Source organism: Bos javanicus, chromosome 18, assembly GCF_032452875.1.
Source record: "Bos javanicus breed banteng chromosome 18, ARS-OSU_banteng_1.0, whole genome shotgun sequence".
Taxonomy (NCBI): Eukaryota; Metazoa; Chordata; class Mammalia; order Artiodactyla; family Bovidae; genus Bos; species Bos javanicus.
The window spans coordinates 23304035-23364982 of NC_083885.1; the positions used below are offsets into that span (position 1 = coordinate 23304035).

The following is a 60948-nucleotide window of genomic DNA, read 5'->3' on the forward strand; positions in this document are numbered from 1 at the left end:
AAGGATCTACCTTTTGGTAATTAAGTCCCTGGAATGTCAGGGACCACGGCACCGCTGGGAGACACACACTCAGTGTAAACAGAGATAAAGGATGGAGAAGCTCTATCCCTGGGTAAAAGTATAGCCCTGGGACAGAAATGGTGTTACAGACAATTCCATTTCCAGGACCAACCTGGGAAGAATTCTGAATCCCATAAGATCTTGGGTGGATGTTGACGGAGCTTGGGGTCAGCTGGCTGCCAGCTGGAATTATCTGGATGACTAGAAAAGAATATTTCACCAGGCTCCTCCACTGGTTGAAGGAGTTTCGGGGAACATGTACTACATAATTTTGATAGATTTCTGAGATCACAGACTGAAAAAATTTCACCTCTGTCAATTGAGTATAATCTTCCTTCCACTGCAGGGTGTCCAGAAAGTTAAATGTTATCAGTGGGAAAATTGCATGTATTAAAATCTTTCCAACTTTAATGTTGTTCCAAAGGAAACGACATCATTTATTTCCCTGCACTTTGGAAGCAGCCAAAGTCCCTCCAGGTTAGAACCAAACAGCTGCAATTAGCCAACTAATTTGGACAAATGAGAGAGGGTCTGTATACCCAAATTACCCAAATAATTGGAACTTTGGAGTCTTAGACCCCCCAAATAACATCAGCCTAAGTCTGAATCTTTGCGGTTATCCTACTAAAGAAAACAATATATTATACTGTGTAATTTAGGGAGATGTCTTTTTTTTTCTTTTCCTTTTGACATTAGATCGATTGGAAACCCATGGAGGGAGAATTCCACATGGGTGAGGGAGAAAGAGATCCAATTAAATAGGAAATGCTAACAAGCTCCTTGGGTGAGCTCTGAGGCATGCCGGGATATTACATGTCCACAAAGAAAATATTAATTTTAAGCTCAAAGAAAAAAAATAAAAATGGGAATTTAAGGGACAGGGGAGAATACGAAAAAAAGTGTCAGGATATTTATATAAACTGTCATGCCGGTGTTTTCATGAAGGCTCATGCCCTCTAAGCAGTCAATCAACACTCTCTCTGATCACAGACTTCACTCTGACTTGAGTGGGGAGATGTCAGCCAAGGAGAAAAACATGTGGAAAATCTGTTAGCCATGTGTGTCATTCCTGATGTCAACATGTAAGGAAATATGGGGGAGACCTAACACTTGTGCATTTCCATTCCAGCTTCAAGGATGCCAAAGGACACTAGTAGCTTTTAAAAGTATGCATTTCTTATCACCATTGCTGTTGTTGTTTCTATGATAATAGTAATGATGACGAAAATACACATGATGCCCTGTTAGCCCAACATAAATAAAACAAGGCCCCCTGGTGCCCCGGGACTAATGGGATGCTATCAACGTGTGCCTAAGGAACTGTCTGGGAGTTGAACTTTGTGTTTCTTGCCAATGGAGAGCTGAAGACAGGCTTTTTTTGTTGTTGTTTTGGAAACACTGGGCATTTTTTTCTGGTCTTGTCTTAAAGCCGCTTTCTTGATAGGCTATAGAATTCAAGACAGCCTCAGACTAAGAGGTCAGGGAGAGGACCCGTAGCAGTTCTGTTTAGCGAATCGTATGTTGGCAGGTGTGTTGGAGTACGGGCGAGAACAGTGAGCTGGTTGAAGCAGAATCAGCACTTAATCTGGGTGACATCGGAAAAGTCACCAAAACTTCTGAGCCTAGGTTTCCTGCCGAGTGAGAATTCCGTCCTAGGGCCGCTTTTCTCAGACCATAATATGCATACAAATCACCCGGAGATCACGTCAAAATGCAGATCCTGGTTTGAGAAGTCTGGGAAAGGATCTGTGATTCTTCATTTCTCATAAGCTCCCAGATAATGCTGGCCCATGGACCACACTCCTTGAGCGGCAAGGGCTTAGACGATGTTTACAGCAAACATCTGCTGTTTCATCTCTAGCATCCAAGGATTAGAGCATCTTTGTTCTCTCATCAACTACCTGATTTTCTTTTGGGAAGCATACACACTCTCTAGCAATTAGGGCACCCAGGTGGGACTGATGGTGACCCTCAACCCTAATTCTTAGGATGGGCCCATGTTTTAGGCCTAACCAAACAGGGCACTCCATTTCTGTGATTGGCGCATAGGTGATCATGTGGCCCATGGTAGGTTACTATAACCTAACCATATACCCCTGGGAGGGCTTTTGCTGCTGCAGTCCTCTTAACTGAGGTCACTTAACTATAGCTAGGCAGAGAAGGCAATGGCACCCCACTCTAGTACTCTTGCCTGGAAAATCCCATGGATGGAGGAGCCTGGTTGGCTATAGTCCATGGGGTCGCTGAGAGTCGGACACAACTGAGCGACTTCGCTTTCACTTTTCACTTTCATGCACTGGAGAAGGAGATGGCAACCCACTCCAGTGTTCTTGCCTGGAGAATCCCAGGGACGGGGGAGCCTGGTGGGCTGCCGTCTATGGGGCCTCACCGAGTCGGACACGACTGAAGCGACTTAGCAACAGCAACTATAGCTAGGATATTAATCAGAGATTCTGAGAAGACATTGTATCACATCATGGTAAACCCTACCTGAAAATAGTTAATAGAGAAGAAAACCAAGCTGAGAGATCAATGGCATCATTTTAACTCCTGATACTGCTCCTGCTAAGTCACTTCAGTCGTGTCCGACTCTGTGTGACCCCATAGACATCAGCCCACCAGGCTCTCCTGCCCCAGGGATTCTCTAGGCAAGAACACTGGGGTGGGTTGCCATTTCCTTCTCCAAGGCATGAAAGTGAAAAAGTGAAAGTGAAGTCACTCAGTCGTGTCCGACTCTCAGCAACCCCATGGACTGCAGCGCACCAGGCTCCTCCGCCCATGGGATTTTCCAGGAAAGAATACTGGAGTGGGGTGCCATCGCCTTCTCCATTTAACTCCTAGATACAGCCGTTTGAAGGCAAGATTCCATGCTTCTTTAGTTATACAAGCCATTCATAAATGTAATGACTACAGACATGATAAGAAAATTGCAGCTTCATTATCAATATTTTCTCCATTACTTTCTTAATATAGACCAGAGCAACATTTTTGTAAAGAGCCAGGTAGTACATATGTATGTTCTATGTTCTGTATGTATGCTTACAGAACATACAGTCTCAGTAGGAAGGCCTCAGTTCTGTGGCTGTAGCACAAAAGCAGCCATAGATAACACAGAAACAAGTGGAAATTGCTATGTTCCAATAAACTTATTTACTAAAACAGGCATCCAGTCCACAAGCTATAGTTTGCCAACCCTGCATGTGTGCATGCTCAGTCGCTTCAGTCGTGTCTGACTCTTTGTGACATTATGGACTGTAGCCCACCAGGCTCCTCTGTCTAAGGGAATCTCCAAGCAAGAATACTGGAGTGGGTTCCCATGCCCTCCCGCTCCAGGGAATCTTCCCGAAACAGGGATTGAACCAGTGTCTCCTGTGGCTCCGGTACTGCTGGTGGATTCTTTACCACTGAGCCACCAGGGAAGCCCTTGCCAAAGCCTTTGATTTGTAGTTATCTGCCAATTTCCAAGGCATAAATACTTGCACCATGGTTGATAGCAAGCTACCAGAATAATGTCACTGAACGCAGAGCTGGGAAAGGAATAAGCACCAGCTTCCCATTATATATAGTCTCTACCATAGAGATACCATCAAGATAACTACAATAACATAGATGACAGTAGTTCAGTTCAGTTCAATTCAGTTGCACAGTCGTGTCCGACTCTTTGTGACCCCATGAATCCCAGCACACCAGGCCTCCCTGTCCATCACCAGCTCCCGGAGTTCATTCAAACTCACGTCCACCGAGTCGGTGATGCCATCCAGCCATCTCATCCTCTGTTGTCTCCTTTTCCTCCTGCCCTCAATCCCTCCCAGCATCAGAGTCTTTTCCAGTGAGTCAACTCTTCTCATGAGGTGGCCAAAGTACTGGAGTTTCAGCTTTAGCATCATTCCTTCCAAAGAAATCCCAGGGCTGATCTCCTTTAGAATGGACTGGTTGGATCTCCTTGCAGTCCAAGGGACTCTCAGGAGTCTTCTCCAACACCACAGTTCAAAAGCATCAATTCTTCGGCGCTCAGCCTTCTTCACAGTCCAACTCTCACATCCATACATGACCACTGGAAAAACCATAGCCTTGACTAGACGGACCTTTGTTGGCAAAGTAATGTCTCTGCTTTTGATGCTATCTAGGTTGGTCATTACTTTTCTTCCAAGGAGTAAGTGTCTTTTAATTTCATGGCTGCAGTCACCATCTGCAGTGATGACAGTAACATGTAGTGAAATCATTAGGAAGTGATACATACCTTTTAAGTGTTTAACTCCTTTGTCTTGATATCATTTCTTTAATTGTAAGTTTATAAAGTTGACTTTTAATAGCATGTCTAACCCACAGTACAAGCCAGGTCCAGTGTATCACTGCACCCTCTCTTACCTTTTTGAAAAGTTCAAAAGTAAAACAGAGAAATCAGGATCCAAAGATATCACAACAGTAGATCAAAGTTTGGAACAGGATTAATGGCATCTTCAGGAATTGCAGTTTAAAATTCCAATGTATTAAACAAGTCCTTTTTGAAATGGTAATGCCTTGTACCTGAGTAGAAAAGACAATTAAGATAATGTGTTAATTTTCCCCTTGAATCTGACAGTAATATTTTGATCCTGTTAATTATCCAGAGAACAGAAAATGTATATAATGTGAGAGCTCTGTGCAGAGCTGACATGCTTGCTGCCTGGTTAAGTAGGCACACTTATCCTATAATTAGCTGCTAGGAATGCAATTTCCATTCCTCCCTAAATACACCCACTAAAAAATAAACCAATGTGGCGTTTCATGGCTGCTCCAGCCTGGTTTTCCCCCGGGACAGTGGCCAATGATTATTTACTAAAACTTATCCTCCTTTCAAAACTATCAGAAAATAGCAATCTGGCTGCTAATGATTTCTGGCAGGTGAGGGTTAATCAATGCCTTAAGATCACCGAAAGACCATGTCATTATAGCCCCAGCATGCTTGCCTTCGCCAAGGGATAAACTTATCGATGTCACTAGCTGAGCATTTTAATGAGAGTTCATTTCAAGAGGGCGACCTTTTAAGTGGGCAAGTCAAGCTGCGAGGGGGAGAAGGGTGGACCCAAAATTATTTTCATAAACTGGCAAGTAGGGTTTTTCAGCAAAGAGTAGGAGGTTCAGGACAATACTTTCTTTGGAATGGAAATGGTTTAACTGTGTATTTTATAAGATGTTTTACATAATTCCTTTTTATTTTTGAGTATAGTTGCTTTCCAATGTTGTGTTAGTTTCTGCTGTACAGCAAAGTGAATCAGTCACACTATACAAATATCCCCTCCTTTTTGGATTTCCCTCCCATCTCGGTCACCGCAGAGCACTGAGCAGAGTTCCCTGTGCTACACAGTAGACTCTCATAAGTCATCTACTTTACACACAGCAGTGTATTTGTATATATCAATCCCAGTCTCCCAATTCATCCCACTCCTTCTTCTCTCTCCCCTGTTGGTATCCATATGTTTGTTCTCTACCTCTGTGTCTCTGTTTCTCCTTTGCAAATAGGTTCATCTCTACCATTTTCTAGAGTCCACATATATGCACTAATATAGGATATTTAGGGCTTCCCTGGTGGCTCAGTGACTCCCCCCACAGTGCATGAGCCATGGAAAAGCGGGTTCAGTCCCTGGGTTAGGAAGACCCCCAGGAGGAGGGCATGGCAATCCACCCCAGTAATCTTGCCTGGAGAATCCCCATGGACAGAGGAACCTGGTGGGCTACAGTCCATGGGGTCTCGAAGCGACTTAGCACACACATGTGATATTTGTTTTTCTCTTTCTGACTTACTTCACCTTGTATGACAGTGTCTAGGTCCATCCACGTCTCTGCAAATGGTACAGTCTCATTCCTTTTTAAGGCTGAATAAAACAACAGCCTCCAACTCCTCTCCAGGAATGCTGAAAAAAAGAGGTGAGCTCTCCCATTAGAATGAATGGAAGCGTTTAGGCTGTTACCTAAGGGTAATCTATAGCTACCCCTGGTATTTAATATGTTCTGTAGAAGCACAAACCATTTCTATCTTGTTTTATTCCTATCACATATCTGTGTGTCTGATCTCCTCTAGTATTTTCAACAAGCATGTTAGGGTGGAAACAACACCAGGTCTGGTTTCAGAACATCCAATTTCAGGGTCTAACTCACTCTGTTTTTAGTCGTGGGACCTTGAGAAAGGCACGTAAGCTCTCCGGGCTTCAGGTGTCCACATCTGTTAAGAAGATCATCAGATCCTCAAGGAAGTGCTTTCTAAAACACTGTACTCGGGTAGGGAAATGCTATTTTTGTCTTTGGGATCCCTATGGGGAGGGCCCAGTTTATAACAGATGCTTACAGATCTGTAGAATAAATAAATGCATGAATGGATGTGTGCATTCCTTCATTTAACAGTCTTCAGACTTCAGCTGAGGCTGTGTAAAAGGGCGTTTGAGATCATGCACTTGGTGGGGGGGCCTGACTGCCCCCTACTGAATCACAGCTCTGCTCCTGATTCAGTGACTGTGTGACCTTGGGTGAAGTTAATCTCTCAGTGCCTCAGTTTCTCATCTGTAAAATGGGAGTGTAATAATAGTTCCTCACTAGATGGTTACAAAGATAAAATGAGTAAGTTTCTTGGAACAGTGCCTAGCACAGAATTAATGCTATGTAAATATGAAGTTTTATTGCTTTCATCATGACGTAGAAAATTTACCAGACAAAATACCATGTTCCACACTCGGCATTTAATATTTCAGACCTATTTTTCCTGGAAATTTGACATTAATAAGAAAATGTAGTTTCTCTTCTGAAGTTTGGCCTGGACGTGCAGGCCTTGATAGATGTATCACCAATCTCTTGGTGGTCATCTGCTCTCCTTTTTCCTCTCTCTGTGCCTTAGATCTGCTCATGGGATTCATTGCAGGGAGCACAGGCAAGCCTGGGGCTTGGCTAAGACCAAGGGATTAAGGCTGTACTGTCTTGATGAATAATGACAACAGTTGAAGTTCAAGTTAAGCAAGCTTTGTCGAGGTTGGGAATAATAGGATCACTGTTTCACAGACCAAACAGTTTGGCTGGTTGTTTTATTTTAATCCCCAAACATGGGCTTGCCCTATGTCCCTGAAGAAGTCCAGCTGCTTTCCCGGGGCCCTTTCTTCCATCAAAGCCAAAACTCCACCTCTTGGGCCAGTGGTCGATGGCTCACGCCCTCTCCTGGGGAAGCCTTCAGGGTATCTTCAACCTCCCTTTCAGGGCCCTGTGCCCGCAGGAAAGGAACCCGTCATGGACACACTTAAGATGGCATGCTCATGTGTCCATTCATCCAGCATTCATTCACCCCCTTTGTCTGCAACATGCCTACATTCAAACATGCCTCACTCCAACTTTCAGTCCTTCCACTGCTCATTCATTCACGCATTCATTGAATACCTTCTATGTACCTGGCACTACTCCAGTCCATTAGAATATAACAGTGAACTAGAACCAGTGCCTGTCCATGTCAAGTTCACATTCCAACAAGCTCTCAGGTGACGCCCATGTGGCTGGCCCACAGACCATGCTTCCAGTAATAAGGCACCAGATACAGAGTACTTCTTAAACCCCATATCCTCATAAACGAAAATGCCTTTTCTCAGAGGCACACATCTCTGCAGGTGGTAATCAGTGCAGTAATTGGGTCAAAAATTATCAGGCACAGGGGACATTCCTGGTTTCCTGAGTTTACCCTGCCTATTCTTAAACTCTTCTCCCAGAAAGGGACATAGAAAGATGCTTTTATTTGACCCATATTTCTTACTGTAAAGAAAAGACCTTAGCTTGTGATAGAGGAGTCAGATCCTCATCTGACCCTCATATTTTTAAGACAGAGGGATGTAGCAGGTACTCCTGAAATCACACCTTTTTAGAAGTTCCTTATTCTGCCTCTCAGTGAACATTTACTTTCTCCCATCCCAGTGCCAGGCATTGTGCAATCTTCTAGGAATTTAATGCCGAAGAAGGCAATTCAGACCTCTGTTCCCACAGACCACGGGAAAGCCTGACCTAGCCTTGGGGCTCAGGGAAGCTTTCCTCATGAAAGCGACCCTTGTATGAGACCTGAATGCTGAGAAACATTTAACCAGGGAACAGGCAAGGTCTGCACAGAGGGCAGAGGATGTGCAAAAGCCTAGGGATGGGAGGGAAGAGAGTGTGTTTGAGAAATGGAAAGGCAAGGTGAGGATGGAGAAGACAACAGGGCTGTGGGAGATGAGGCTGGGGAGTTGTTGATTAGTCACTAAGTCGTGTCCAACCCTTTCTGAGCTCACAGACTGTAGCCCGCAAGTCTCCTCTGTCCATGAGATTTCCCAGGCAAGAATACTGGAGTGGGTTGTCATTTCCTTCTCCAGGGCATCTTCCCGACCCAAGAATTGACCCAGGTCTCCTGCTAGGCAGGTGGATTCTTGACCACTGAGCCACCAGGGAAGCCCCTGGGGACGAAACCAGGCAGGTCTTTTTAGGCCCCATTAAGGCCCAGGGGCTTCATACAAAGAGCAATGAGAAGCCCTTAAAAGTCCAGAGGAATATAATAGCTCACTCTAGCTGTTGTGAGTTCAAAGGCGTACAAGGGACCAGTCTAGCTCTAGGGGATCAGCTGGGGGCTTCTGCAGTGGTCTGGGCAAAGAATTACAGAACTGAGGCTAGAGATGATGCCTGGAATCATGAAAAGGCCTGCGGAGGGGCTGCTTTCACCCTCAGGCCCATCCTGGGCTGTACTTCCTCCTGGACCCTCTGCCAGGTCAGCTATGCTCCATCCCATCCCTCTTACAAGGGAGAGACCAGGACCTTTCACTCTAGCAACCTTCCCTGGAGTCTAGTCCAGCGTTTGGCTCAGCCCTCAGGAACAAATGATCCAGATAATGAGATAAAACACAGAAATGAAAGCGGTGGAGGAACTGCAAAGCAATGAATGAAATGACAGCTGGATTCGTGCAAGTCGAGTGTACAAGTGCTGAAAATCCATGGAGTAAAGACACGATTCAGAGGTGCTAAATTATTAACTGGAAACACATTGGGACTCTTATTTAAGAGGCCTATGATGCTTGGGAAGCAAACTGGTCTCTCTGAGCCAAATATGTTAGGCTTGCACAGAGCTCACCCATATATTGATTTTTTAAAATTTTAGAGCTGAAATTAGATGCCAATGTTTAAAAACGAAATAAAACATTGAGAGATTTTATATGAAAAACATGAATATCCAAATCCTCTTGGGGGAGGGGAGAGCCAAGTTATACTCATCTCAGCTGCACAATAGGATGTCCCCCTCCATTTTCCAGTTAGCACAGTCCGCACTGCTCCTTACTGCCTCCCAGCACAGAGGCTGCCCTCACTAGATCTACGTCATCATACTTGTGTGGTTTTGTTCTTCGAGCCAAGACAACTCTGACCTACTTCTCATCCCCTCATCTCTCTCCTTGGTTGGAAGGTGAAAGCTAGAGAGAGAGGGTAGCGGGTTTCAGCAAAAAATCAAAGCAAGTAGGTATTGATGGGAAAGGGTAGAATTTTTTTTCAAGTATCATTTATTGACAATATGCAAACAAACTGTATCAGTCTTATTTTTTGTTTTGGAACCCTGCACTTGCGTTTGGGACTGCTGATCCAATCCATCTCTCTCACTGTATAGATGCATACAGGGGGCCCAGATGGGTGAAGCAAGCTGCAGAGATCACACAGCGTTAGAGGGCAGGTTGGGACTGGAACTGGTAGGAGGCAGGTACAAGTTGGCAGATGAGAGGAGGGGGGCAAAAGGAAGATGACTGAGAGGTGGAAACAACAGAAGGACTGACTACCTGGGCAGAGGGGCTTCCCAGGTGGTTCAGTGGTAAAGAACCCACCTGCCAATGCAGGACAAGCAAAAGATGTGGGTTCGATCCCTGGGTCGGGAAGATCTCCTGGAGTAGGGAAAAAACCCCAATCCAGTATTCTTGCCTGGAAAATTCCACGGACAGAGAAGCCAGATGGGCCCCAATCCAAGGGATTGCAAAGAGTCGGACATTACCAAGCAACTGAGCACACACGTGGACAGATGGGGGTTAAGTGCCTGAGTTAGTAAGTGGAGGGACAGGAAGAGCTGACAAGGAGGGACGGGAGAGCAAAGGAGGGTTCTCAAAAGTCCTGCATCCAAGGCTGTTTCTGGGGAAGTAAGACAAAGGTGGTGGAGAAGGATCAATGCTAACTTTGGCAGCAGCAAGAAATACAAGAGGACCAGAGAGGGTGCCCCTCCAGTAAGCATGGTAAGAAACAAGGAGGACCTGCCCTGAATGGTATTTACCGGCATAGGGCCACAGTAAGTAGATGGGGATGGTGAGGAAGCTCAGTCTGGCGAAAGTCTGATAGGCATGGCCTGGGAAGCCCAGACTCAGTGCCTTTTGCTTCTCTGGGGGTCAGAGCTGCTCCCCCAGGGACTTGGGTTGGGAAGGACAGAGCTGCTGGGACCTCAGTTAAGGGTCCACTTTCTCGTTCTCAGTCAGGCAGACTTTGAAAGGGACACTTAAGACATCTAAATACCAATATTCCTTTTAGAGCAATATTCCATTTAAATGGTTGGAACAGCCCCCAATGTCACGTGAAACATAACTTTCTTCTCTACCTGGTTAATTTTTAAGCTGCTGCTGCTGCTAAGTCGCTTCAGTCATGTCCAACTCTGTGCGACCCCATAGACGGCAGCCCACCAGGCTACTCTGTCCCTGGGATTCTCCAGGCAAGAACACTGGAGTGGTTGATTTTTAAGTTGAGATATTATCAAAAATAATGGAAATAGATAACCACGTCTGTCACTCATAAGTTTCTCAACTGACTTATTACGTTTGAAATTTCAATTTGACAGAGACTAAAACACACAAGCCAAGGGCAATGGACAAAACGACCAAGAAACTGAAATCAGGATCTTGAAGTGGTATCTACATGCCCATGTTTAAATGCTCATGGACAAATGTACAAACAATGGAATACTATTCTTTGGAAGGATTGATGCTAAAGCTGAAACTCCAGTACTTTGGCCACCTCATGCGAAGAGTTGACTCATTGGAAAAGACCCTGATGCTGGGAGGGATCGGGGGTGGAGGAGAAGGGGATGACAGAGGATGAGATGGCTGGATGGCATCATTGACTTGATGGACATGAGTTTGAGTGAACTCCGGGAGTTGGTGATGGACAGGGAGGTCTGGCGTGCTGCGATTCATGGGGTCGCAAAGAGTCGGACACAACTGAGCGACTGAACTGAACTGAACTGATTCAGTCTTAAAAAGGATGGAACTCTTGCCATTTGCAACAATGTGGATAAACCTGAGGGACGTTATTCTGAATCCAGACCACCATGACAGTTAAACTAACCCTCTAAACTTGTCTTCATAGTTCTAACAGCCTATCAAAATGCAAGCACAGTGTCTGCATTAAAACGATTGCCTGACTCTCAAATTATATCATCCTGCTTATATTTTAAGATCTAAAGGTGTCAAATAATTTAAAGGATGCTTCCGTTACAAAGTGACACTTGTCTGCAAGTTTCAGATTCCCAAAAGAGCATCTTTCCCAGAGACTCCAACTAGTGTACCTGTTACTATTGTTGCTAAGTTGTCATGACTCTTTGTGACCCCATGGACTGTATAGCCCACCAGGTTCCTCTGGCCGTAGGATTTTCCAGGCAAGAATACTGGAATGGGTTGTCATTTCCTTCTCCAGGGGATCCTTCTCCTCTCCAAGATCCAGGGGATCTTCTCAACCCAGGGATCGAACCCGCGTCTCCTGCATTGGTAGGCGGATTCTTTACCACTGAGCCATCAGAGGAGCCCCATAGTATACCATTAATGATTATGACCATAGCTCTGGGTTATCAAGAAAGGTAAGGTTAAAACCCAAGAAAAACAAACAGAAAGAAAACAAAATGAAAAAGGAATGTGTAATGATCAAAAACTATTGAGAAAATATCTCCCAGCTCTTATATGTCTAAAGTCGAATTATCTGGAAATTGTACTCACGTGAAACATCTTACTCCCACTGATACCAGATTAAGGAGGTCTTCTTTACATTATCTCCAATGAATAAATCACTGTTTCATTGTTTCTCAAAGCATCTGTAAGAGCCTGGTGACAGAGGAAGTATCTGCATTTGAAAGGAAATCTTAAGGGGTTGTGAAGTCTCAGGAAGGTTCTTAAATGACCTAACCAGATGTTTTGAAGTCTGATACACCCTTAACCCAAACTGAAATTCATAACAAAGTCAAAAGCAATAGAGTCAAATTGATTCCAAAATGCCTTTTTCTAACAAATGTAACTGTTTACACAAAATAACTTTAGGAGAGCCTCATTCCAACCTGAGAGAGACTATATGATCATGGAAACAATGGGATTCATTATAAAGTTTGAAAAGGAAATGAAACTAAAAATTCAGGTAAGTCCTTTGTGCTGGCTAAATGAAGAATCCACATTTCTTAGGCTGCATAGAATCATGGTTAAGAGCCAGAGCCTATAGCCAGACTGCTGGTATTAGACTCCAAGCTCTACCACTTGCTAGTTGGGTGACCTTGGGAAAGTTACTTGATCCCTCTGAGCCTCAGTTTTCTCACCTGTAAAATGGAAATAAAAATGGTATCCACTTGACAGGGATGTTGTATGGATTAAATGAGATACCAAGGGCTCAGATGGTAAAGAATCTGCTTGCAATGCAGGAGACCCAGGTTCAATCCCTGGGTTGGGAAGATTCCCTGGAGAAGGGAATGGCAACCCACTCCAGTATTCTTGCCTGGAGAATTCCATGGACAGAGGAGCCTGGTGGGCTACAGTCCATGGGGTCACAAAGAGTCGGACATAACTAATCGATTAACACTTGAAAGTGATTTCAAGGTGCCTAGAACATAGTACTGCTGCTGCTGCTAAGTCGCTTCAGTCGTGTCCGACTCTGTGCGACCCCATAGACAGCAGCCCACCAGGCTTCCCCATCCCTGGGATTCTCCAGGCAAGAACACTGGAGTGGGTCGCCATTTCCTTAAATGATCAGTAAATTTTAACTATTGGAATTATTTTATTTTTTTAGTATTAGACATATTATGTAGACAGTGAAGTGACAGAAAAATTGTTATTTTTTCTTTTTGTATTTAAATATAAGACATTTAAATTTTTAAAATATTATTTCAAGGAAGAAGCAGCGAAATAAGGTTATCTATACCTCTCCACCCAAGAAATACAAATCCTGGGGGAAAACGTGGTTCCTTTAGTTGATTAATTTTGTGGATGAGGAAGCTATTTAAATTTGAACGGGCTTGGTTTGGTACACCCCATTTGAGACATGAACCAACAATGTAGAGAGAGAGTCACACAAAATGGTACTGAGCTGCATCCACACAGATCTAGCCCTGGGTTAAAAGGACCACACAAGTCTAAAGGACACCGGGCTGGGGTCTGGGTGCCTGACTTGCCTCGTTAGTATGCTTTCACTGTTAACTTGAAGAGTGACCCAGAAGAATCACGTCAATTCTGCTCCCTGGGTTTCAACTTCCTCTTCTACAAAACCAGTGGTTTGAACTCAACGACCAATAAGGTTTCTTCAGGCTGTAACTGCTTGCATGGCTTGACTCTGGACTTGACCTCTAGCAGCACAATGGTTCTGGTCCAAATCTGGCCACACACTCCATCTACACTGGATGCCTCCTCGCTTCCTGGTCTGCAGGGACTCAGGCAAGGGATGTGAACAGACAGTCCAAACCCACCGCTCCTCTGGGAGAAAGAGCTCAAGTACATGCTGTGCTGCTTCCAGTTCAAGTCACATACCCATCACACAGCCCCTGTTTATCCCGCTGGAGAGCAGGGTGGGAACCACTTTATTAAAAGCAGAGCTGAAGAAATAAATATTCGAGAAGCAATAGCTCATTATTTTGGAGGACTCTGGAATGAAAGTCCAAGGTAAAAACACAACACAACAACCGTTAGCGTTTCCATTCTGCAAAGACAATATATGCCAGGAGCTCTGAAATAAAGATAGTGTGATTCGTTTATTATTCCTTCTCTTTAAAACCTGCATTAATTCTGATTTCTATTTAAATAAGAATGATTAAATTTTATCAGCTGAGATGGAAATATTGTGATAAACACTGGCTCGTGGCCAAACTAATCTCCCAAACCCACAGCTTACGGCCATTGTCTTGTATAGATATTTGAATGGCAATGGGCTTTTATCAGTATTTCTAAAGGCACTCATTTAATTATGTGGTTGTAAGGATTTTCAAAACCCCAAAGAATACCATCAATACATATTCATTTCTTGGATTAATTCAACATTAACATCAGAAAATATTGTTATTTAAAGGATGCTGGTACTTGTTTCTGCTTTTGCAAAAAATAAGGCATCCAGTTCTGGTTGCAACGGTGTCTTTTGAAGCATTCTGTCAAACTGAAACTACAAAAATGCAATGCACAGTGAGATAAGGCTAGAATTTAGAGTTACAGGGATTAGAAGGAGGGCTCCACAAGTCTTTAACAAAGAATATTTCATAGAGGCTGGACTGTAGCAAGGAAAAAAAACCTCTGAACTAGGAAGTTTGTACGCATGCATGGATCTTGTCAATCAAATGTAATATATTTGAAAGCCTCAGGAAAAAAGAAAGTCAAGGGCAGGGGCTGTCTAGGTGCTTCCTGCCCCAAATTTCCATACCCAGAAACTTGAGTGATCTAGATTTCATCACCATAGGGGATACTGTGTTTCTTCAAGAAGGGATAAAAGATACAAAAATACACCTGACATGTTTAGCATTAATGTTTCCTCTAAGGTAGGCCTTCATTTTTTCAACATTATGATGAATCTGTTTGGGAAGCAAAGACTCACATTATAACTTAAACTGGGGGGTTCTTCTTGTATAAGTTTGGCTGAACAGGACAACTCCATTCATTGCAACTGAGACCCACATGGTTTGCATTTGCAAACTCAACACCTATTTCTCTTTTTAAATGTGTCTTTCAATTTGACCAAACCACCAGGTAATTCCTTCTGTGCTGATCATATTGAGGGGAGCCAGGTAGGGAGGAGAACTAGATAGAGGACGAGAGAGATGGGGGATGGAAAATGAGCCATTTGTCAATTTTGTTAAGAGCGATCTGTTTCTAGGATTGCCAAGTGCCCTGGTTTGAGGGGTTAGGACGAAGGAATTTCAGGCTAAAACTAGGACAGTCCTAAGATGGTTGGTCCCCCTGTACTATTTTTCTTTGACTTATGCTTCCAGGTCAAGCCTTCCAAAGGTTCAAACAAGCTGAGAAGAGACACATTTAGAATTGGTTGAAGATTACTGAAAGGATTACTGAAAGATTACTGAAAGATATTATTCAACTTTCAGTATAGGAACTAAAAGTTAGATGAAGGCTCCCAGCCTTCAGTTTGGACTTAGACTCTGCTCCTTGAGTCCAGGAGTTAGTCTCCAGGCAGTAGAATCTGCCTTCCCTTCTCCCTTCAGTCATTTGGATGCTTGGAAGTTCAGTTCCTTCTGGCTGAGATCTGTGGAGTAATCTAATGTGGCCAGGTTGGGTAAGATATCTAAGTTCAGCTCACAGCACAAATGCTAAATAAAATTCATGGAGGATATTATTTTATAGAATCATGAAGGTGAAAAGGACTTTAAAAAAAAAAATTTCCCTCAGAGTATGCTCAGTGGAAAACTAATTCCATAGGCTGTTATTAGTAAAAAATTGGTTTAGAGATTAAACATGATACTGTAAAACATTCCTTTGTTGCAGGACTTATCAGAGCCTTTAAAAGGCAAACAGCCTTGTTCATTAACTATATGCAGTTAAACATGTTTGACCACAGACTCCTTTTCCCCTTTTCTTATGATACCAGTGCTTGTGGAGGATCCTACTTTAGAAAGCATTGCTCTGGGCCAATTTCCTCATTTTAAAGATAGAGAATAATACTCAGGTCTGTCTAGTTACAGTTAAGGCTGGTGCTTTAGAAGTTTCTCAGCCTTCAGTGTGCATAAGAATCACGCAGGCCTCTTGTTAACCTGCACATGCTGATTCCATAGGTCTAAGATGGGGCCTGAGATTCTGCATTTTTAACAAGCTCTCAGGTGATATTATGCAGCTGATCCACGGGCCACACTTTGAATAGAGAAGCAAGTCTCCTAAATGTACGCTTGTCCCACTGCCTGTAGCCTCTTCTACCAAAGCAGCATCCTCGCCTTATTCTGGTTTCCTTTGCTGCATATCTTCACTTCTTCAAAGCTACTCCCTGGAGTGATAGGACATATCAAGATTAAGGAAGTATTTCCTGGCCCCTAAAATAAATTTTCATTTTGCTCTATTATAAATTAGAAACAGATAAAGCTTGTCATCAAAATGGCTTATTCGGAGGCTCTGTACAGAAGTTTAGATTAAAAGTCATTCAAAAATCACTGTTTAACTGAGTCAGATCAACAAAGGACACTTTCCATGACCATTTCCAGGTATTTTTCAATTGTTCTTGGAAAAACACAGCATGCATCTAACCAAAATGTGCCCAATAATTGTGCAACTATCTGGTTATTGCCAAAATAAGAATAGTCAGTGACCAGCAGATGTTTACCCAGCGTGCAGATTTTATATTACAAGGAAAACATTCCCATCCTGATACGTCAAAAGCTTCTGTGGTTTTCACTGTACACATCATGTATTTCCTTCAGTATTTATTTATTGCTAGGTCTTTTATTCTTTTTGATGCTATTGTTGATAGGATTGTTTTATTAATTTTATTTTTGAGTTGCTCATTGCTATTGTATATAAATACAACTGATTTTTGTATCTTAAAAAAAAAGGCTTTTGTATCTGCATATGTATAATTCCCACATTATCGCTTATTATTGATATTGCCAAGAAAATTAGCTTATTGAGATGGTTCCTATGTAACAGCCAGTGTTGTTGTTGTTTAGTACTAAGTCATGCCTGAGTCTTTTGTGACCCCTTTGGACTGTAGCCCACCAGGCTCCTCTGTCCATGGGATTTTCCAGGTAAAAATACTGGAGTGGTTGCCATTTCCTTCTCCAGGGGACCTTCCCGATCCAGGGATCGAATCCATGTCTCCTGCAGTGGCAGGCGGATTCTTTATCACTGAGCCATTTGGGAAGCCCATATAACAGCTATCAGTTCGGTTCAGTCGCTCAGTCGTGTCTGACTCTTTGTGACCCCATGAATTGCAGCATGCCAGGCCCCCCTGTCCATCACCAACTCCCGGAGTTCACTCAAACTCATGTCCATCGAGTCGGTGATGCCATCCAGCCATTTCATCCTCTGTCGTCCCCTTCTCCTCCTGCCCTCAATCCCTCCCAGCATCAGGGTCTTTTCCAATGAGTCAACTCTTCGCATGAAGTGGCCAAAGTATTGGAGTTTCAGCTTCAGCATCAGTCCTTCCAATGAACACCCAGGACTGGTCTCCTTTAGAACGGACTGGTTGGATCTCCTTGCAGTCCAAGGGACTCTCAAGAGTTTTCTCCAACACCACAGTTCAAAAGCATCAATTCTTCGGCGCTCAGCTTTCTTCACAGTCCAATTTTCACATCCATACATGACCACTGGAAAAATCATAGCCTTGACTAGACGGATTTTTGTTGGCAAAGTAATGTCTTTGCTTTTGAATATACTATCTAGGTTGGTCATAACTTTCCTTCCAAGGAGTAAGCGTCTTTTAATTTCATGGCTGCAGTCACCATCTGCAGAGATTTGGGAGCCCAAAAAAATAAAGTCTGACACTGTTTCCACTGTTTCCCCATCTATTTCCCATGAAGTGATGGGACCAGATGCCATGATCTTCGTTTTCTGAATGTTAAGCTTTAAGACAACTTTTTTCACTCTCCTCTTTCACTTTCATTGAAAGGCTTTTTAGTTCCTCTTCACTTTCTGCCATAAGGGTGGTGTCATCTGCATATCTGAGGTTATTGATATTTCTTATGGCAATCTTGATTCCAGCTTGTTTCCTTCAGCCCAGCGTTTCTCATGATGTACTCTGCATATAAGTTAAATAAGCAGGCTGACAATATACAGCCTTGACGTACTCCTTTTTCCTATTTGGAACCAGTCTGTTGTCCCATGTCCAGTTCTAACTGTTGCTTCCTGATACATAGGTTTCTCAAGAGGCAGGTCAAGTGGTCTGGTATTCCCATGTCTTTCAGAATTTTCCACAGTTTATTGTGACCCACACAATCAAAGGCTTTGGCATAGTCAATAAAGGAGAAATAGATGTTTTTCTGAAACTCTCTTCCTTTTTACATGATCCAGTGGATGTTGGCAATTTGATCTCTGGTTCTTCTGCCTTTTCTAAAACCAGCTTGAACATCTGGAAGTTCACAGCTCAAATATTGTTGAAGCCTGGCTTGGAGAATTTTGAGCATTACTTTACTAGCGTGTGAGATGCATGCAATTGTGCAATAGTTTGAGCATTCTTTGGCATTGCCTTTCTTTGGGATTGGAATGAAAACTGACCTTTTCCAGTCCTGTGGCCACTGCTGAGTTTTCCAAATTTGCTGGCATATTGAGCGCAGCACTTTCACAGCATCATCTTTCAGGATTTGAAAGAGCTCCACTGGAATTCCATCACCTCCACTAGCTTTGTTTGTAGTGATGCTTTCTAAGGCCCACTTGACTTCACATTCCAGGATGTCTGGCTCTAGGTGAGTGATCACACCATCGTGATTATCTGGGTCGTGAAGATTTTTTTTTGTACAGTTCTGTGTATTCTTGCCACCTCTTCTTAATATCTTCTGCTTCTGTTAGGTCCATACCATTTCTGTCGTTTATCGAGCCCATCTTTGCATGAAATGTTTCCTTGGTATCTCTAATTTTCTTGTCAATTTAGGGAAGAGGAAAGAAGGATAAGGAGGAAGGATCCAAAATGAAGAAAAATGACTTGCTTATTGATAAAACTTTTTACTTTGCGACAAATGGTTGTGACATAGGTCAAAGGATAGATGATGTCTTGTTTTATGACACTGAAAGCAACCACAGGTAAACAGAATATACTGGGTGATAAGTAGGTAGAATATTATTGTTGTTTACAGGGCAGCCTCTCTCCTCAAAAAGGTGAACTTAGATATCTTACCCAACCTGGCCACACAAGGTTACTCCACAGATCTCAGCCAGAAGGGACTGAACTTCCAAGGATCCAAATGACTGAAGGGAGAAGAGAAGGCGGATTCTACTGGCTAGAGACTAACTCCTGGACACAAGAAACAGAGTCTAAGTCCAGACTGAAGGCTGGGGGCCTTCATCTAACTTTTAGTTCCCATGCAGAGTGGGACCTTAACATCCCCAAATTCAAACTCCATCTTTGCTGCCTCCTAATTAGTACATCATTTTTGGAGTCGTCTCTGTGACGTGGGAAGTAGCAGTCACTGTCTCACAGAGTTAGGAAAGTTAAATGAGAAAATTGCATATATTTGCATGTATTACAGGACAGATGCTGACAAAGCTGAGCTATGGTGATTTTTGCTTTTTTTTTTTGGTTGAGGTGTTTTTTAAAATTGAAGTAAGAAATCTGAGATCTATGTCTTTACGTTTTTAATACAGAACTGTTCACTGAGTTATATTTTAATGACCAAACTTACATCCCATTTTGCTGGTTTCATGCCTTCTCTTCATACATTTGTTCATAGTTGACATGGGTTCCTACCTTGTAAGGCACTAGGAAATCAACAATGAAGACGACACTAGCCCTGCCCTCAAGGATCTCTTGGGGCTTCTTAGGGAGATTGACACTGAAATCAACAATTAAGATACAGTGCCATGAAAGGTGCATCTGGGGGCAGAGGGCATCTCACAGCCTCTGGAGGAGAGTGGTGGGGAGGAGTTGGGGAAGAATGAAGGGAAGACGTCCCAGCTGAGGAAGCTCTCTGACTCTTCCTCTGTCTGCCTGGCTGGCTCATCTTCCAATGCCTGAGGCTCTGCACAGATCCCATCCTGATTCCATCTCTTCTCAAACTCAAGCTCCGAAATGACAGCCTCTCATGTTCCACCTCTATGCTGCTGACCTTCAGGTCTGCATTTCCCACCTTGACTTTTCTCCCAAGCCTCAGATTTCATGACCTACGTGCCAGCTGGGTTGCCCAGAAAACAGAGGCTAAAATGGAGTTGGGAGATTTCTTGGGAGTAATGCCTATGAAAGATAAAAGTGGGTGTGTTATTTACTCACCGCTGTGTAACAAATTACCCCATAGTTACTGTGGGTCAAGAATATGGGCACGAGTTAACTAGGTACTTCCGACTCAAGGTCTCTCACAAGGCTGCAATCAGTATGAGCCTGAAGTTCTGGTCTTATCTAAAGGCTCAAATGGAGAAGAATTTGCTTCCAAGCTCACTTTTATGGTTGTTGACAGGATTCAGTTCCTTGAAGGCTATTGATCTGAGGCCCTCCAGTGCCTATTGGCCGGAGTCTGCACTAAATTCCTTGCCTGTCTATAGGGCAGCTCACAATATGGCAGCCCGATTCACCAGAGAGCAAAAGGGAGACAGCAAGAGAGTCCTAGTGGGACCAAAGTCACAGAAGTGACTTTCCATTGTTCTTGCTGACTTCATTCTGAAGGAGATCAGCCCTGGGATTTCTTTGGAAGGAATGATGCTAAAGCTGAAACTCCAGTACTTTGGCCACCTCGTGCGAAGAGTTGACTCATTGGAAAAGACTCTGATGCTGGGAGGGATTGGAGGCAAGAGGAGAAGGGGACGACAGAGGATGAGATGGCTGGATGGCATCACTGACTCGATGGATGTGAGTCTGAGTGAACTCCGGGAGTTGGTGATGGACAGGGAGGCCTGGCGTGCTGCAATTCATGGGGGCGCAAAGAGTGGGACACGACTGAGCGACTGATCTGATCTGATCTGACTTATTAAAGGAGAGTCATTACATCCAGACAATAGGGAAGGAGAGGAGATTCCAGAATCACTGGGAGTCATCTTAGGAGGGAGCCTGAAGCTTAGGAGGAAGCAAGGTTGGACCACAATGCAGATCTGATGCCAATGAAAGGAAAAGTGGGAAGGAAACAGGATTAGGAAGAACTCACCTCAGAACATAATGTTCATCCTATAAAGTCTTAACCAACTCAACAGGAAGCTCCAGAACAAAGGATGCCATTTGGAAAGCTCTGTATTGAGCAAAAACGACCAAGACCCGGGGACTGCCTAGGAAGAGCATGGTCTTGGCTGAAAGCTGAGGCAGATTCTGAAGGCCAATAGAGGCTGTCAGATAACTGCTTTCCTTGAAGCTGGACGGTAAGTCCTTTCTGGAAGGGAGAGGTGAGTGACACAGCTCCATGGCCCCCACCTCCACCACATGTAGATCAATGTTTTGTACAATCCAGGCACTCATCAAATGCTTCCACCACATGCTTATCAAGTGCATAAATTATTAATGATGCTTATAAAAATATCAAGTATTTATTATTTATGAATGATGAATATTCATAATCACATTGAGACAGTAGCCAAATGATGAGCCAGACATGCAGTCAACTAACAGGGCTGTCTAATCTTTGATGCATCTTCAGAAATTGAGCTCTTTCCTGCTTCTTCCAAATGACCCTGGTTTTGTGCATACAGTCTTAGAAGAGGCCTGTTATGGATCAAGGTAGCTCTAGATTGATGAATCACTCTGGCTCTTGGTCTTACAAACTTTCTACTGAGAATAGAAATGTCCCCAAAGTGCTGATGGTTGGATTGTGATCATGCATCCTACCAGTGGGGAAGGACTTCACACACCATTAAACCCCAGGAGAACATATATTATTAAATCTGTCCTCCATCAGCTCTTCTCCACTAAAGGTTTGCTAAATAAAGTTACCATTCAGCTAAACCAATCTTCACATGCCATATCATGTGGCACACTCTTTTGTGAAGTGCTAACTCTGTTGTAACAGTTTGTGATTATCTGTTTAATGTCAGTTGCTCCTCTAGACCATAAGCTCCACGAAGGTAAGGAAAATGTTTTGGATCTCCAACATTTATTACTGGTTTGGCAAAAATGTAGGGACTCCATGAATGGTGAGATGCACCCCCTCTCTGATCTGTTTTGGGAATCTAGATCTTCACATATCAAATCTGGTCTGAGAAGGAGATGCCCTTTTATTCTGAGGCTCCTAAGGAGGACAGACAGAAAAAATGTTCATCTCACTCAAGGGCTCTGGAACAATGTGCCCAGTTAGGTCAAGTTAATGGTCAGGTTACATTCTGGTGCAAGTGTGTTGAAAAGCTTTCTAAAATACATTAATCTAGCTATCCTGTCAATTGATACTCATTAAGCACCTTCTGCATACCAATCCAAGTAATTAACAGTTGTTAACTGACTGTCTCTTTTTAGCCTTCTTATCCACTTACTCTCCATCTCACTTTTATGTACTTTATCCACTCATATATCCATTCATTTATTTATGTACATTTTACCTTATTCCAATATGGATTGGAGGTGGTTTACAGAGATTCATAAAACATACCACTATAATATAAATAATGAGTAGGCAAAAAAGCAAAGGAAAAAGCATAAGCTCAATACATATGGGCTGAATCACTAATAATTCAAACTCTTACTGGCAGAAAAAGTGAAGGACTAGATTCTACTGATCATAGCAGGTGCTCAGGTATAAGATACCAGGGCAGATCTACCATAAAAAGTTCTCTGTGGACAGTTCTCTTTATTTAACCATTGGAGTAAACCTTTCTCATATTTGTGTGTGTTTTAGGGGACTTGGAAGATTTCAAATAGATCTTCTGTTCATTCCTTCTTGTTGTCTGTGTTGTTCTTGTATTTACTGCATATGTACTAAGGGCTGGGCGCTGTGCTGGGTGTCATGGTCTAAGAAAAGGGGTTCTGAGTGCATGTGTTTCTACTGTTAGGCTCCAGGTTTAAACGTCCTGAGTTCTCTCAGGGCCCTGGGCTTGCCTTATTGTGTGGCTTGGCTGAGTCTATTCCAGTCCCTGGACCTTGATGTCCTCGTGTGAAAACAACAGGTTAAATGAACTGACTTAACTAGATCTAAAATTAGGTAATACAGGACAGACTGGATGGAAGCAAATCAGTTCAGCGATTCTTTTGGCCCTATCCATTCCTCAGTATAGCTTGAGAAAACTGATCGAGGACTCTTGGAAGGTGCATTTTGAGCATTTTATCCTCAGCTGACATGCACGTGACACGGAAGCGTCTGCTAACAAAACCTTCGAGTGACATTACCTAATGGACCCTTTCAAAATATTGTGACCTCAGACTTCGAGAACAAACTTATGGTTGCCAGGGGGAAGAATGAAGGGAAGGGAGTTTGTGATAGACATGTATACACTACTGTACTTAAAATAGATTAGCCAGTAAGGACCTACTGTATAGCACATGAAACTCTGCTCAAGGTTCTGTGGCAACCTGGATGGAGGAGAGTTTGGGGGAGAATGGATACATGTGTTAGTAAGCGCAGCTGAGTCCCTTCACCGTTCACCTGAAGCTATCACAAGATTGTTAATTGGCTATACCCCAACACAAAATTAGAAGTTTAAAAAACATACTGTGACCTAAAGAGTAAGTGCTTCTAACAAGGAAATCAACTTTCAAAATTCACAAAGATTTAAATGCCAATACCCTATTTTTTAAAAGAATAAAATAACCAGCAATAATTGAGTTTTGCAAAGACTGGGCACTCTTTTAAACACACGATTTAATTCTGACAACAACCCCATGAGACAAATTGTCATTATTGTCCCCATTTTATTTTTTAATTTTGTTTGTCTGTTTCTATTTTTTGGCTCTGTTGCATAGCATGTGGGATCTTAGTTCCCCAACCAGGAATCGATTCCCCACTCCTTGCACTGAAAGCATCATGGAGTCTTAACCAATGGACTGCCACGAAAGTCCAACCCCATTTTACTGATATGGAAACTGTGGCACAGAGAAGTAATAAACAATATTCTACGTCACAGACTAGAGATGTGAGCCCAGTAAGTTGGCCCCCAAATCCAGACTCTTCCCTCTCAGTTGACCATACCTCCTCCCAAAGTCTCACACCTGTGGCCCTGAGGTGCTCTGTTAGCTTGTGGCTTAATTTTAAAAATGCCTTATTACCTATAATCTGTTTCTGATGCTTCCAACTAAGAAAAGAATCTAAACAAAAAACAGATACATGATATTCTTTTCACAACTGATTTCCAACTCCAACAATGTAATTGTGATTCTCAATAATAATGTGCATAAAAATACTTTTATTCTAAATCTAGACTTTGCAAACTTTTCCTCTGAAAGGCAGATGGTAAATCTTTTAGACCCGAGAGGCCCTCAGGTCACTACCCCAGCTCCTCAAATCTGCTACTAGAGTGAGAAAGTAGCCAATAAAAAAGTATCCAAGTGAGCATGACCATATTCCAATACAGCTTATTTGTGGATACTAAGTTTTGAATTTAACATAATTTTTATGTGTCATCAAGTACTCTTTTTCTGATTTTTTAATAACCATTGAAAAATGTAAAAACCATTCTAACCTTGGAAGAAAAACCAAAACAGGCAGAGAGCTGGATCCAGCCCATTGGCTACTGTTCGCCTCTCAGCTCTAAACAGCTCACTTACCTCTGAATCCATCTTTGAGAACAGACAAGGCTTTTCTTAAAAGAAAAATAAAACCACTATATACTTGGCTTTCTAATTTCTTTGCAGCATGAATCTATGCTTTCTTGGTCAAAGTTTGTCCTATTGTCCTAGAAATTTAAAATTCTATGTCAGTGAATATTTAATCATCAAGAAAGGTAAATTCCCCTTCTACTTTGGCTGTCAGTAAGCAGAGGTCTGGACTGTTGTCTATAGTTGGTATGAAACTCAAGCCCAAGACAAAGTAAAATATATTCCCAAATATCTACAAATGCACACATGAAATATAGGTGTATTTTAAAGAATAACCTAACAGAAAGTACTTTAAATTTCACAGGAGCTGCTAATGCAGGCAGCTAATCCTATTTACATTCATATTAGCTTTGGTATCTTTTTCCCTAAGATTTACCCATTTGTATGCTTGCATGAGTTAAACTGCCTTTTGCATGATATCAGTACTTTTGTAATTTAAATCTATAAAAGGCAATTTCTTTTAAATATACTTCCTAACAGTGGGTGAAAGAGGCACCAAAGTTATTTGAGGACTGTACACCTCGGTGAACATGTGTGCTGAACTCCAGGCAATATGCAGAAAGTGGGAATTAATCTTATACTGTAGGAGCGGAACGGAAAATAAAATCAAGGCTGAGAAAGAAACGGCCTTTGAAAAGGACCCCTTTGCATTATCGAAGGAAATGGTGTGCTTTAGAATTGGTATTTAGACAGGTAAAACTTTTTTCCCTTTTACAAGAGTGGTGAGAACTGTTTGCTTTCTCCACTGTGATTTTTTTTTTTACACCTCCAATAACTTTAGCCACCTAGTAAGCAAGGTTTACAACTGAACATTGGTGTTGGCTGATAAACAGAACATGGTGGACCATTTGGTGGCCAGGGTCAATTTTAAGGTGTCAACTGTGACTCCTCAAGGAGCATGGGAAGCAAGTGCATATTGAGGGGCTTAGAGGTTGAGACTCCAAAGACACAGAACAAATTGTATCCAGCTGAAGCTACATTTTTTTTCCTTCAAGTAATTCCTATGAAATGTTCACCCTCACCATCTCCACTTGACATAAATGAGATGTAAATAGGTTAATGTATAATCTTGCCCCAAAGAAATAGTGTCTTCCAATATGTAGGGCACACATATTGACAAGCTTCTTTTCTAAGCAGGCCTGGGATTTTTCAAGTGAAAATCATCTGGGCTGGGGGCGGCAGGGTAGGGACTTCCAGATGTATGCCCTCACTTTTGGCTACATCGAGCATGTCCTCCCCAGGGAACTGGTCCTTGGGGTCACTTCCTCTGAGGCTGGTCAGGGCATGTCTCCGAGAGCTCACCAGGCATGAAGGAACTGATTTCTAATTTTAGTCTCATGTAGAAAGTCACCCCACAATGAAGCCAGGAGAAGACAGAGTTCCAAACTGGGTATCCGCAGCAGAGAGACTGGTCAGACTCAGGCTCTGAGGTCTGCACAGAACTAGCCCCCAGCTTCAGACACACCTCAGGAAGGGAGTGTCCCTCCATTTAATCCTAAATTTCATACTCATCTCCCCTCTCCAGCTGTAAGGTCTACACAACACCAAGTATCTGGATGGAAATGGGGCCTTTTGTTCACTCCCCAGATAACTACACAAAGCTTCAGGCACTGGTTCATGACTCCTGAAGAATCCTCATGTGCACGAGTACACACACACACACACACACACACTCTCTCTCTCTCTCACCCAAAATCCACCACACTGAAAGGAGCCATTATAAATGTTTCATGTGGAACTTTCACAACCCATCAGACTCACCAGAGTTTTCAAATTAACTCCCTTTCTGCCCAAGGGGATCCCTCTGAAAGAGATTTCTCCAGCCTCAAACCTCCTCAAGAAAATTCTGAATTTGAAACAGAATGCAAATAATGCATTTTGACTCCCTAATCAACAAATGGGATCAACTTGAATTGATTAAGAACCTTTGAAATTAGCAGTCTTTAATTCTCTCCATGGTCTGCTGCTGGTACTCTGAAGATAGGAGGGGCATTTGTGTGTGTCTGTGTGTGTGTGTGTGAGCTGAAGTTGGAAAGTTTGGTCTCATTTTCTTTCGGAGCTCGTATAATGGTCTTTCCTTGAAAAAAAAACAAGACCCACTTTTTTATTTTAATGGTGACACAACTCTAAGAAAGCAGCATTCACCTAGTGCAATTATATGGCTTTTCGTGAAGTACATTTCCAATAGTTGGCTGCATGAAACCTGCACAACTTTGCTAAAAAAAAAAAAAAAGCCCATAAAATCTGAAATGAATGTATAAATAATATGCAACTGTCTAGACAGTATAGGTCACTTGCAAAGAGAGCAGGTCGGGAAAAAATTGTCCATCAGTCAGACAACCATAACTGATTCTGATGCTAAATAATGGTGGAGATATTCAGCATTCTCTGTATGTGAAAAGCTTCGCTGAGCATTCTGCTCTTCCCAAGCCAGTGGTCTTCTGCTTATCTAGTGCTTTATGCAGCCTTTGGAAAATGCACTTGCTATTTAAACATTAAAATTAATGCCCAAAGAATAGCAATTGAGCAAGGAGGGAGGGTTGCCACTGACCTGTGTGATTGGCCTTTGGTAAAGCAAAAATAGCCCTTCTAGATCAACAATATGAGATTTCCATACCCACAGAATCTTAAACAGATGTAGTTATGGAAACTTGAGGCTAGCAAAAGACCCAAACACACACATGCAAATTTCATGGAACTTTTTTGCTCTCTAGTAACAACGCATAAGGAGAGATTCAGGTACTTAAATCTTGTATTTTTTTTTTTTTTTTTTATAAAAGCTATAGTCATCTGTGCACATAGCAAAAAAAAAAAAAAGGCATGAAACTCAACCAAATGTGTTAAACAATGATTATGGTCATTTTTAGCACCCTAGAATATGATCATCTCAGTAGCCACAGAGCAGGGCAGTGGCTGCTACCATCACTGCCCTCCCAAACTATGAACCTAGGCGAGGCTCCTCAGCTTGCGCCCAGGGGTGGGCACGACCACCAGCTGGCTCAGCAGCCCGATAGGCCCACATGCCCTTGGTGAAAGGAACCCAGAGCCAGGCTATCATGAATTAGTCCCAAGGCCTATCCTTGCTCACCTTGTGGGGGAGGAAGTTGGTGCGCAGACTGTTCTGAAGTGAGCAACCACATTCACCAAATGGGTCAGACCCTTAGGGAAGACAATGATAAGAATACGATAAGAAGTGTAACAGCCGCCACTTACGGAGCACTTACTAAAGGTCAGACACTGAGCGCCCATAAAGGCAGGACTCTGGAAGACCCTTACCACAGTGCTAGGGAGCTGCTCTGATGTATTATCCTCATTTTCACTGGAGAAACTTGAGGCTCAGAAAGGTTAAAAAACTTGCCTGAAGCCAAACAGAAGTACGTGGCTGAGTGCCAGCTTGAGTCCAGGTTCCTTAAAAGCGAAGCTCACCTCTTCACCTCTGTGATCTCTGGCCTCTCCAGCTGCCCCCACTTGGGGCCCACTTCTCCCTGAGATGCTCTGGGCACAGCTCCCATGTGGCCAGCGCCAGGAGAACCTCTGCTTCTTGCAAGAAGGAAGATGCCTACTGTCACTGCACGGGTAGAAAGACAAAATCCAGACCTGGCTCTATTTCTTTTCTAAGCAGTTCTAAAATCTGATTTTTTTAATATAATTTTTTAAAAGGCCATATAAATAATATGTATAATACTTTACAAAACTTACAAATTTTTGCCTGACTAAAAAGTTTATGACATTTTGATTCCACATGTTTGACTTGGTATGAATAGAGTGTTAGATTTCTGATTAAAAAAACAGATATGCAACAAACAAAAGATGTTTACTATATAGCACAGGGAACTACAGTCAAAGTCTTGTAATAACCTATAATGGAAAAGAATTTCAAACATAATATATGTGTATATGTATAACTGAATCACCTTGCTGTGCACCTCAAACATTGTAAGTCAGCTGTGCTGTGCTTAGTCACTCAGACGTGTCCGACTCTTTGCGACCCCATGGACTGCAGCCCGCCAGGCTCCTCTGTTCACAGGGATTCTCCAGGCAGGAATACTGGAGTGGGTTGCCAAGCCTTCCTCCAGGGTGAGTCAACTATACTTTAAAAAATATATACATAAAAAAAGAAAAGGCCGGGGGTTGGAGGGTGGTGGTCAAGAACCACACTGTTGGCGCTTGCCAGAAGAGACTCCCCGCCTTCTGCTCGACCTACCTGGGCAAGCGGAAGAGAAGGGAGGCGGCTTTTCTGGAGAGATGTTGGTTCCAAAGCCGCGGAGAGGAGGGTGACCCTGTGACCATAAAGCCCCGCGTGTGGGCGCGGTCGGGTGCCGAGGCCTGAGCGCTGCTCCAGGACTAAGGCCGGCGGGTACAAGGCGGCGGCAGCGCGGGCCCAGGCAGGCTGGCGGCCGTGTACACCGGGCGCGGCTGCGTCCTGCGCCCCGGAGCAGAGCGAGGCGGCCTTCCAGGGGCCGAGGCTCCACGGGCCGGCACCCTCCAGCTGAGTCGGAAGTGTCCCAGCGGCAGCTGCTCTGGCCGCCAGGTCGCGGTGAGCCCTGGGCCTCTGCTCACTTGTGTACGAGGCTCCCTTCGACGCCCAGGTCGGCCTCTGCCGGGCCCGCTGCGGCTCCCTGCAGCCCCGCTGGACCCGCTTCCTGGACCGCATCCTGCATGTGGGCTTCGCGGGCCGCTGCTGAGTGCGGGGGCCCAGATGTGCGACTGCGACCTCAGTGTCGGAAGTTCCTGCATCTGCCAGTACCTCTGTGAGGCGTGGAGCCCTACCTGCTGCGCACAAGCGGCTCCTCCAGAGAAGTACCGGCCTGTGGTGCTCAATACCCTTGGACCAGGCGCTGTGGGAGGAGCAGGTCTTGCAGAAGAAGAAGGACCAGCTGGCCCTGAGCTAGGCTGACCCTCTGGTGCCATCGGAGCTCGCGAGATGAAACCCCAGCCCAGCCTGTGTCCGGACCGGGCTCTGAGTCTGGATAGACGGCTGGCCTGCGATTGCGCAGTTGGTGTGAGTGAGCCTCAGCTACAGAGTGATGGGAATAAATCATGTGCCATGTTCTCTCCCTGGTTTTTCACAAAATTAGGGGGCCCCCTTCTCACTTGTTCCTTATGAGCTGACACTAATTCAGAGCCTTCTTGGTCTGGGAGTTGGGGAGAGCCATGTTCCATGCCATATTTATCACTGCCCCAGTGACTAAGGAGCCTTGGAGGGAAATAAACCTTCTTTAACTGGACTCCAGGGTTTCCCTGACTGAGGTATCACAGGTGATAGGTGACTCCCAAGCTCTCCTAAGAACTTTCAGATTATCGTTTTAAATTTTGAACTAAAATTTATCCTTTCTTTCCATAAGTAACATATTTAAAAAATAATAATTTTGAAATAATTGTAGTCTCAGAGGAAACTGGAAAAATAACCGAGACATCCTGGATACCCTTCCCTCAGCTTCCGCCAAATGGTAACCTTTTATATCAGCAGTACCAGACCAGGAGATGGACATTGGGTTGACTCTTTGGATTTTACATGGAAACTTTTTGCAGAAACAACTTGCTTTTCCCTTATGTATACTGATAGTGATGCTAAAGTGACTTGGAGGGATAAAGCATTTTCTGATCTGGAAATCAATATGGAATCAAAGCTTCTGGTCATGTTACACTTCAATCATCCTGAAAACACAGAATCCTTTGGAAAGGAATATGTTGATGTACATAGCTGGGTTATAATCATACTTTTAAATATTAGAGGAATGAGATGAACTCTGTCACCCACATGGCCTGTGGTTAGTTAATAAACCAAGAGATGAAACAACAGCAAAAGGGGACCAGAAGACAAAAGTGCTTCAGTTCAGTTCAGTTCAGTTCAGTCACTCAGTCATGTTCAACTCTTTGCGACCCCATGAATCGCAGCATGCCAGGCCTCCCTGTCCATCACCAATTCCCGGAGTTCACTCAGACTCACGTCCATCGAGTCAGTGATGCCATCCAGCCATCTCATCCTCTGTCATCCCCTTCTTCTCCTGCCCCCAATCCCTCCCAACATCAGAGTCTTTTCCAATGAGTCAACCCTTCGCATGAGGTGGCCAAACTACTGGAGTTTCAGCTTTAGCATCACTCCTTCCAAAGAAATCCCAGGGCTGATCTCTTCAGAATGGACTGGTTGGTCTCCTTGCTGTCCAAGGGTCTCTCAAGAGTCTTCTCCAAGACCACAGTTCAAAAGCATCAATTCTTTGGCGCTCAGCTTTCTTCACAGTCCAACTCTCACATCCACACACAACCACTGGAAAAACCATAGCCTTGACTAGATGGACCTTTGTTGGCAAAGTAATGTCTTTGCTTTTCAATATGCCATCTAGGTTGGTCATAACTTTTCTTCCAAAGAGTAAGCATCTTTTAATTTCATGGCTGCAGTCACCATCTGCAGTGATTTTGGAGCCCCCCAAAATAAAGTCTAACACTGTTTCCACTGTTTCCCCATCTATTTCCCATGAAGTGATGGGACCAGATGCCATGATCGTAGCTTTCTGAATGTTGAGCTTTAAGCCAACTTTTTCACTCTCCACTTTCACCTTCATCAAGAGGCTTTTTAGTTCCTCTTCACTTTCTGCCATAAGGGTGGTGTCATTTGCATATCTGAGGTTATTGATATTTCTCCCAGCAATCTTGATTCCAGCTTGTGCTTCTTCCAGCCCAGCATTTTTCATGATGTACTCTGCATAGAAGTTAAATAAGCAGGATGACAATATACAGCCTTGATGTACTCCCTTTTCCTATTTGGAACCAGCCTGTTGTTCCATGTCCAGTTCTAACTGTTGTTTCCTGACCTGCATACAAATTTCTCAAGAGGCAGGTCAAGTGGTCTGGTTTTCCCATCTCTTGAAGAATTTTCCACAGTTTATTGTGATCCACACAGTCAAAGGCTTTGGCATAGTCAATAAAGCAGAAATAGATGTTTTTTTGGAACTCTTTTGCTTTTTCAAGGATCCAGTGGATGTTGGCAATTTGGTCTCTGGTTCCTCTGCCTTTTCTAAAGCCACATTGAACATCTGGAAGTTCACAGTTCACATATTGCTGAAGCCTGGCTTGGAGAATTTTGAGCATTACTTTACTAGCGTGTGAGATGCATGCAATTGTGCGGTAGTTTGAGCATTCTTTGGCATTGCCTTTCTTTGGGATTGGAATGAAAACTGACCTTTTCCAGTCCTGTGGCCACTGCTGAGTTTTCCAAATTTGCTGGCATATTGAGTGCAGCACTTTCACAGCATCGTCTTTCAGGATTTGGAATAGCTCCACTGGAATTCCATCACCTCCACTAGCTTTGTTTGTAGTGATGCTTTCTAAGGCCCACTTGACTTCACATTCCAGGATGTCTGGCTCTAGGTGAGTGATCACACCATCGTGATTATCTGGGTCGTGAAGATCTTTTTTGTACAGTTCTGTGTATTCTTGCCACCTCTTCTTAATATCTTCTGCTTCTGTTAGGTCCATACCACTTCTGTCCTTTATTGAGCCCATCCTTGCATGAAATGTTCCCTTGGTATCTCTAATTTTCTTGACGAGATTCTAGTCTTTCCCATTCTGTTGTTTTCCTCTATTTCTTTGCATTGATCGCTGAGGAAGGCTTTCTTATCTCTTCTTGCTATTCTTTGGAACTCTGCATTCAGATGTTTATATCTTTCCTTTTTTCCTTTGCTTTTCGCTTCTCTTCTTTTCACAGCTGTTTGTAAGGCCTCCCCAGACAGCCATTTTGCTTTTTTGCATTTCTTTTCCATGGGGATGGTCTTGATCCCTGTCTCCTGTACAGTGTCACAAACCTCATTCCATAGTTCATCAGGCACTCTATCTATCAGATCTAGTTCCTTAAATCTATTTCTCACTTCCACTGTATAATCATAAGGGATTTTATTTAGGTCATACCTGAATGGTCTAGTGGTTTTCCCTACTTTCTTCAATTTCAGTCTGAATTTGGCAATAAAGAGTTCATGATCTGAGCCACAGTCAGCTCCCAGTCTTGTTTTTGTTGACAGTATAGAGCTTCTCCATCTTTGGCTGCAAAGAATATAATCAATCTGATTTCGGTGTTGACCATCTGGTGATGTCCATGTGTAGAGTCTTCCCTTGTGTTGTTGAAAGAGGATGTTTGCTATGACCAGTGCATTTTCTTTGCAAAACTCTATTAGTCTTTGCCCTGCTTCATTCCATATTCCAAGGCCAAATTTGCCTGTTACTCCAGGTGTTTCTTGACTTCCTACTTTTGTATTCCAGTCCCCTATAATGAAAAGGACATCTTTTTTGGTGTTAGTTCTAAAAGGTCTTGTAGGTCTTGATAGAACCATTCAACTTCAGCTTCTTCAGCGTTACTGGTTGGGGCATAGACTTGGATTACTGTGATATTGAATGGTTTGCCTTGGAAACAAATAGAGATCATTCTGTCATTTTTGAGATTGCATCCAAGAACTGCATTTTGAACTCTCTTGTTGACCATGATGGCTACTCCATTTCTTCTGAGGGATTCCTGCCCACAGTAGTAGATATAATGGTCATCTGAGTTAAAATCACCCATTCCAGTCCCCTTTAGTTCGCTGATTCCTAGAATGTCAACGTTCACTCTTGCCATCTCCTGTTTGACCACTTCCAATTTGCCTTGATTCATGGACCTGACATTCCAGGTTCCTATGCAATATTGCTCTTTACAGCATTGGACCTTGCTTCTATCACAAGTCACATCCACAGCTGGGTATTGTTTTTGCTTTGGCTCCATCCCTTCATTCTTTTTGGAGTTATTTCTCCACTGATCTCCAGTAGCATATTGGGCACCTACTGACCTGGGGAGTTCCTCTTAGCGCTGCCGAGAGGAGCTACCCCACGTCCAAGGTCAGAGGCAGCGGCCGAGAGTGCCAGGCTGTGACGGCTCAGGAACGGTTGAGAGGAGCTACCCCACATCCGAGGCCAGGGGTGGCAGCCGAGAGGACATACCCCATGCCCGAAACCAGGGGCGGCGGCCGGCAGGAGCAACCCCCCTTCCAAGGAGCAGTGGCTGCGCGAGCGCAGGAGGGCCTAGAGGAGCTATTCCACGTTCAAGGTCAGAAGGGGCTGTGGTGAGGAGATACCCCTTGTCCAAGGTAAGGAGCAGCGGCTGCGCTTTGCTGGAGCAGCTGTGAAGAGATACCCCACATCCAAGGTAAGAGAAACCCAAGTAAGATGGTAGGTGTTGCAGGAAGGCATCAGAGGGCAGACACACTGAAACCATACTCACAGAAAACTAGTCAATCTAATCACACTAGGACCACAGCCTTGTCTAACTCAATGAAACTAAGCCATGCCCGTGGGGCCACCCAAGACGGGCGGGTCATGGTGGAGAGGTCTGACAGAATGTGGTCCACTGGAGAAGGGAATGGCAAACCACTTCAGTATTCTTGCCTTGAGATCCCATGAACAGTATGAAAAGGCAAAAGTGCTTAGAATGCATGAAAGTCACAAACCTGCCCAACATCCACTAGATGCTAAAGATCTTTTGTAGCCCATCTTCACACTTTACCTAGAGGGAAACTGAGGCTGAGAGAAAGAAAAGGACATGTCCTACGTCATCCAGCCAGTGATAATTAAACCTGGACCCTGGATCCTCCCATCTCAGTTCTGAACTATTTCTATATCAGGAGTGAATCAGGAACCATGATGCTGCTTTTTTGGTCCTTCTCATGTTTTTCCACTGGGAGTAGGTAAGCGTGTCCATCTAAGATGCATTTGATCGGCTTTTGTGTTTTGGTATTCAAGCTGTCACAGTTAATGTCTTTGTGCCTTTTTAAATAATGTACAAGTGAGAAATGCAATGACTCTGGGTGGTTTTTTCCTGGAGGACAGGTTCTTTCCTTTTATATTAAATACAACCCTTTATGTGAAAGGGTCTTGAGAAGGTTAAAAAGTGCTTATAGACCTGAAAGGGGTTACTATGGAGAAAGCATTTATGAGGCTGGGTGTTTAGAACTGAAAAGTGAAAACAATTTCCTTTAAAAACTGCCAGCGGACATTCTGGAACACCAATCTCAGTAATCTACCTTTTGGTTTTAAATTTGTCAGAAGCGCCCTTACTCAGCCCCTTTCACCAGGAGCAGTGGCAGCTGGCCCTGATCACTCGAGGCCTCTCTCTGCCATCCCTCTCTCTTCCAATAGGCAGAGGTCTCCGCCAGGTTGGCCCCCAGACCCGGGCCATTTCATCCTCCCATCCCTTCCTTCTGGGCTGCCAGTGTTATTTATTTGTAATGCCTTTGATTCATTTCCCTCTTGTTTTGACCGAGCAAACAGCACACATCTGCTGCCACCAGGAGGTGTCAATAGTTCATACTTCTCAATTTGTATGCCCCAAACCCACTGTAGGACTGATTTTTTGCCATGCCTGTATCTCAAGTTTCAATTTCAAAGTATTATGCTGCGTTCTTGGCATTAAAGATTCATAGGTTGAATTAAAGATTTATTTTTTAAGGGGGGTACATTATTATAAGGCAAATCACGTTCTTTTCATTTTAGACATATTGGCTATTACGATTTCATCTTTTTTGCTAAAAGCTCAATTACATCAATATCGCTCGAGACCCTCCAAACACTAAGCAAAAAGCCAGGCTTCTCAGCAGCCAAGTGCTTGTTGCCTTGGAAGGATTAACTTTTCTAAGAATGAATCCCATCCATCCAATGCAGAGTTATCTCTCTAATAAAAAGCTGATGGAGTTACACCTCTGCTTAAAATCTCTGCTGGCTTCCTGTTGCTTACAGAATGAAGTTTAAGCTCCTTCTGTCTTACAAAGCCTTCCACAGACTGGGCCCAACCTGCCTTTCACAATTCCTGGGGCACACACTGCTCTTCTTCACACTGAAGAAGACCAGACCCTGCCAAAATGGCTCATCTTGACCGTAGGAGGCCCCCCTCACCCTGCAACCTTACTTTGATTCAATGATACCCAAGTATCTCTCACCCTAGGGCAGAATGCTAACACAGGAGTCCATGTGCCTCTACAATTCAACTTCCTGGGCTATATTGTAAAATATCTATATGTCCATTCCTCCACCCAGACTGAATTCCCAAAGATAGGAATTGAGAATTTTTTCTGTCTATAACCCCAGGGTTCAGCAGAGGGCCAAGCATACTCCATAAAGATTAGTAAGTGAATAAATAATTGAAAGAGTTAAATGTATGAATTTAGCAGCCCAAGAACTCACAGGCATCTTGATCAACATAACATGACAATAAAATCAATGACAGCCTCAGCATTTCGGGTTTTATATTCAGTATGTATAGAGAAAACAAGTATATACAGGAAACAGTCAAATTCCCTACCTTTACTAAGGCTTCTGAGATAGGCTTTGACTACAGTAAGTGCTCAGAAAATTATCCAAGTCATCCCAGGCTTTTGTGGAGACCAGAGCTTCTGAAATGGGTGTGTTGAATAGAGGGCAGGTGTTTAGACAAAGAGAAAAATGCCTTGAAATGGGTGACTACCACATGGACTTGTAGGCGAGCAGGAAAGGGGCCATTCTTAGCAGGAAAATGTAGCAGACTTTCCGTTGTTAAGGATGATGTCAGTGACAAGGACAGGGACCTCTGGGGAGGGGCTAGGCCTGATAGAAGCAGGAATTTCTAGAAAAAGTCAACCATGACTTCCTGACTTAGAAGCAAGGAGAGTGGCTTCTTTGAAGGATGAAGGCACCTTTTTTCAGGGACTCAATTCTGATGGAAGTTTCAAAGTGCTATTTTGAACCGTGAGACGAAAGGGCAAGGATAAAATGTGTGGAAAGTGGACAGCTATTCCCTAATCCTGCTGGTCCCTTTCTCCCCTCCCCTCGCTCCCCGAGGGGAAGGAGCCACCTGCCTGGTTGGCCTGAGCCTGGCGTGGCTGCTCCTGGCTCTCTGTCTGGTCTGTCTGCCTGGAGGGGGCGTTTCCTCTTGCTCCTGCATCCACAGGACAAGTTGTCTGGGGCCTGACATCTCCTTTCTGGAGACAGGTTGGAAAACCAATTCTATTTGTCTGAACTCATGAGATTTCTCAAATGGGAGATGGGGACCCTATCTGCCGTTGACCTAGGGCAGGTCAACGTTGCTTTACAAAGGGGCAATCCTAAGACCTTGTCTTGAAGGAAAGAGTGAGAGGCTAGATGTGAAAACCCAATTACTGAGCCACAGATTCCAACCACATTTTCTAATCGAGTGACGTGATGTGACGTGACATAAAAGTCGCTCAGTCGTATCCAACTCTCTGAGACCTCATGAACTGTACAGTCCATGGAATTCTCCAGGCCAGAATACTGGAGTGGGTAGTGAATTGAGTGAGGCCAGCAATAAAGATGACGTTTTGATCTTCATCTATCTGATGCTTATAGATATTTCTTGATTAATTCTGAAATTTGGAGAGAAAGGATTTCATTTGCCACTTTAAAAACCCAACACGTTGCTTATATTCTTTTAGCTCTGAATTAAGTGATGGGCTCCTGGACCACTCACTGCAGGAACCCAGGGAAAAAGCTGTTTCTTCAGCTGACACTTCCAATATAGGGCTTCTGCCTCATTTGATCTGAAGTGGGATATCCATTTACGGTTTTGGGGGAGAATCCTGAGTTTCACAGTAGCTTGAGGTATCAGCCAAACCAAAGCGTGACAACAACCGCCTTACCAGAATGAAACATACAACCTTTGTGAACTGCAAGCTGAACCAAATCCAACTGCTTATCATACTCAACCTGAAATAAGCAAAGTTTTACTAAAAAAGCAATAAGGCACACCTTGAAGACATTGCAGGTTTGGTTCCAAGCCACAGCAATAAATTAAATATGACAATAAAATGAGTCACATGAATTTTTTGGTTTCCCAGTGCCTGTAAAAGTTACCTTTACATTATACGGCAATATATTAAGTGTGTGATAGTGTTATGTATAAAAACAAAGTTACTGTTGTTTAGTCACTCACTCATGTCCAGCTCTTTGCAACCCCATGGACTGACTGTAGCCCGCCAGGTTCCTCCGTCCATGGAATTCTCCCGGCAAAAATACTGGAGTGGGTTGCCATTTCCTTCTCCATAGGAACTTCCCAACCCAGGGATTGAACATGTGTCTCCTACATTGGCAGGCAGATTCTTTACCACTGAGCAAGGTAAATACCTTATTTAAAAACGCTATTGCTAACCATTCTCTGAGCCTTTAGGGAGTTGTAATCTTTTTGCAGTAGTAACATAAAAGATCACTGATCACCATAACAAGTATGATAATAATGAAAAAGTTTGAAATATTGTGAGAATTAGCAAAATGTGACTCAGAGATCACAAGTGAGCAAATGCTATTGGAAAAATGGTACCAATAGTCTTGCTCGATGCAAGGTTGCCACAAACCGTCAATTTGTAAAAAACATAGTATCTGCAAATGTCAATAAAAGGAAGTGCAATAAAACAAGATGTCTGCAGAGAGATACTAAAGGATCATTCAAACAGAACTGAACTAGCTATTTTCTTAAAAAAAAATCAAAAGACCTCACCTACTGCATCAAAAGAAAATCAAAGCTTTAAAACATTTTCTGAATCGAACTGATAATTCATTCTGTTCAAATATTGAATATCTATCAGGTAATTTTTTTCCCAGCATAGAAAAATATTCAGCAAACTCAGCCATGGTTGTTGCTTCCCTCTCATCCTTTGAATTTCTCTTCCCTTTTGGTTACCACCTTTCAATTCTGTCTCATCTTTCATAGTATATATGCACGTGTATTTAATTGCACTGAGCAACTTTAGCTGTATGCAACAAATTCCAGTAAATTCTGGTCTCGTTTTTATTCTCTTACAAATATTTTGTAATTTTTCTTGTTATGGTTTCTTAGATACACTGTTTAGACATGGACATTTAATTTCCAACTATGTGGGATTTTAAGTATCTTTAATGTTAATTTCTTCATTTGATACTGACTTCTCATTTAAATACTTTCTTCTCTGCAATCACCCTCTGTGTTTTCTTTAGTCTAACTTTACTGAGGCTTTCTGTGGCTAAGTTGAAGTTGGTGAATGTCACATTGTACTTGAAAATATATGAGTTATTTTCAAATACCTTTTGATATTGATTTCTAACATAATTCCACAGTGATAAGAGAACAGATTCTGTATGATTTCAGTACCTTTAGACCATGAAATTTTTGCATCTTGTTTCATGTCCCTGGATATGTTCCAGTGCCTCATAGTTTACAGTCTATGGGAACTTGAATAGAATTTGTATTCTAGTGTTGTGTGAAAATTGTATAAATCTTGATTATGTTGAGTTGGTTTATAGTGCTTTTCAGGTCCACTATATCCTTCTACTTCTCTGTATATTCATTCTATTAATTTTTGAGAGTTTGATATTGAAACTCCAAATAAAAATCTTAATTTATCTACTTAAAAAAAGAACAAATAGCATATAAGCATGAATGACCAATAAAAATAGTCAAAAGATTTTATCTATGTTGGTACAATATTTCATGTTTTCTCAAAGAAGAAATTGTGAAATTCATGGCTGAAGCACATATAATGATGGAATTTCCTCTTCTAAGACACCTTAAAGGATTTTTGAAGGATGATCTTTTAATAGATTGTAAGTAGATGAAACCTGTTCCATTGCTCTCCAGGTAGTTCGCCGCTGGGGCTTCTAGTCTTGGCTTGTACACTTCTTAGTAGAGTGGTATTTATATAAGAGGGTTGGAGAGCTATATGCCTGTTTGATTATTTGTTCATTAGCTGATTCATTCATTCATTCCTTCAACGAATATCCAGTGACCCCCTCTGTGATAGTCCCACAGAATAAATAAGTCATAGCTCTCCTTTGAGTTCACAGATTAATAGCAACAACAGGAACATCAGTGGATAAATCATAGAATAAGGGTTACAGAGAGGTAACAAGGAACTCTGAGAACTCTTTATGTTTCTGATTAATGGTAATGCTCGTTTCTTTTATCCTTAGATGAAACATCTATTTCCAGAGAATTCTAGTTCAAGGAAGTAAACTGATCAACTCTATTCAGCTACAGTCTGTCATTTGGGAGGTACTTTGAAACCTCCCAAGGACTTCTGAACAGTGTCAGCTACACAACTGTTGGTAGGCTGGGCTATGGTTAGAAATGACATGAAACAATAGTCTAAGCCGACTGCATAGGTACACTTATTTGGGTCCAGGCACTTTTCAAAGCACTTTAATTCATTGCACCTAACCACCCTGTGAGGTTGATTCTTTTGTAATCCCTGTTCATAAATGATGCGTCCAAGCCACAGAGAAGGTGAGCAGTGCCTCTGAGCACACAGTTTATAAAGTGTTGAGCATATACTTTTATTTACTCAGTGGAGTATAACCTTGAGAGCTTCCCTTGAATTAGCTTCCTGCCATAAGTTCCCTCTCTATCTCCTTCTCTCATAAAAATCATGTGCAAGGGACTTCCCTGGCAGTCCAGTTGTTAAGACTTTATCTTCCAGTGTAGGGGGGTTGTGTGTTCAATCCCTGGTTGGGGAGCTAAGATCCCACGTGTTTTGTGGCAAAAAAAAAAAAAAAAGCAAAACATAAAACAGAAGCAATATTGTAATAAATTCAATAAAGACTTTAAAATGGTCCACATTTAAAAAAGATCTTTTAAAAATGTGCAAAATTTAAAAGCAACCAAAAAACCAAAATAAATGGGCTTCTTGAGTTTCAGGGTTCTAAGTTTAATAGAAGCTTTCTGTTTTCTCAAAACTTGTACTTTTTATCTTCTATGAATACTCTCATTTGGGTCTAAAACACACAGCCTATATTTTTAAAAGAGCAGCAACTTGAAATCTAATAGATAAAAATTTATAAAAAGTATTAATTATATAAAAGTAATAATCAAATCTTTCTTGCAATGTGACAAACTAAATTTGTAACAAAATCAGTAAAGTTTAGACCCCTGAATTCATTTAAGAAATACACACATAAAATAACTGGAAAATCATAGGTTATTCAAGAAAAATCTTAAGAACAAGGCCTTTCCTTGCTTATCAAAGATAAAAGAAAAAAGATTTATTGAACCCTAGTGAAATAAAGATTTGAGCATTCATTCTGCCTGAGGGACTGTTTCTTAGTTTTCATGCCTAAAATTCTCATAACGGAGACAGTCCTTTGAATTAAAATGTTGTCTGCAGAAAGCCCCCAAAATCTACATGTTACCTAAGAGGAAAGAAAACTTCTTATATTAGCATCTTGTGATAAATTATAACAGCTCAATTTGTCAAATTAGCCAACTACAACCTTAGAGAGCATTCAATAGAGATATAAAAGATTAGGACTCAGCAAAAGTGAATTTTAATTGCTGGTGAATTATTATGGCTTCTCATGGATTTTTGAAGATACTTTCTTATTGATTTGTGAGAACTCTTTATATGTTAGTGAAAATCTGCTGTTTTTGCCCCTTAGCATTCCTTTTCCCTTCTTCTGATAGCAGAATCACTCTGTATTAGGAAGAATGCATTCCAGGTGGTTCGTGTGGCACTGATCTACCCCTTTCCCTACCACAAGGGCAGCACATGATCCATGCCTGGCCAGAAACATCAGTGGGTAACACACTAGAATCTCAGAACAAGAGAGAGAGGAGCAAAAGAGAAGGAAACTTTCCTTCAGCCACAGGGGTTATTCAGTGTTGGACCTGTGACCCAAACTGGGTCAAAATCCTTCTAAAACCTTCTCTGCTGGAGCAATCGTTAGGCTGGTAGGACAGGAGGGACTGGGCTCTAGGCAACCCACGTGGCTTCCTCATGATGGAAGCCTCAGGCTACTCCATCCCTGGGCTCTCCAGTTATGGAAACTAGCAAATCCCCTTGTATGTTTCAGCAAGTCTGAGCAGGACTCTTCAGTTGAGAGCAACCATACAAAATCACACATTGAAGATATTAACATTTGGTCTGTCACATATGCAGTAAGTGTTTTCCCCAATTGTTTGTTTTTTAATTTTGCTTAAGGAGATTTCTGTCATATGGCAGTTTTTTGTTTTTAAGGGGTCATTCTTTTCCCTCTTCAGTGTCTAGCTTTGATGATATACTTCAAACAGCCTCCTTAAATTCCTTCTCTAACGGAAATTAACAAATAGTTATCCATTTTGTTTTCTGGTACTTTTCTGGTTTTGTCTTTACATTTAATCTTTAATCTATCACAGATTTTTATTGTAAGATGTGTAATAGGTAATTCATTTTTACGTGATGATAGAGTCATTTGTCCTAACCTTATTTGGTGAACAATCCAATTTTTTTTCTAGTTAGTTCAATTTACCTTTACTTTGTCCCAATTCATAGTCATGCTTTGGTTTTTGTCTTGGCTCTCTATTGTCTTCCATCAAGGCACCCCTCTTCCTGTACCAGTTCTGCACCTACATGAATTAATGGATTCTTGGGAAATTCCCTAGCAGTCCAATGGTTAGGGCTCTGCATTTCCACTGTGAGGGGTCACAGGTTTGATCCCTGGTTGGGAAACTAAGATTCTGCATACCTTGTAGCCTGACCAAAAAAAACCCCAAACAGATTATTATACCTGCTGGAAGAAAGTTCACTCTTCTACTGGCTATTCTTACACATTTGATTCTATATTAGTATTAGAATCTTTTTTCTTCCAAAGTTCATAAAAACTTGGCTGGAATTTGCTTGGGTCTGGATATGTGTATGAACTTACAGAGGAGCAATATCTGTATTGTTTTGAGTCCATCCATGTGAAGATGTGCTGTTTTTTCTGTGCTTAGTCGCTCAGTTGTGTCCAACTCTTTGCGACCCCATGAACTATAGCCCACCAGGGCTCCTCTTTCCATGGGGACTCTTCAGGCAAGAATACTGGAGTGGGTTGCCATGCCCTCCTCCAGGGGATCTTCCCAGCCCAGGGATGAAACCCAAGTCTCCTGCACTGCACGCAGATTCTTTACTGTCTGAGCCACCAGGGAAACCCTCAAATTATTAAAGTGATTTTTATGTTCATCAGTAGAGTTTAATAACTTTGCTTACATTCAATTCAGTTCAGTTCAGTCGCTCAGTCGTGTCCAACTCTTTGTGACCCCATGAATCACAGCACGCCAGCATCACCAACTCTGGAAGTTCACTCAGACTCACGTCCATCGAGTCAGTGATGCCATCCAGCCATCTCATCCTCTGTCGTCCCCTTCTCCTCCTGCCCCCAATCCATCCCAGCATCAGAGTCTTTTCCAATGAGTCAACTCTTCACATGTGGTGGCCCAAGTACTGGAGTTTCAGCTTCAGCATTATTCCTTCCAAAGAAATCCCAGGGCTGATCTCCTTCAGAATGGACTGGTTGGATCTCCTTGCAGTCCAAGGGACTCTCAAGAGTCTTCTCCAACACCACAGTTCAAAAGCATCAATTCTTCGGCGCTCAGCCTTCTTCACAGTCCAACTCTCACATCCATACGTGACCACTGAAAAAACCATGGCCTTGACTAGACGGACCTTTGTTGGCAAAGTAATATCTCTGCTTTTGAATATGCTATCTAGGTTGGTCATAACTTTCCTTCCGAGGAGTAAGCGTCTTTTAATTTCATGGCTGCAGTCACCATCTGCAGTGATTTTGAAGCCCCAAAAATAAAGTCTGACACTGTTTCCACTGTTTCCCCATCTATTTCCCATGAAGTGATGGGACCAGATGCCATGATCTTCGTTTTCTGAATGTTGAACTTTAAGCCAACTTTTTCACTCTCCTCTTTCACTTTCATCAAGAGGCTTTATAGTTCCTCTTCACTTTCTGCCATCAGGGTGGTGTCATCTGCATATCTGAGGTTATTGATATTTCTCCCCGCAATCTTGATTGCAGCTTGTGCTTACATTGGTCCTGGGCATTTTGTATTTTTGTTAATCTTTTTTTATTTTTTTGTTAATCTTTAAAACAATGTTGTTTGAGTGATTATGTTTTTAAAATAGTGTTTACTATTATATAGGAAAGTTATTGGCTTTATAATTAGGATGGTAAACCCTCTTGGTTCCAACAATTCTCTGTATTTCTTGAGTTTTTCAGGTGCACAGTTCCAATAACTGTAAATAACAGTATTTTAGGCCACCTCCTTTCTCATACAGAAACATTATATTTTATTTTCACTGTTTATTTTGATGATAACTTGCAGAATCTTTTTAAAATATTATCACCTATAATATGGTTTTTCCAGTGGTCATGTATGGATGTGAGAGTTGGACTGTGAAGAAAGTTGAGTGCCGAAGAATTGATGCTTTTGAACTGTGGTCTTGGAGAAGACTCTTGAGAGTCCCTTGGACTGCAAGGAGATCCAACCAGTCCATTCTGAAGGAGATCAGCCCTGGGATTTCTTTGGAAGGAATGATGCTAAAGCTGAAACTCCAGTACTTTGGCCACCTCACATGAAGAGTTGACTCATTGGAAAAGACTCTGATGCTGGGATGGATTGGGGGCAGGAGGAGAAGGGGACAACAGAGGATGAGATGGCTGGATGGCATCACTGACTCGATGGACGTGAGTCTGAGTGAACTCTGGGAGTTGGTGATGGACAGGGAGGCCTGGCGTGCTGCAATTCCTGGGGTCACAAAGAGTTGGACACGACTGAGCGACTGAACTGACCTGAACTGAACTGGTAATAGGACATGTAGATCTAGCTTCCAATTATAATGTTAGATCCTTGTGGGTTTCAGTACTAAGATATCGACTTACTGGTTTGAGATTATATATATGATAAATTGTTATACCTAGGTTAAAAAGGTATTCTATTCCAATATTACTAATTTTTTTTCTTTTTTGCCTTTTATTTGTTTTTCACTGAGGTAGAAGAGATACAAGTGAGGGAAAAAACACACAAAAACACCCAGTCATCAGAAAAAATATTAACTAAAACCATAATGGTATGTGCAGTGATTACGGTACACCCACAAAAATTTTTAAATGCTGACAATACCAGATGTTAATGGCAATGTGGAGTGATCAGAGTTTGACATCTGTGGTAGAAATTTTAAATCATATAGCCATTTGAAAGACACTGAAAGTTTTGGAAAGCAAAACGTACATTTACTCTATGACCTAGTAATTCGGTGCCTAGTTATATACTTAAACAGAAGCGCTTGTTATTTATTGTCTTTTTAATAGTAGCCATTCTAATAGGTGTGAAGTGGTATTTCATTGTGATTTTCATTTGCATTTCTTTGCTGATTATTGATGCTGAACACCTGTACCCATTGGCTATCTGTACGTCTTTTTTTGGGGAAAAAAAAATTCAGTTCAGGCCCTTTTCCCAGTTTTTAATTGTTTTTTTTTTTTTATTCTGAGTTGTATGAATGCTTTGTATATTTTGGATATTTATCCCTTATTAGGTGTATTGTTTGCAAATATATTCTCCCATTGGTAGGCTGCCTTTTTGTTTTGTTGGGTTTCCCTTCACTGTCCAGTGCTTTTTGGTTTGACACAGCACCATTGGCTTATTTTGGCTTTTGCCTCCCTTGCCTGAGAAGACATACCCCAAACTAGTTCTTCTAAGTGTGTACTGTCTGTTTTTCTCTAGAAGTTGTATGGTTTCAGGTCTTACAGTTAAGTCTTTAAGCCATTTTGAGTTTACTTTTGTATACGGTCTGATAAAGTAAGCCAGTTTGACTTCATGCATGTAACCATCCAGGGTTCACAATACTATTAATTGAAGAGGCTGTCTTTTCCCCATTCTATATTCTTGCCTCTTTTGTTGTAAATTAACTGGCCATATAAGTATGAATTCATTTCCGGGCTCTCTTTTCTGTTGCATTGATCTGTGTGTCTGATTTCATGCCAGTACCATGCTGTTTTGACTACTGTATCTGTGTAGTATAAGGAGTAAGGAAGTACGATGCCTCCAGCTTTGTGCTTTGTTCTTCCTTCTCAAGATTGTTTTAGCTATTCAGGGTCTTTTTCGTTTCCACACAAATTTCAGAATTATTTGTTCTAGTTTTGTGAAAACTGCCATTGGTATTTTTATAGGGATTGTATTGAATCTGTGGATTGCCTTGGGTAGTATGGTCATTTTAACAACATGTCAACGTGTATTCTTTTAGTCCATAAGTATGTAATACCTTTCCATTTGCTCATGTTGTCTTTAATTTCTCTCATCAAAGTTAAAATTTCCAAGTACAAGCCTTTTATCTCCTTGCTTAGATTTATTCCTGGGTATTTTATTCTTTTTGATGCAATTGTTAGATTATTTTCTTAATGTCTCTTTCTGATAGTTTGTTCTTAGTGTATGGAAATGCAACAGGTTTCTGTGTATCTTGTATCCTGCAAATGTACTGAGCTTATATATTAGTTCTAATAGTTGTTTGGTGATGTCTTTAGGATTTTCTATACAGATGGCCTTTGAACAAATGTGAGTTTGAACTGCACAAGGCCACGTGGATTTTTTCAATAAATGTACAAAAATCTATGTGCAAGAGTTGTATTGAAGTGGATAGCCAGTTCTTACACAGGCATCAATGACATTTAATATAAAATATAATATTATATATTTATATATATAATATATATAATAATTAAATAAAATAAAAAAATATAATAATATATAATAATATAATAATGTGCTAGTTTTCTTACTGTTTTATATCTTTTCTTTCAAAGGATTACTTACAGTGTGCTTCTCTCTCTCACAATTGGAGAAACTGCATATCAGTCTATCATCCCAGGTAAGTGTTGTTTTTTTAAAAATAAGGTAACAGTATTTCCAATACTGTATTATGAATATGACTGTAATACTGTATACCATAAAACTTTTGTTAACAATTCATTCACTAATATATAGATCAGGCTTATTGTTTGTTGTTTATTTGCTAAGTCATGTTCGACTCTTTGAGACTCCATGAACTGTAGCCCGCCAGGCTCCTTTGTCCATGGGATTTTCCAGGCAAGAATACTGGGATGGGTTGCTGTTTTCTTCACCAGGAGATCTTCCCAACCCAGGGATCAAACCCTCATCTCCTGCCTGACAGGCAGATTCTTTACCATTGAGCAACCTGGGAAACCCCGTAGGTTAGGCAACCATGAAGCAATTTATGGGTTACACTAGACCAACATAAAGCAATCATGTTGCTGCTTCCTTGTTACCAGTGTTGCAATTGTTATACCTGAAAATAAATATGAATTTATCTTTTCCCTTTCCATGGTATTAGTAATATGTGTAATATTTACTGTGTTTTGTGTCGTATAAGCCAGTATTGATGTGGGTGCTGACAGTTCATCTTGTAAATGAATGACATAAACTTGCTGCTGCTGCTGCTGCTAAGTCGCTTCAGTCATGTCCGACTCTGTGCAACCCCATAGACGGCAGCCCACCAGGCTCCCCCGTCTCTGGAATTCTCCAGGCAAGAACACTGGAGTGGGTTGCCATTTCCTTCTCCAACGCAGGAAAGTGAAAAGTGAAAGTGAAGTCGCTCAGTCGTGTCCGACTCTTCGCAACCCCATGGACTGCAGCCTACCAGGCTCCTCCGTCCATGGGATTTTCCAGGCAAGAGTGCTGGAGTGGGGTGCCATTGCCTTCTCCAGACATAAACTTAACAGTACTGAAAAATTCAGTACTATACTATTAGTGGGATTCTCCAGGCGAGAATACTGGAGTGGGTTGCGATGCCCTCCTCCAGGGAATTTTCCCAACCCAGGGATTAAACCCAGTTCTCTTACTTCTCTTGCATTGTCAGGCAGATTCTTTACCACTAGCGCCACCTGGGAAACCCATATATTTTCACTTCCTTTTTGCTTTTCTTGGCACTAATGGTAAAGAACCCACTTGCCAATTCAAGAGATGTAAGAGACCCAGGTTTGATCTCTGAGTCGGGAAGATCCCCTGAAGAAGGGAATGGCAACCCACTCCAGTATTCTTGCCTAGAGAATTTCATGGACAGAGGAGCCTGGAGGGCTACAGTCCATAGGGTCGCAAAGAATCAGATACCACTGAAGTGACTTGGCACACATGCACAAATGCTTTTCACAAAGCATTTTCTCTAGCTTACTTTAATTGTAAGAATACAGTGTATATACATATAAAATGCAAAATATGTGCTAATTGACTGTTTATGTTATTGGTAAGGCTTCTAGTCACCAGTAGGTTATTGATAGTTAAGTTTTTGGAGAGTCAAAGGTTATACACAGATTTTCAACTATGAGGAGAATTGGCTTCCCAGCCCTTGTGTTGTTCAAGGGTCAGCTATTTGTAGTATCATGTATTCTGCCCAAACTGGCAATTTTGCATCCTTCTTGCCAATTCGAATTCTTTCTATTTCTTGTCTGATTGCTGTGGCAATCCACATTTCCTCTAATACCTCACTTTTGCAGCTTACAGAGTTCTAACTTCCCACCAAGGCAAAAACTAGCTCTACTATTTTCCCTTTTGATCCTCGTCTTCCCTAACCCCTGGATTCATGTGTTCCTAAGTCTATCCCGGCCTCAGCACAACAAACTTCTTAAGTCAACTTGGAATTTTAGTTAAACACCTATTTTATCCTATATTTCTTGAGATTATCTACAGAGGGGGAAAAAAAGAGAAAGAGATATTTAAAAAGTAGAGTGGAAGCAAGATTGTTAAAGCAGGTGGTCTGATTTTTAATTTCAGGTTTAACATCCCCTGCAAAATATACACACAGAAAATCTTTGCTCAAAAAGCCAAAACAAGTGGCATAATAATGATAAGGGGGGTTTTTTGGTTTAATTTTTAAAATTTTATTGTTGGGTTATGATTGCTTTACAATGTTGTGTTGTACAACAAGTGAATCAGCTATACGTGTACATTTCCCCTTCTTGGCCCTCCCTCCCACCTCCCCATCCCACCCCTCTAGTTTATCACAGAGCACTGAGCTGAGCTCCCTGTGCTACAGGGCAGCTTCCCACTAGCTACCTATTAGAAAAAGGTACAATGATAATTTTTTTTAAATGCAGGTGTGGTAAATTTAATGCTACAGACTCAAGTGGAAGCCCTCTTACAGCCTTACCAACTCGGTGTAAAGTCTTCTGAAATCAGCCTTCTTAACTTCATTTTGTTTCATTTACTTTATTTTTCTTCCTTCTCAGAATTATTAAGTTTCTAGTCGCTTTGCCCCAGATGGCCTCTTAGCTTCGTGATAAATATTGTCAACTCATGTGACACTTAATACATTGTTACAAATTTTGTAATCTCCAGGTAATCTCAGATCCTACCTGTAACAGGGTTCTATATAGACCTAAGTTCTAAATTTTTGAAACTGGAAACCTATCACTTTGAGTCACAAACATTGCTGAATACAAGGATGGTATATGGAATTGGTGTTGGCAAAGAACTTTTCCCTTTTTTTTCAGGGAAGTCCAATTTAAAGGTTGTTGTAAGTCACCAGTGTACGTAGGACATACACGCACCCATTGTTCTTGGCAAAAGTACTGCATCCACAGGGTAACAAAAATGGAGACACTTCTTGAAGGGCCAGGGGCTCTACTTGGTGGTATATGTGGTGTGTTTGAACAGCACTGTGTTCCTTGGGAGTCATAAACGTCTTTTCTCATGAAATCTGGATTTAGACTGATACTTGCCTGAAAAATCACTTTGTTTTTTCCCTTCCGGGGAGATGGGTCTATGATCTAACCCAAACCTTTCTCACAAGAGATTACAAATTATGAGGATGACCCAATTTCTCATTCATCGTCAGGCCAAGAGATTGTGACAAGATACTCTATGGGTTTGATATAGGACTAGCCACGTTAGACTCTTAGGGTCCCATGGTGGTTTAGTCACTAAGTTTTGTCTGACTCTTGTGACCCCATGGACAGTAGCCTGCCAGGCTCCTCTGTTCATGGGATTCTCCAGGCAAGAGTGGGTTGCCATTTCCTTCTCTAAGGGATCTTCCTGATGCAGGAATCGAACCCAGGTCTCCTGCATTGCAGGCAGATTCTTTACCGACTGAGTTACAAGGGAAGCCCAGGATCCCATAGATGGTGTCATTTAAGACCAAATGACTTTGAGTCTGGGAACAGCCTTCTGAACTTCTGGGTTTGTCTGGTCCAGGCCATGAGAATTTAGTGTTGTGCTAATGAAGGAGCATGGCTCTTTTCCAGGAAGGGAAAAGGTCTTCCTGTTAGTAATCAGACTGGAGTATGGATGAAGGATGGTCTTAAACTTGAGGAAAGGTGTCTTCCTCTCTCTGAGACAAAGTTGGGTCTGGGATTTAAGGAAAGAGTTTTCTTGGAGGTGGCAGGGATAGAAACAAATAGCTTAGCCAAGTGGAGCTAGACCAGTAACCAAGACGAAGCCCTAAGTGAGGTCAGGGCTGTGCTTCAAGATGAGACGTCTGTAGGGTGAACAAAAATTATTATAATTTTTTGGTCCAGGTTCGCCCAGAACTGACACAATTTTCAAACTAAAATTTCTGGAGAACTCCTTCTTTAAAGAAAAATTTTTGAAGTTTTTATTGGAGTATAGTTGCTGTTCAATGTTGTGTTACTTTCTACTGCACAGGAAGTGTATCGGCTATATATATATATATATACATTTCCCCTCTTTTTTGGATTTCATTCCCATTAAGGTCACTGCAGAGTACATCATGAGAAATGCTGGGGTGGAAGAAGCACAAGCTGGAATCAAGATTTCCAGGAGAAATATCAACAACCTCAGATATGCAGATGACATCACCCTTATGGCAGAAAGTGAAGAGGAACTAAAAAGCCTCTTGATGAAGGTGAAAGTGGAGAGTGAAAAAGTTGGCTTAAAGCCAACATTCAGAAAACTACGATCATGGCATCTGGTCCCATCACTTCATGGGAAATAGATAGGGAAACAGTGGAAACAGTGTCAGATTTTATTTTGGGGGCTCCAAAACCACTGCAGATGGTGATTGCAGCCACGAAATTAAAAGACGCTTACTCCTTGGAAGAAAAGTTATGACCAACCTAGACAGCATATTGAAAAGCAGAGACATTACTTTGCCAACAAAGGTTCGCCTAGTCAAGGCTATGGTTTTTCCTGTGGTCATGTATGGATGTGAGAGTTGGACTGTGAAGAAGGCTGAGTGCCGAAGAATTGATGCTTTTGAACCGTGGTGTTGGAGAAGACTCTTGAGAGTCCCTTGGACTGCACGGAGATCCAACCAGTCCATTCTAAAGGAGATCAGCCCTGGGATTTCTTTGGAAGGAATGATGCTAAAGCTGAAACTCCAGTACTTTGGCCACCTCATGTGAAGAGTTGACTCATTGGAAAAGATTCTGATGCTGGGATGGATTGGGGGCAGGAGGAGAAGGGGACGACAGAGGATGAGATGGCTGGATGGCATCACTGATTCGATGGACGTGAGTCTGAGTGAACTCCGGGAGTTGGTGATGGACAGGGAGGCCTGGCGTGCTGCGATTCATGGGGTCGCAGAGAGTCAGACGCGACTGAGTGACTGAACTGAACTGAAGGTCACCACAGAGCACTGAGTGGAGTTCCCTGTGCTATACAGTAGGTTCTCATTAGTTATCTGTCTTATTGCTGTTGTTCAGTCTCTAAGTTGTGTCCGACTCTGCACTCCCATGAACTGCCACATGCCAGGCTTCCCTGTCCTTCACTGTCTCCCAGAGTTTGCTCAAACTCATGTCCATTGAGTCGGTGATGCTATCCAACCATCTCATACATGGCATAAATAGAGTGTATATATCAATCCCAAAGTCCTAATTCATCCCCATTTCAAATTAGGATGCTTGGCTGACCTAGCTATTAATCAAATGTTTCCCTTTGTGTTGTAATATCGATGCCCCCAAGACTTCAGTAAAACTGGTTGGAGGTCCAAGCTGTGCTCTGGGGACCCATTATTCCCCCTCCCTTTGGAGGGGCACACATCCATGTGTGAGGAGAGAGCAGTGGCTACCTGCCTTAAACATGACTCTCAGATGTGGTAAGAAGCAGTCAGTGGAGACGCTGAGCATTAACCTGGACTGGTTAGAGGAACACGGAAGTGGCCTTCACAGGTCCCAGGAGAAAGATGGGAGAGGTGACAGTGACAGGATGAAGGCTGGACTTCCTGTCAGGGCACAAACGATTATTTGAGCATTGAAAGGAAGTGTTGACCTTGAAGCTGGTAAACTTGGGGACATCTGGGTTACATATATTTCTAGACATCTTCCTGTGTTGTATGGAAAAACACATGCCAATCTCAGAATTGATTTTTCCATTCATTTCCTTGGTACCAAATATATGTGACATTCTTCATTCCTAATGCCAGGTGTTCCAATATAGAATTGCCTGTGCATTAAGCTCTTCTTCAGTGGAAAAAATGAGACAGTAGACTTAAGACCTACCCCCAGCACTTCCTAGTTGTAGGACCTTAGGAAAATTTCTTAAGTCTTCAAAACATCACTTTCTCCATGTCTTCCAGTCTTTCAGGATTACCCGGAATTAAGTGAGAAAATTTCTATCAAGTAGGGTCACCACATTAAGAAATCTGTGGACCCTTGCCACATTGCCTTTGTTGGCTCCTTCCTCCACAAAGTAGGGTTAAAAAAACAAATTATTATCATAATAATTTTAAATTGTATTGTATGAATCAATAATATATTAATGTATTTAATTTATTGTATGAATTGATAATATATTAATGTATTTGTTATAATAATTTACATTTTATATGAATTAATAACATATTGTATATAAATACATTTTAATTTTATTATATGACTCAATAATGCATTAATATAATTATACTATTATTATATTCATTGTTTTCATCTGATTTTAAAAGACATTAAAACACCCCTGTTGCCCTAGGCACTGTGTCCTGTTGTGGCCTGCGAGTCAGCCCCGATGTCAAGTGCCTGGATGAGCATTCAGTAGGTCCTCCGCAATTTTTATTCCCTTTCTCTCCCATTGCACGTCAAAAGAAAAAAAAATTTTTTTTTCAAAAACTTCAAGTGGCAAATTAAAATTCAAGAAATCAAGTCAAAAGAAAATGTTCCCCAAGCCAGTGGATATCTGTAACAGCAGGTTTCACTTATAGTGAATATCACTTTACTGCTTTTAACAAACTTCAAAGAAAATGTTGTAAGGCCATTCATTCTACATGTCTGTTTCACATCAGTCACAATTATATCCCAGCTTCACTTCTCTCCCCTTGTTATACCTCATAAATTGTGTAACCAGAATGTATGTGTAGTATATGGATTACATTAGGAATTGTCAGAAGTAGCCTGATAGTAAGCATTTGCAGTCACCCTCCCTTCTGGCTTCTCTGAACCACTCTGAAGGTATGTTTAATACACTGCACCCACAGTAACAGGCGACAAAAACACAGATCAGGGAAGGTTACCCAACATTTTTAGTAGCCCTTCCAGAGAACTGAAATTGCCACTGCGATGTCTAAACAATGGCCCTGCAGTTCTGTGAGAGGTGTCTGCTTACCTGTTGAACTGTCATACAGAAATAAAAACGAAAATTTCCACTGAGAGTGAAACCTTGCTTGTGGTAGGCAGGGACAACTTGGGTTTCCAGAGCAGGTTCATTCAGCCCGGCAGTGAAGAATGAGATATCCTTTAAGAAACGCTCTCTGCGAAGTGCCTGTCCACGCAGGAAATGTCTCTAAGCTTTCAGCTTGATTGTCTTCTGCTCTTCTCGCTATGGGGAAGGCCCCTGGGTGTCAGCCGCCATCCTTCGCGTAAGGAAACAACTACAGAGATGAAATGACAAGCCGGGGCCTCTCTGGCAACCATTTGGACAGCAGCAAGAGAAATTCACCTTCTCTCCAGCCTCCCCACCTCCCATCATGGGTCCTTTCTCCTCACATTGAAAAGAACCAAGGACGTGACTCATCTGTGCCCGGCAACTTTTTCTGTTTGAAAGATGCAGTTAAAAAAAAAAAAAGTTATATGGTCACAGAATATAGATTCCTTGTTCTAAATGAAAGAGCTTTAATAGATTTATATTTATCACTCCTGTTGCATTTATAAGATCATTGAAATTCAAGACTGTATCATTTGTCTTGCACTGTTAGGGAGAGAGCTGCTTCCCACATGTGGCTTTTCTAGATAACCCAAGCTTTCTACCCTTTGAAGCACCAGCACTTGTTAAAACTGAATCTTTTTTTTTTTTTTTCTTGATAGAAAAATGTCCAAAATGTTACACATGTCTCCCAGGCTTTTAAAACAGACTTCCCTGAAACATAATTTAGCCTTTGTTGAGGGTCATCCTACGGTGTTATGCTAATGCCTGAGAGGCATGATGGTGAAAGGACTCTGAAATCAGACAGGCTGGGTTCACATGAAATTCCGATTCTGCAGTACTGACCATGAAACCCTGGGGCAATTACAGATCTCTAAGTGCTGCCATAGAGGTGGGATAAAACCTGCCATTTCTGAGAGATGCTGAGTGTGTAAATGACCTGCCACACATTCAAAAGTGTTCAGTATGATGCTCAGGAGATAGTAAGCATTAAAAAAAAAAATCATTGTAAAAACTAAATTGTACAATAAAATTTTAAAAGTGAATAAGCAAAATAAAAATGTAGTGAAACTGTAATAAACTGAAAAAGCAGGGTCATGATACAGAGATGACTTCAAAGGCCTCTTAGAGTAAGCATCATTCATTCCACCTATCCAAAATGGTCCCAGATCTGCTCTGTGATGACCTAGGTGGGTGGGATGGGGAGTGGTGGGACGGAGGTCCAAGAGGGAGGGGATATATGTATATGTATAGCTGATTCACTTTATTGTACAGCAGAGACTAACACAACATTGTAAAGCAATGATATTCCAATTTTAAAAAACTGGAAAAAAATTAATTAAAATAAGTACAAAGCTAAAAAAAAAAAAATGACCCCAGGTCATAATGCTTTTTGAGTTCCTTATCTTCTTATCACAATTTTCTTTTCTTTTTTATTGCCCAGCAGCTCTCCCTTCTCGTTGTGCCTACCAGTGCATACCTCTGGTAATATTGTCTCTGGTATTTTGCTTCAAACATCCTGTGAGATGGAAAACCATATAAACAAGTTGGGGAGAAGTGTTTTAAAGTAAGAGCAAATAGTTCTAAAGCATGACTTTAGACAGTTTTTTTTCTGGGGGGTTGAGGGTAGATGAAAAACAACTTTTAATTCATTATGTTAGTCAGGATGGGCTAGGTTTTGCTGCAGGAACAAAAGTCTCCAAAATCTCAGGGGCAATAACACAGCACAAGTTGGTTTCTCATTCATTTTATGCATCCACTGGATTTCAGGAGAGCTCTCCTCAGCATGGCCATTCAGGGACCCAGGGGAGCAGAGGCTCCATCTCAACACATGCTTCCAGGGTGCCCCTATAAGGGAAGAGGAAGTGGTGAATTGCTTACAAGGTCTTATAAATTCTGTAGGAAATCACATATGTCTTTATGCTTACATTTCATTGCCAAGCACAAAAGAACATAGCCACACTTAACTTCTAGAGGGCAGATAAATGCAGTTCTATCAGGGGCTGGCAACAAGGTGGGCATTATCTCATGCATGGCTTTGGTTTTACTTACTTTAGGTAATAATAATCCAAGGTCATGAGTGTTTTACTATGTTCCATGTGCTGAACTAGGTGATTTCCATGTACGAACTATTAATATTTTCTACCATGAAGAATTAAAGCTCAAATGGATAGTTAGGTTGCCTATCCATAGTCATAAAGATAGTAATTACATGATTAAACTGATGCTCAAACGAGGTGTGCCTGACACCAAACCACATGTTCTTAACCAACTTATTCTGAATCTCAAATACATTCCAGATCACTGAGATTAATCAATAACATTGAAATAAGTGACTTACTGTTTCGTCGGTGCAATTTATCCACTAAAGAATGGTCAGAACTTGCTTGTTCATTTTCCTTTCTTCATTGCCTTTCCATCAGAGAGACTGCTTTCAATTTTACAAACATATTCTTTACAATGTGATTAGCTGTGGAACATGCCATGAGGGATTCCAGGGCAAGGTATAATAAACACCACAGTTCTTGACTTCTGAGATTCTATAATCTTTTAAGGGAAATATTGAATAAAAGAAAGCAATTAAAAGGGACTAGAAAACATAAGATAGTTACATACAAATCAGAGAGAGCTAAACAGAGTGCAATTATGTGTTATGTGCTACAAACACATAAAGTTGTTGTTGTCAATATTGGATTATACAAAGAAAGGTCTTTAAGAACTGGCAGGATTTGGACAACAGAGACCTGAATCCTAAAATAAGTCAGATGATGTATGTAAAAAGAGAGACTGGCCTGATGGAAATGAAAAATATGCATTGGGAAGTAGAGAGGAAGCTAAGCTGGCTGAAACATACAGGCATGTTATAAGGGGCCATGAATATCATGGAAAATCCTGATCATCTCGCAGAGGCGGAGAGGGGGAAAGGCTTGTTTCTAAATGGTTTCTAAACTGTAGAACATTTCAGATAAAGTTGACATCTCCTCTACCCCCCAACCTTAGCCCCTCCTGGTCACCGTCATCTCTTCTCTTTCCCAACAGGAAGCTACTGTCATGTTTTGGTGGGTAGTATTCAAGTTCATAATTTTATATTTTTCTTTTACTTGTGTGCAAATTATGCATTCCATTTCTATTCTGTCATGGCTACCCTTACATTCATGTGTGCATGAATGCTAAGTCGCTTCAGTCATGTCAGATTCCTCGTGACCTTATGGACCATAGCTCGCCAGGCTCCTCCGTCCATGGGATTCTCCAAGCATGAGTGGAGATTCTCCAGGCATACTGGAGTGGGTTGCCGTGCCCTCCTCCAGGGGATCTTCCTGATCCAGGGATCAAATCTGGGTCTCTTATGTCTCCTACCATGGCAAACAGGTTCTATTATACCACTAGAGCCATGTGAGGAGCCCCACCCTTATATTCATATTCACACTTAGCATCTAGAGTTAATCAGTGTCACTTGAAAGAGGGTGAAAGTGTTAGTCATTCAGTAATGTCCAACTCTTTGCAACCTCATGGCCTGTATAGCCCACCAGGCTCCTCCATCCATGGAATTTTCCAGGCAAGAATATTGGAGTGGGTAGCCACTCCCTTCTCCAGGGGATCTTCCCAAACCACGGATCAAGCCTGGATCTCTTGCATTGCAGGCAGATTATTTTTTTACTGTCTGAGCTTCCACGCATGTGTGCAAAGTCTCTTCAGTCATGTCTGAATCTTTGTGACACTATGGACCGTACCCCACCAGGCCCCTCTGTCCATGGGATTCTCCAGGCAAGAATCCTGGAGTCAGCTGCCATGCCCTCCTCCAGGGGATCTTCCCAACCCAGGGATCGAACATGTACCTCTTACATCTCCAGCGTTGGCAGGCAGGTTCTTTACCACTAACGCCACCTGGGAACCCCACCTGAGCCTCCAGGGAAGCCCGATCAATATCACTGATCTCCTTCTAAATAATATATGCTTTAACCCTGATTTGCTCTCCCATGTTCCATGATTTTATTACTTAGAAATTTATTTTCCCTTATTTTTAAACACTCATAAAGTAGCCATTTCAATTTATACTATTAAGTGTTTGTTTAGATACTTATCCATTTAAAAAATATTTCCTGCATCCCACTTCTTCTTTTCAAGGTAATTTACTTCCTGGCCAAAGTAAATATTCATGTACAACATGCCAAATACTGCTGGCCAAAATAGTCATTTGTATCTGGAATTTACTCTATTCTACTTTCACTCTGGAAAGATAGTTTTTCTGTCAGTAATTTAAATGCATTATTCCTGTGCATTTGTAACTATATTTATAACACAACAGCTGTGTTCTGCTAGTTATTCTTGCTTTGAATATTATGCCCCCAGTCTAATTGTCATTCATTTCTAGGTAATTTATTTTTTCTTTCTAGTTAATTTTAGGAGAAGGCAATGGCATCCCACTCCAGTACTCTTGCCTGGAAAATCCCATGGATGGAGGATCCTGGTAGGCTGTAGCCCATGGGGTCACTAGAATCGGACATGACTGAGCGACTTCACTTTCACTTTTCACTTTCATGCATTGGAGAAGGAAATGGCAACCCACTCCAGTGTTCTTGCCAGGAGAATCCCAGGGACGGGGGAGCCTGGTGGGCTGCCGTCTATGGGGTCTCACAGTATCGGACACAACTGAAGCGACTTAGCAGCAGCAGCAGTAAATTTTAAGGTTGATACTTCGCAGTTGAACTTCTGTATTTAAGAATGGGTTTGTTTTTAATTATACTGCATAAGAACTGGTGTGCTTCTTTAAAGACTCCTGTCTTACATAATGGAAATTATTGACTACTATTTATTTGCTACTAACTCTTTCTTTTTTTATCCACTTGGAACTCTTAATAGACATAAATAGGACCTTATCATTTGATCAATTTTCATATTTTTCATTTCTTTATCTTGTATGTTATATTCTGGATAATTTCCTGTAATGTGTCTTCCAGTTCACGTAACCTCTCAGCAGCCATCTCTGCCTTACAGTCCAACTGGTCTATTAGATTTTCATTTCAATTAGTATATTTTTTCCTTTTTAGAATGTCTTTTCCAAATCTGCTCATTTTCAAATAGTTTTATTCTCGGTTTGTGACTACTATTCCTTTTTCCATGTCTTGAAATGATTTTGTTTTTATTTATTTTAAAGTCTTTTTTTTTAGGGTCATGGATTTTGGAATAGCTTAGCTGGTGAGCTCTGGTTTGGGCTTTCTCGTGAGGTTGCAGTTTAAGAAGTTTAGGGAATCGGCAAGAATTTCATTATCTGTGGCTGGACTCCTGCCTCCAAAATGATCCTCTCATATGGCTGGCCAATCAGGGCTGGCTTTTAGCCAGAGGTCTCTATTTCTTTGACCCTTTGAATGCCCTCAGGACAAGGTATAGGGCTTAGTGCTAAGTAAGTGATCTGAGAGGGCAAAGCCACAGTGCTTTTATAACTTCCCCTTGAAAGTCACATGATCTCCACCACCTTCCATTTGAGAGAAATGAGTTATGACACCTGGCCCACATTCAAGGGGAGTGTAAGAAGACCTGTCAAAGATTGAACTTATTTTAAACCATCAGAGCAGGCAAAGAGACTCAAGCAAAGAATGCCGGTGCCTATGGGAGTCAGGCAGGCTGAGGCCGTGTGGAACAAGGGAAATGGGTGAACCCCAAAAATGCCTTCTTCAGGAACAAATAAAGATAAGGCCCATCCATTTTCCAGTCAGTTTTCATTCCCATCCCAAAGAAAGGTAATGCCAAAGAATGTTCAAACTACCACACAATTGCACTCATTTCACATGCTAGCAAAGTAATGCTCAAAATTCTCCAAGCCAGGCTTCAACTGTACGTGATCCGTGAACTTCCAGATGTTCAAGCTGGATTTAGAAAAGGCAGAGGAACCAGAGATCAAATTGGCAACATCCATTGGATCATCGAAAAAGCAAGAGAATTTCAGAAAAACATCTATTTCTGCTCTATTGATTATGCCAAAACCTTTGATTGTGTAGACCACAACAAACTGTGGAAAATTCTTAAAAAGATGAGAATACCAGACCACCTTACCTGTCTTCTGAGAAATCTGTATGCAGGTCAAGAAGCAGCAGTTAGAACTGGACATGGAACAACAGAGTTGTTCCAAATTGGGAAAGGAATACTTCAGGGCTGTGTATTGTCACCCTGCTTCTTTAACTTATAGGCAGAGTGTATCATGCAAAATGCCAGGCTGGATGAAGCACAAGCTGGAATCAAGATAGCCGGAAGAAATATCAATAACCTCAGATATGCAGATGACACCACCCTTATGGTAGAAAGTGAAGAAGAACTAAAGAGCCTCTTGATAAAAGTAAAAGAGGAGAGTGAAAAAGTTGGCTTAAAACTCAACATTCAGAAAATTAAGATAATGGCATCCAGTCCCATCACTTCATGGCAAATAGACGGGGAAACAATGTTAACAGTGAGAGATTTTATTTTTTTTGGCTCCCAAATCACTGCAGATGCTGACTTCAGCCATGAAATGAAAAGATGCTTGCTCCTTGGAAGAAAAGCTATGACCAACCTAGACAGCATTTTAAAAAGCAGGGACATTACTTTGCCAACAAAAGTCTAGTCAAAACTATGGTTTTTCCAGTAGTCATGTATGGATGTGAGAGTTGGGACCATAAAGAAAGCTGAGCGCTGAAGAATTGATGCTTTTGAACTGTGGTGTTGGAGAAGACTCTTGAGAGTCCCTTGGACTGCAAGGAGATCAAACCAGTCAACCCTAAAGGAAATCAGTCCTGAATATTCATTGGAAAGACTGATACTGAAGCTGAAACTCCAGTACTTTGGCCACCTGATGCGAAGGACTGACTCATTGGAAAAGACCCTGATGCTGGGAGGGATTGAAGGCAAAAGGAAAAGGGAACGACAGGATGAGATGGTTGGATGGCATCACCGAATCAATGGACATGAGTTTCAGCAAGCTCTGGAAGTTGGTGATGGACAGGGAAGCCTGGCGTGCTGCAGTCCATGAGGTTCAAAGAGTTGGACACGACTGAGTGACTGAACTGAACTGAACCCATTTTCCAGGCTTGGGGAAATAGATTTGGCTGATAGGAGGAGTTACAAAGCGACATCTTTGCAAAGGATGTAGACTCAGAGAGGGGTGAAGATTTGAGATATTTTAAGTGCCAATCTGCTGCAACCACTAAGAAAGAAAAAAACAGCAACAATTAGATTATGATACTCCATTAATTATCAACTGTATCCCAGTTTGGGCAACACAAGTATGAGAGAAAAGTACATCTTAGAATCAGCAAATATAGTAGCTGCACAAAAAATTTCATATTTTCACCTATATGGTTGTTGCAAAAGCAAACACCTATAACTATTATCTTATATAGAGGTCATTAAAAATTAAGGGACTTTACCGGTGGTCCAGTGGTTAAGACTCCACCTTCCAACAGAGGGGGCCCGAGTTCGATCCCTGTGGGGTGTGACCAAAAAAAAAGTTTTTAATTAAAGATAGGCAATCATCAATATGGAGGTTTTGATCATTAACTCTCTCTGCACCTCAGTTTTCACATCTGAAATGTAGATAAGGTACTACTTTGATTTTCCTACAGATCAAAAATGAATTCAAAATAACTTCAAAATTAATATGTTATCTATCAAGTTGTAAGGTGCTATGAATGGACAGAAGCAGCTATAAAACTTACAGGCAGCATGAAAGTAGATGATCATTTTCTTCTCGAAAGCTCAGGAAAAAGTGACTAATTCCTCATGCTGCTAGTCGAACTGGAATGATTCCTACATTTTAAAGAAATTACACTGCTTAAAGGCAAAAGGGGGGAAAATGGGAGGTGGTGATTGGAAGCTGAGGATGGTCCCATACACACAGATCCTTCCCATAAATAAATTAAAGAAAAGCCCAAGTTGGTCATTTTCTAGCTGGT

General features: G+C 41.9%; 1 long non-coding RNA gene across 1 annotated transcript; it reads right to left on the minus strand.

Moving 5' to 3' along the window:
* Positions 1–54254: 54254 nt before the first annotated feature.
* Positions 54255–60480, minus strand: LOC133229845 (uncharacterized). Its single transcript, XR_009730659.1, has 3 exons — positions 60424–60480; positions 55368–55573; positions 54255–54874 (listed from the first exon to the last, which is right to left on the minus strand). It is a non-coding gene; the product is annotated as an uncharacterized LOC133229845 (long non-coding RNA).
* Positions 60481–60948: the final 468 nt, after the last annotated feature.